We start from the raw sequence: 70,807 nt of genomic DNA, 5'->3' as shown, positions 1-70,807 counted from the left end.
GCAAATATTCTGAGCTGTCACATTGGAGAGAACGAAGCCCCTGCTAATTGGCGCATTTTCCTACAACCACTCTAGGCTGAGTTCTAGAGGAAGCCTCTGCCTTTCTGTCTCATATTGCGCACTTTTTCCCTGAAATGTTTAATGTGTTAAATTCCAACTTCATACACATTAGCTCTAAAGTCGACTAATCATTTAGCTTGATTGTCGAACTGAATTTGGCTCTGAGATTTTAAAATAAGAAAAAAAAACTGTCAAGCTCTACGTAAGGCAGACACCATGGCTGATTATTCACAAGAAAATATCTTTCTTTCTCTAGGGATTTGTGGCCGAGTCCATCTTTATGGAGAGTAGAAATCGTTTTACCCACCAGGGCAGTATATAGAATGTTAGGCAGATGTTAAATATTGATGCAGAAACTCAAAATACTTTGTCTCTTTCCAGAAATGAGCTTTTTGGTTTAATTACTCTGAATCTAATGACTGTGAAAAAAAAAAAAAACAAAACACAACACGTATTTAATTAAGAAAATTTCCAGTCCTCAAAATGGAATGAGATATGGGCCTGTCCTGAGTGGGGTGTTGTGATGTGACACACACGTGTGTGTGCTCTGTGGATGCTGTGTACCCATGCGTGCGCATGCATATGCCATGTGGATGCTGTGTACCCATGCGTGTGCGTGTGTGTGCTCTGTGGATGCTGTGTGCCCACGCATGTGCGTGCTTATGCCGTGTGGATGCTGTGTACCCATGCGTGCGCATGCATGTGCCATGTGGATGCTGTGTACCCATGCGTGTGCATGTGTGTGCCGTGTGGATGCTATGTGCCCATGCATGTGCGTGCTTGTGCCGTGTGGATGCTGTGTACCCATGTGTGTGCGTGCGTGTGCCGTGTAGATGCTGCATTGCACTTTCAACGACGCGACCGTTCCTTCTTTGCAGGCCACCTCCAGAGGTGTTCAATGCCGGTGGCTGTACCTGGCCGTAGAGCTGAGGGCTGTGGTGCCCCAGGCGTCCTACCCTGTTCCGGGACACAGAAGCCAATGCTGCTCCCCTGTTCTGGCAGGCGTGGGCTGCACGCCTGCTGGCAAGGGGCTCGGCTGGGCTGAGCCGGGGCCAGCTGTCCCTAGAGCATCTGCTCCTGCGGGGAGGGGGCGTTTTGACAGCATGGGGATAATTTTTTCATAATTAAGAGGTTTTTTTTTTTAAGTGAATAGACTTTATTTTGTAGAGCAGTTTTTGGTTTACAGAGCAGGGAGCGGGTAGCACAGGGCATTCCCTGCGCCCCCACCCATGGTGCCCTTACGCCCATCATTTGCATCGGCACTGGTGCCAGTCCAGGGCCTGTTAGGAACCAGGCCACACAGCAGGAGGTGAGAGGTGGGCAGGCAAAGCATTACCACCTGAGCATCACCTCCCATCAGATCAGCGGCAGCATTAGCTTCTCATACGAGCATGAATCCTATTGTGAACTGCCCATGCCTGGGAGCTAGGCTCCGAGCTCCTCATGAGAATCTAATGTCTGATGATCTGAGGTGGGCCAGTTTCATCCCCAATCATCCCCCCCAGCCTCTGGTCTATAGGAAAAATGTCTTTCATAAAACTGGTCCCTGGTCCCTGGTGCCAAAAAGGTTGGGGACCGCTGCTGCAGTTCCATCAGTTTTGACAAATGCACGACGCCGTGTGTCCACCATCACAGTATCGTATGGAATCATTTCACTGCCCTAGAAATCCCTGTGCTCTACCATTCATGATTTACTTGGACAAAAACACATACGGCCACCAAGGAAAACAGCCATAGTGAAGCAGATGTCAAAATATCAACAAAGCAGATGTGTGGGGTGGCAGTGGCTGCATTCCACGTCACACTGGATAACAAAGCCCAGCGTCCGGCAGCCCCTGAGTTTTAGAGGTGGAGTTGAGTGTGGACAAGTTTGAAAAATCTGCAACAATTGCAAAGTGATACAAACACACCTGTGTTTTCTATTCGAGATAAAGCCCTGGGATGGCTGGCGTTCCTCGTGGAAGGAAATGCCAGATTTCACTTAGAGCTTAGTAAAATAGAGATGTTGCTTTTTCTTGTCCAAGTTCACAGACCCCATGAATGAAGCATCCCTGCTCTAGGAAAGCACAGAAAGCTTGTGCATCAGAGGAATGTATGCCCACAGGGATTGAAAATGTGTTTTCAAAACAAGGTATGTTGTTTGCAAAATCTCCACCGTTACAAATAGCCACGTAGGTTTCTGACGGCTCTATGTGCACAGCAAATTCTGAGTGAATTCAATTATTTCACATTGACAGGAAGCAGGTTAATTAGGAGAAGTTGATTAGGCTTTGCAAAAGGAGATGTAATTAATGCCCAACCGCACGCCAGGCACGATGGCTGCATTTCAATATCTTCACATGACTGAGAGAGTTACTGCCTGAGAGCTGGGAGACAGCAGGGGAGCAACCACCATGCAGGTGCCTGGGGTGTCCAGCAAGTGGCAGGGGGCGCTGCTGGCCCAAAAGGTTAGCTCAGGTGTGCCACGATCCCCATCATCATCATCATCACTATCATCATCATCACACCATCACAATCACCATCATCATCACCATCACCATCATCACCATCACCATCACCATCATCATCATCACCATCATCACCATCATCATCATCATCACCATCACCATCATCATCACCATCATCACCATCACCATCATCATCATCACCATCACCATCATCATCATCACCATCATCATCATCACCATCACCATCATCATCATCACCATCACCATCACCATCATTGTCACCATCATTATCACCATCACCATCATCATCACCATCATCACCATCACCATCACCATCATATCACTATCACTGTCATCACAATCATCACCGTCACAGTCACTGTCACCATCATCATATCATCACTATCACTGTCATCACCATTATCACCATCACTTCATCTCATCACCATCACTCCACCATCATCACCTCATCACCATTACACCACCATCACTGTCATCATTGTCACCATCACCACCACCATCATCTTCATCTCATCTTCACCACCACTGTCTTCATTATCACTTCACACCACTGTCATCATCTTTGTCATTATTACTGTTGTCATCACACTCCTCACAGCTTCCTCATGCATGCCTGTGTGCAAAGCTCCCTGGAAGGTGCTGGGCTGCTGAGGCATGTTTCTGGAGGAACAGCTGTGAGCACCACATCACAAACAAGCCATGTGGACCAGATGTGGCCTGGGCCTGGCCTGGCTCCTGTCTTGCAAGCCCCCTGCCTTGAGAAATGGGGACTGTGTGGATGAACACACAGGCTCAGTGGAGGGGAGAATGCCGCCTTTGGAGAGGTAGGAGGGCTCCAGGCAGACTTTGAGGACAGGGAGCCTCAGCAGTGCGGCCCTGGCACTCTGCCAGGCCTCGGGGTGTACCCTGGTGGGCTTGAGTCCAGGCCGGAGCAGCTGCGCAGGGTCCCTGCTCACTCCTCATCCCCGGGCACTCTCAGCTGTGCTCTCCTGCCCTTGCCCACTCATCCCATTTTCTGCCCCAATTGTTTTGACTCCTTCCTCCAAGGACCACAGATGTCCCCCTTCCCTCTGCATGGGTCCCAGAATTTGGGGCCAGTTAGGCCTTAGCTCAGAGCAGGCATCCTGACCATCCAGCAATCCCAGCACGAGATGCAGGAGGGAAGCAGAGCCAGAAGGCTGGGTGGCCTGTCCAGCGCCCCAGGGAAAGCCCAGCTCCATCAGGCCAAGCTTCAAATGTCAACCTGCATCCAGCAGCTCAGCCTCTAAGTGTCGCCATCCCTTCCACGGTGGCCACTACCCTCTCCACGATGGAGCCTGGCTCCAGGCCGAGGGGCCAGTGGCAGCAGGGTGTTCTGGAGACCCCCCATGAGAAGGACAGGTGTCAGCGGCCCTCCCCACCGTGACCTTTTATAGTCCCCATTCCAAGCCCATCCTCCCTCCCTGATGTCCGGGCCTCCCAGCACAGCCCGTGCCCCACCAAGAGCCACAGAGGCAGCCCCCGTGCTCTGTCCCTGCAGCCTGGTAACTGTGGGGCAGCATGGGCCCTCCCTCTGCACACCCAGCGCATGCCTGGGTGCTCCCACCTGCCGGCCCTGCCTGGCCTCCATTCGAGTGGGGAGGCCCTGGGACCACACCCCAGAGTGCCTGGGAGGGCAGAGGTGGGCCTGCTGCCAACACAGGGCCTTGGAACGCGGTGCCTCATCTGGCCCAGCCGGGGCCCAGGACAGCACCCTGCCGGGGAGATCAGGCTCCAGTGTTGACCCCTTGCCCTGACTCATCGGCTCGGCCGGGATTCCTGGCTCTTGGTCCCCATCCACCCCTCCTCCCCGGCAAGCCAGGCTGCAGGCCCCACCTTCTTCCCAGCTCCTTCCTTCCTCCTGTGGCCCATGCTGTGAGAGCAGGGGGCTCAGGAAGGGATTCTGCCTGTGGGCACTGCTGACCTGGGCAAGCAGGGGCAGGGTGGGCTGCACTTCCTCCCATCTCAGGACCTGGCAGGGGTGGCACAGCCCAGCTGCAGGGACTCTGGCGGGAGTGAGCGGCCCTGCCCCCACTGTGCCTCTCAGGGCCTGTCCCCCTCCCACCTGAGCCCTCCACTGGGCGTCTCTTCTGAATCCGGTCCATGCCCACTGGCTGCCTGTGCCCCAGGTTGGGCTTTGCACTGGAGCTGCACCCCAGACTCTGCAAAGCCACCATGGTGACAGCGTTTCCAGGGAAACCACAGCAGGCTGCCAGGCAAGTGCAGGCGGAGGACACCCAGGTGGGAGGTGTGTGTCTGTGTGTGTGAGGGAGCGCAGGAAGGTGTGGGGCGTGTTCGTGGGTTGTGTGTCCATGAGGTGGTGTGTATGTGGGGGTACCCTTGAGAGCTTGTGTGTTTGTAGGTCATTGTGGGGCACATGCCTGAGGGTCCTGGGTCTGTGTGTCTGAGGCAGCTAAGTGTGTGTGTGTATGTGCATGTGTGAGCACATGTGTGTCAGTGTGAGTGTGGGGGTCTGTGTGCGTCTATGTGTGATATGTGCACACGTGCCAGTGTGTGTGTTGGGATGCATGTTTGCACGTGTGTGTCTGTGTTGGGGTGTCTGTGTCTATGTGTTCATGTGTTGGAGTATCTATATATCTGTATATGTGTGTGTGTGTGTGCTGAGGTGTTGTGTCTGTGTGCATGTGTGTGCACACGTGTGTCAGTGTGTTGGGGTGTCTGTGTCTATATGTGCATGTGTTGGGGTATCTGTGTATCTGTGTATGTGTGCACATGTGTGTCCGCATGTGCCTGTGTGGTGTCGTTGTGTCTCTGCGTGCATGTGTGTGCACATGTGTGTCAGCGTGTGTGCATGTTGGGGTGTGTGTGTCCTCAGTGTGTTTCTGTGGGCCTGAGGGTCCATGGTGGGCAACCTTGTCTACCCAGCACCGAGGATCTGTGTCCCCAGCAACACTGCCGCTCCCCTCAGCCCGTCCCCCAGGGTCCCTGAGCCTTCAGGTAAACTCACCTTAGCCAACGACAGAAGGTTTGTAGGGGCCACGCGGGCTGAGCTCGGACCTGTCCCAGAGCGTGAGGGTGCCGTGATCCTCTGAGGACCCTTCAGATCATGGGGTGTTCCTTGAAGCTTCCTGTCCACCTCACCCCGGCACCCCACCCCCGCACCCCACCCCTGCTCAGCCTCCTCCTAGGGCTCAATAGCACCCCCTCCCCAGGAGCTCCTCCTCCCCACCATTCTTGTCCCCTGAGGTCGCTGGGCCCCCAGCAGCTCAGGCCGGCCATCTAGGAGGTGCAGGCCCCAGGACTGGACCCAGCTGGGCAGGGCCTGGGGTTCACTCTGAGGCCTGGGGCACCAGCCCCTCGGAGGCACCAAGTTCAGAATCATCCTCAGGGCCAGGCCGTGGGGCACAGCTGTCCCCAGTAGCCCCCAGCACCCCATCTGTCCACACAGGCTCAGCAGCTCCCATCTGCCTAGCTCTGCGGCCCCAAGGGCCCCTCCCCATAGGGTCTGAGTGGCCCAAGGCAGGGCAAAATCTCACCTTGCCTGGAAATCTGGGAGGCTCCAAGGACCCCGAGCCTGCACCTCATTCATTCATTCATTCATTCATTCATTCATTCATTCATTCTGCCATCAGCTCCTGTGGAGCTCTTGTCTGAGTTCCAGGCCCCAGGCCATATGCCAGGCCTCAGGGAATCAAGACAGTCCAGGACAGGCCCTGGGGCATCTCCCCAGCTCTCTCAGTCTCCTGGTTCATCACAGAGGCCAGTGCCTTTGTTGGAGTGAGCAGCTGTGAGGGGCAGTTCGGGCATGAAAGAAGGAACCAGCCACTTTGGAGCATCAGGGAGGACTTCCTGGAAGAGGCCATCTCTAAGCTGATCCTCAAAGAGCTGAGAGCAAGCTTGGCGGGCTGCCACTGGGGAAGGAGAAATTTTCTGGACAGGGAGTGCAGAGTGTGCACGTCCTGATGCAGAGAGGGACGCAGCAGGGAGCTCCTCTCTGGGACAGGGTCCCATGCCAGGCAGTGTGAGAAGCAGGGGACGCTGCAGGTCATGGTGGTTGGCCAGAGTGAGTGCCAGCAGGGATAGCCTGGGGGGCCTGGCAGGGGCTGTCCCGGGCAGGTCTGCAGCACGGACCATGGCAGAACCCCAGGAGGCTCCTCAGTGATGCAGGGTGGGGACAGGCTGTGAAGGCCACGGGTGGGATGGAGCAGGTGCAGTGGCCCACCAGCCACCCAGAGAGCAGGGGGCCCCCTCCCGCCGTGCCACGCACAGGCTAGGCCTGGGTGAGGGCAGTGTGGAGGACAGACCGAGTCAAGCCCAGGCAGTTACAGAACGTGTTTAGTGCACCGTCACTTCGTGTTCACCCTGTGACAGCCCAGGCCCCAGGAGAAGCAGCCCGGGGGGCTCCTGCCCTACAGGCCCAGGGGAGAGCACCCAGCAGGGAGGCCGGATCAGGAGGGGCTCGGCTCCCACAGGTCCGGGCACCGCCAGCAGAGCCCCCAAAGGACCTGGATGCCGTAGCCCCAAGGGCAGGGGAGCAGCCACCCGGCAACAGGGCTGGGACACTCTGAGGGGCCTGCAGTGCTGGAGGTGCAGATACAGCACCCCCAGGGATGCTCCGAGGCAGCCCTTTTAGGCAGCAGATGTGGCCACCACCCTGTGCCCAGGAGAGGCTGCCAAGCCCACCCGCCCTCAGCAGGAAGGGGGTCAGGACCTGGCCTGAGTGAGAGGGACGAGAAGAGAAGAGAGCAGGCAATGACCGGAACAGACCCAGTGGCCTTCGTCCCACCTGGCCAGCACCGGCCCCTCCCCTCCCCTCCCACACCCCATGAGCCCAGGGCCAGGCCTGATGTGGATGGAGTCCCCGAGAGATGCACATTTACAAGTCTGATCCAGGGGACAGACTTTCCTCTTTGCTAATTGGAACACGTCTGCTGTGGCTGCCTTAATAGGCAAATGAAAGAAGAATTAAAACGAGCAGAGTGCACCCAGTTAACATTTCAAACAAGAACGCTTTCCTCTTTAAGCTAATACTGGACTGACGACAAAAAGGATGTCAGCTTGCAGCTGACGAGAATGAGTAGCTTTGCAGCTCCCCTGAGGCGGGCCTTGGGCTGAGTGCAGGCTGCAGCCCCTGCCCTCATCCCCCTCAGCCCTGTGCTGGCCACGTGGGCGACCACGGGCACCCTCCTTACACCTGGGATGCATTTGTCTGCAGGTGCCCGCCGGCCCCTCCCTTCAAGCTTCACGGAATTGAAACAAGGGGCTGCGGGAATCGATTCTCTGTCCAAAAGTCTTCTCCAGTAAAGGAGCTTCCCAGGCTCCATTTCACAGGAGCACCGGCTGGGGGAGGACAGGGAGGGCCTTCATTATGCAGTCATTGCCGAGTCTCATCAAGCACTGATTCCACCTGCTTGAGAAGCCGACTTTTTTTTTTTTGAGACAGCATCTTGCTCTGTTGTCCAGGCTGGGGTGCAGTGGTGCGATCTTGGCTCACTGCAACCTCCGCCTCCGAGGTTGAAGCCATTCTCCTGCCTCAGCCTCCTGAGTTGCTGAGATTACAGGCACGTGCCACCATACCCAGCTAATTTTTTTTGTATTTTTAGTAGAGAGAGGGTTTCACCTTGTTAGCCAGGATGGTCTCGATCTCCTGACTTCGTGATCTGCCCGTCTCAGCCTCCCAAAGTGCTGGGATTACAGGCGTGAGCCACCGCGCCCGGCCCAGAAGCCAGCCTTTCTTTGGTTCTGGAAGCAACAGCAGAGCCATGACTTTGGTGGTGGAGACTGGTCTTTGTTCAAATAAATGTCACCACCCTGGACACTAGGCCGGGCATAACAGACCACAAAGCCAGGTGGTGGCCGACCTGCAAGACCGTAGCCTGAGAGCCGCAGCTTCTCCCAGGGAGGGGCACCTGGCAGTGCCTGCAAGGACAGAGACCCCGGCAGTGTCTAGGTCCGTGTCCCACGCTGAGGGCGTACTGGGTGAAGTGGGAGGCGGGCCCTGGTCTGCCCTGCCCACATGCATGGGCCCTTGACCACATGCAGCTCGGCTGGCCCCAGCTGACTGTCCCCATCCTCGAGACCCGCGGCAGCCTGAGAAGGGCCTCTGTGGTCATCCTCATCTGTTCCCTCTGCTAAAACATAATACCTCAGAGGGGGCAATTTGTAACCAGTATTTCATCGCTCAGTTCTGGAGGCTGGGACGTCCAGGACCGAGGCCCCAGCAGATTCAGCGTCTGGGGAGGGCTGCTCTCTGCTCTCTGCTCCCAGGACGGCAGCTTCTTGCTGCGTCCTCACCCAGTGGCAGGGACGGGAAGGTAGGGAAGGGCAACCAGGACCCTCAAACCTCTTATGAGGCTACTGGTCCCATTCATATCCTCCTCATCTCCCAAAGCCCACCAGTGATGCCATCGCCTTGGGGCTTAAGTTCTAACAAATGAATCTGGGGGTGACACCAACATTCAGACCATAGCAGCAGCTGTGATGGTTACTTTTGTGTCAGTTCGACCAGGCCACGGTCCCCAGCTATTTGGTCAAACACCAGTGTAGACGTCGCTGTGAGGGTGTTTTTTGGATGAGGTTAATATTTCAATCAGGAGACTTTGGGTAGAGCAGAGTACTGACCATATTAGAGCCTCATCCAGGCTGTCCAAGGCCTTAAGAGAAAAAGACAGCGGTCCCGAGGAAGAGGAAGTCCCGCCTCCGGACAGTCTTCAAACATGAGCGGCAGCAGCCAGTGTCCCTGGGTCTCCAGCGGCCCTCAGGTGTCAGACGAGCAGCTGCCACAAACACATAAGCCAATTCCTTAAAATAAATCTCTCTTGCACACTCTCCCTATGTATATATTTACATTTTATATGTATATATATACACTATATACATGTATACTATGTATACACACTATGTATACACATTATACATACATATACTGTGTATAGAATATATAGGTATGCAATATGCACAGACTATATACACTATGCACACTGTATATAATCTCTATATATGTACACTATATATACACTATACACACTGTATATATCTATATGCACACTATATTACACAAATATATACATACTCTATATAATGTATGCTATGGTATACATATGCTATCTCTATAATATACACACATTATATGTGTACATACACTATATATACTCTATATGCACACTACATATACACTATACACACACAGTATATATAGTCCGTATGCATACACTATATACACACACTATAACTTTACACACATACACTACATATACTCTGTATGCACACACTGTATATATACTGTATATGTGTGCACTATATGCACACTCACACTATGAATATTCTACATATGTACACAATATCAATATATACCCTATATGTCCACGGTATATGTCCTATATATACATGGTATATGGCCTGTATGTACACAGGCTATACCCTATGTGTACACGGTATATGCCCTGTATGTACACTGCATATATCCTATAATGCACACTGTAAATACCCTACATATATGCAGCATATACCCAATATGTACATGGTATATGACCTATATGTACACTGTATGTACCCTATATGTACACTGTTTGTACACACATCCCAATGGTTCTGCTTCCCTGGAGAATCCAGCCTACCGCAGACACCGCTGCGCCCCTCTGCCCGCTGCCACAGCCTTCCTGGGTGCCCTCAGGCCCCTTCTCCACTGGATGTGGTCCATTGGCTGCACTTTGGCATCCAGAGATCACAAGGCTCCGAGCTGGTGGAGCTGAGGTGGTGGGGAGCAGGGAGCGGGGCTGCCAGATAAGACTCGGGATCCCCAGCTGAGATGAATTCAGATCAGCAATGTGTCATTGTTTAGTATACGTCTGTCCCAAATTTTGCATGGAGCACACGTATGCTAAAAATGGATTTGTTGTTCTAACTTTGATCTTTTGAATTTGCTAACCTGGGCCGCCCTAGGGAGGGGCACCCAGCCCGGTGGGGAGGGGCGGCTCTGTGCCCTGGGTGGCTCCAGCCCAGCCTTGTCTACACCCCTGACCCAGGCCCACCTGCCCTGGCTCCCCTCCCTGTGAGGGGCTCCCAGCTCCAGGGCCCCTCGGTAGGGTTCCCACCACATGTCCTCTCATCTCGGAGGGCCTGGGCCTGTGGGGGTGGCTGGGATCTTTCCCGATGCCGGTCTTATGGTCTCTGCCACTAGGACAGACGAAGGGAGACCCGCAGCACACAGCTGTCTTAGGAAAACCCGCCAGGCCCTGGGGGAAGTCCTGGCGAATCCAGCTGCCCAACGACGGGAGAAAGGTTGTTTCCAGGCATCCTGGGGTGACTGGCTCCAACCAGTGACTCAGCCCAGAGCTCCTTGGGTGTCCCCTCCAAGGCACTCTTGGCCTGCGGATGTTGGCGGGACACTCAGCTCCGGCCAAGAGGCCCCACAGCACTCTCCGTGGAGTAGAGGGGCAAGAAGCGCCCTCCACGTTCAGCCTGAGCACGAGGACAGCTCCGGGGGGGCTCTGGGCTCTGGTTCCCCAGAACACCCCAGAGAAGTACAGAGCCCGCCAGCGACCCCACACACCTCAAATCCAGGGCCTTCCAGGTGCAGGAAAGATGGCAGAATGTCACCCCAACATCCCCAAAGGGGTAGTCAGGGCCAGAGCAGCCCTTTTAGCCTCCGTGTGACCAAGAGGGAGACGTCCGGCTGGCCCCAAGGCTCCTGCCCCCTCAGTCACCTCTTGGTGTGTCTGTCACATCCCAGCCACAGCCTGCCACAGCCTGGGGGACGGTAGCTGGGGGAGTGTGGCTGGGTGGGCCTGCGCATAGGGACAGACTGGTGGCACCATGCTGTTCGCTGGCCCGACTGCTCCACCGGCTCCCCGCTTCCCTCTGTGGGCACCCAGTAGGCCTGTGTGAGGACGAGACCTGTCTCTCTCTTCTGAGGGCGAGGGAATGGGTTGGGCCTGCGGGGCTAGCTGTGTGCCCCTAGACCTCACAGGACTCCCCGAGCAACTCCTTGTGCGAGCCATGGCTCCGACGGGAGCTGGGCCTCCGTGTTCAGGGCCAGGGCGCCGTCTACATCTGACCGGCCCACACCTCTTCCCTGAAGCCCGGGCGGCCAGTCTATAAGCGCAAAACATGCCCGTCCCTAGACGCACGGCCCAGCCCATCCCTAAACCGCCCGCCGGCCAGCTTTCTGCATCTGTCTTCTCTTCTGTTCTCATTACAAAAATCGCAGGTGCTCACCGCATATTATTAAGAAAATGTAAAAAAATCTGAAAAGAACATTAGAATGACCCATAATCACCCCCCCACCCCCGCCCCTGGGCCTGTGGGGGTGGCTGGGATCTTTCCCGATGCCGGTCTTATGGTCTCTGCCACTAGGACAGACGAAGGGAGACCCGCAGCACACAGCTGTCTTAGGAAAACCCGCCAGGCCCTGGGGGAAGTCCTGGCGAATCCAGCTGCCCAACGACTGAGCACGAGGACAGCTCCGGGGGGGCTCTGGGCTCTGGTTCCCCAGAACACCCCAGAGAAGTACAGAGCCCGCCAGCGACCCCACACACCTCAAATCCAGGGCCTTCCAGGTGCAGGAAAGATGGCAGAATGTCACCCCAACATCCCCAAAGGGGTAGTCAGGGCCAGAGCAGCCCTTTTAGCCTCCGTGTGACCAAGAGGGAGACGTCCGGCTGGCCCCAAGGCTCCTGCCCCCTCAGTCACCTCTTGGTTACCTCTTTGGTATATTTGCCGTTACCTCTTTGGTATATTTCCTTTTAGGACACACACATATAGACCCGCAGGTTTATACGTAGACCGAGTGAGAGTGGTGGGAACCACCTGGCCTGCTACACTCTGTGGCACTTGCACGTGCAGGGGCCTGAGTGCTGCAGCTTCCTCCCTGCCCGGCACAGGCAGCCACAGGGCCTACCTCTTGCCCATTCGCCTGCCCCAGTCACTGCCTCTGTCCCCACCCCTGCCAGGTGCGCCCATGAGATGCACGCCCGAGGGCAGCGATGCCCGGCAGGCCCATCCCCGAGGGCACACAGCACAGCTGCAGTTAGAGAAGGGACCGCTTCCAACGAAGCCAAGTTCATGCCTGCAACAGACTTCAGCGCCTGGAGAGGGTTGTGTTTGGGCTCCTTCTGGAAGCATCCTGCTTGGACCCTGCCAGCCCTGTGGTGGCCAGAGGTCCCGGGGCCAGGCTTCTGTCTCGGCCCTCAGAGATGGGCATTTGGGGAGAGCTGGCAACAGCAAGGACGCAGCCAGGCCCCGGCGTGTTTGTGTCCTAGAGAAGTGAAGCCGGCTCTCCCTGGAGGCCACTCACAAAGCCAGCCATCCCTGGGGCAGTGGGTGAGTCTGGGGCAGAGGAGGGCAGGTGCCCTATCCACCTGCCCATGCAGAGACAGATGGGACCACCCAGGAGGGCCAGGCCAGGCTCCTTCCTCAGGTCCAGGCCCAGCCCAGCACCCTTGGTCTGGTCTGCTCTGGCCCATGACGAAGAGAACCGGAAATGGGCCGCTGATTGTCAGCAGCTGGCCAGGAGCAGGCCCACTCCAAGAGTCTCATGACCCTCTCCCACCGGCACCACCTCACCCAGCCCTACAGTACAGATCTTCCCATCTTCTAGAGCTGGTGTGGCTCTGACAGTGCATTTCCAGAGCCAGTGCCCAGTGCAGGCCTCTTGGCACGGTGTGGGTGAGCCCCAGGGGGTCCTACTGGCCCCGGGCTCTGCTATTGCTGAGCAGTTCACTCTGTCCCTAAGAATAGGAGGAGATGGGTGCCTGGGGACCAAGCACAGCTGGTCAGCCTAGAGTGCAAGGCCAGTGGGTCCCATTTCCTGCCCAGTGAGTCTGGCTGTCCCGGTGGCCTCTTCCTGCCTCAGGAGCCCTGGACTGAAAGCAGCACGTGATCAGCTGGACGTGGGGGAGAGATCTTCACTGGAGCAGAAGCCTCTCAAAGGCCCTGTGTTCAGCTGAGAGTGGGTTCCAGAAAGTGATGGAATCTTCCAGAAAAGATACCACCTACATCCCCGGGATGGCTTTGGTGAACGTGGTGGGCTTTTGCATCAACAGCATGGGCCTTCCTTGGCCAATCTGAGCTCCAAGGCACACCCAGAAGACCTCCCCCAAGTTCCCACAGCTATCCTTGAAGTTGCAGAGACAGACGCCAGAATGAGCCATGACACCATGCTCAAAGTGACCAAAATCCACCCAGAGCACATGCGATGTGCATGTGTGTGCCTGCATGAGGATGTGTGCGTGCCTTTGTGCCTGCATGTGGGGGCGTGGGGGTGTGTGTGCCTGCGTGTGGATATGTGTGTGCCTGTCTGCCTGTGTGTGGATGCATGTCCGTGTGTGTCTGCAGGGATCTGGGCCCACTGTCTCCCCAGCACACGGGATCTGGGCCCACTGTCTCCTCACCCAGCACACGGGATCTTGGCCCACTGTCTCCCCACAACACATGGGATCTGGGCCCACTGTCTCCTCAGCAGCGTCCCTGAGCCCCCCTGCCCATGGCCCCAGCCACCACTGAGGTGCAGACCCTGGCTCTCAGGACCCCCCCACCCTCTGCCATCTCCATTCCATGGGTTCCCTCACACTGGGCCGAGTGATGCCCAGTACCAGGCATCTTTGCAGGGCCCGGGACCCCATTCCTCGAAGACGGCTCAGGGCCAAGGGTGGTTGCGTGGCAGGCACTAGGCCTCTCAAATTGGCCTGCAGAACGCTGCCTGCGGTGGGGCAGGGCCTACTCTGCCAGCCAACAGCATGTGTACCCTCGAGGCCAGCAGAAGAGAAAGGGAGGTTTCATGTTCTAATTTTAATGTTTGTCAGAATCTACTCATAGAGTGAGAACTTAAGCAACACAGGAAAGGCTGGGGCAGGACTTCCTGAGCCCCCACGGCCACTCCTCAACCCAGAAGCCTCTCCCTGAGCCGGGTTTCTGGTCCTAGAGCCTTAAGCCTAGCAAGACACTCACCCCGCCGCTCCTGCCCCACGCCTTTGGGGGTGTCGGGATGCCTCACTTTAAGCCGGGCTGAGCTCATCCCCACCTGACCTCCCCGCACTCACGTCAGCGGCCTTTTCAGTCCTGCCGTCCTGGTGGGGTGCAGTGGCCCAGGGTCCTGGCTACCTAATGCGCTCCCCAGGCAAACGTTGGAGCAGAAGCGCTGTTCCTTTGGCACAGCCAAAGGAACGGATTCTAGAAACGTGAGCTGGTGGTTGGAAACACTCGTGAGCAATTGAAAAGGCCGTGAAACCATTAGCAAACATTGAGAGCAGAAATGGAATTCAAAGCGAAGGTGGGTAAAACCCCGAAGCCTCCTGATCCCAGATGTCTTTTTCTTTTTTAAGCTTATTTGCTTATTACAAAATGAATACACTCTTTTTACAGAACAATTACAAAATATTGACAGCCAAGCATGGTATCCTAAACCAGCCCATCCCTCACCCATCCCTCACACACTCAGGGGCAGCTCCTGTTAATCCGAGGTCCCCTCCTCAGGGCTGTTAGCAGGTGTATGTGCATGTCACTATGGGTGTGCATGTGTGCATGTGTGCGTATGAGTGTGCATGTGCGTATGTGCACGTGTGTGACGCGTGTGTGCATGTGCATGTGTGCATGCATGTGTGAGCATGCATGTGCGTATGTGTGCATTTGTGTATGTGCGTGTGCGTGCGTGCATGTGTGTGTGTAGGAGTGCATGTGTGCGCATGAGTGTGCATGTGTGTATGTATATGTGTATGAGTGTGCGTGTGTGCACATATGTGTGCATATGCGTGTGTGCGCATGTATGTGAGTTTAGGAGTGTATGTGTGCATGTATGTGTGTATGTGTGTGCACGTGTGTGCACATCTGTGTGAGTGTAGGAGTGCATGTGTGCATATATGTGTATGTGGGCATGTGCATGTATGAGTGTGCACATGTGTGAGTACGTGTGTGCACACATGTGTGTGCATGTGTGACTATGTATTCTTAACCCAAGGGAGGCGCTGCTTACCACTGGATCATAACCAGATGTTTAACCAGTCTCCGGAAGGAGGACATTTAGGTTCTTTCCAAACGCAGCACGGAGCAGGGGCGCTGGGGAACGGGGAAAGGAAAAAGAGCTCAGAGCAGGGAACTTGTGGTCTTGTAGCGACAAACGGAAACATTCACACGCCAAGGGACAGCAGCAGAATGGGGGCTGGAATGGGGGGCCGGAATGGGGGGGGGTGGAGGGGGGGCGCCGTGGGGGGGGGGCTGGAATGGGGGGCTGGAATGGGCGGGGGGCTGGGGCGGCTGGCATGAGGTACTTGACTCTTCCTCGTGTGGGGTTGGACACATCCATAGTAAAATGTTTAAAAAGAAGGGAAAGGACCAGGGCACTTCAGAAAAAACGAAGGAAGCCACGTGGGAGACGTCACAAGGCGTTGCCCACCCCTCGCCCACCCCGTGGGCTCCCAGCCAGCAGGCAGGGCAGGGTGCACACTTCCTCCTGCCTACCTGAGGCCCCCGGGGCTGACCACAGGTTCACATGGGCAGCGAGGTGGTTGCAGGAGGACGGGGCCTGCAGATCCAGCCCCAGACCACACTGCAGGCCCTGGCAGGGTACGGTGCCACCCTCACCTCTGCCTTCTTGCCTCTGGTGTGCCTGGCCTATGGCTCTGTAGGCCTCTGTCCTCTAAGGACTCAAATTTTTTAATATAAAAATAAGTTGCAGGCCGGGCACGGTGGCTCACACGTGTAATCCTAGCACTTTGGGAGGCCGAGGCGGGGGGATTACCTGAGGTCAGGAGTTCAAGACCAGCCTGGCCAACATGGTGAAATCCCATCTCTACTAAAAACACAAAAATTAGCTGGGCATGGTGGTGGGCGCCTGTAGTCCCAGCTACTTGGGAGACTGAGGTAGGAGAATTGCTTGAGCCCAGCAGACGGAGGTCGCAGTGAGCTGAAATCGTGCCACTGCACTCCACCCTGGCTGACAGAGTGAGACTCTGTCTCAAATAAAATAAAATAAGGCCAGGCGCGGTGGCTCATGCCTGTAATCCCAGCACCTTGGGAGGCCAAGGCAGGTGGATCAAGAGGTCAAGAGATTGAGCCCATCCTGGCTAACACGGTGAAACTCCATCTCTACTAAAATTACAAAAAATTAGCTAGGCGTAGTGGTAGGTGCCTGTGGTCCCAGCTACTTGGGAGGCTGAGGCAGGAGAATAGCGTGAACCTGGGAGGCGGAGCTTGCAGAGAGCTGAGATCGCGCCACTGCACTCCAGCCTGGGCAACAGAGCGAGACTCCGTCTCCAAAATAAATAAATAAACAAACAAACAAATAAATAAATAAATAAAATAAAAACTTGCAGTGTCAGCAATGAGTTAGCTCTTTAATGGGGGCTTTTTAAAATGAATATTTCTGAGCTGTTGGTGAGCTCAGCTGAGGGAGGGCGGGCACCACAGGTCCCTGACTCAGACCTGACTGCGGGGCTGGGACACGACTGCCCCTAGTGGGAGCAAGGCCCAACGGTTGGGGGGATGCCCAGCGCCCAGACAGCAGCTGGGGTATCTGTGGGGGCTCCCCCATCGCCCTCCCCTCCCCCCCCCTCCCCCTCCCCCCCCCCCCCACCCCCCTCCCCTTCCTCAGAGCTCCCTCCCCCCTCACTCTCTCCCCTCTCCTCAGGGCTCCCTTGCTTCCTGCCTCTCTGAATTCCCCTCCTCCAGACCCTTAAGGCTCCCTGCTTATTCCCTCTGGGGTCCTGAGGTCTCCAGGGACCACTCTGGCTTCCCTCCTGCAGACCCACCCTCCTAGGGGAGCAGGGCAACCCCACACAGACACTGATGGAACAAGTGAACCTGCCCTGCTAAAAGCCTCCAGGTGAGGCTGACAGTGCTGGGCCTGCAGGGGGGAAGCAGGTGAGAGCTATCTCTGGCCTCAAGGCTGATCAGCAGCCCCCAAGGTGTCCTCTGCAGAAAGGGCCAGCCTCAGGCCTGCCACCCTGCAGACCACAGGGACCTGTCCTGAGATTCCTCCATTTCTGAATACCAGCCCAGGAAATGATGGAGGGTCTGGCCCCCAGCCCCAGACCCCAGCCCTGGCCCCAGCCCCGGCCCCAGCCCCGGCCCCAGCCCCAGGTCCTCCTCAGCCCCAGCCCCAGACCCAGCCCCAGCCCCAGCCCCAGCCCCAGCCCCAGCTCCTCCTCAGCCCCAGCTGCAGCCTCAGCCCCAGCTCTGGCCCCGGCCCCAGCCCCAGCCCCAGCTCCTCCTCAGCCACAAGGGCATCTCCAATTCTTGAAATAATTCAGTTCCCTCCTCTGGGCACCTCTAGAGCCCAGCTGGGCCCAGGGTGTGTTCTGCAGTTGGGGGGAGGGATTTTGCAACCCTACCCTCTCTGCAGGGTGCCTCCGGTGGCTCTGGCCTCTGGGCCCCATGCTGTGCCAGACACACAGAGAGGCTCGGCCAGTTGTTTCCAAGAGGCCAGGCAGGCAGGAAAGGCCCAGGATCCACCAGGATTGGGGAGGGAGGCAGGAGGCTTCTCTGGTTATAAAGCAGCTGAAATGTGGAGTTTCCTCCCAGGAGCTGAGAGGCAGCTGCAGGGCGAGCCCTGGGGGAAGTGTGCAGCCACCGGAGCTCCGTCCTGGGCAGGGGTGGTCACAGCTTGAGAATGACAAGGGCTGATGCCTTGTTTGCTTTTAAGATCGTTGCTATTTGCTGTAGTTCCCCTGTTATTCCTAAACCCTCAGGAAGCACCTACTGGCCTCAAGGTAGTCTTGCTTATGGGGCTGGGGATGAAGAAGAGTGGGGTGTGCAGGTGGGCGGAGCTCCAGCGGCAGGAGGCTGAGGGCATGGTGGGGAGTAGCAGCAGGGGATGGGCACGACGCCCCTTCCGTCCTCCTGCAGCTGTTTTAATGTGGCATTTTGGAAAGAGCCGTGCCCTGTGGGTGCCTATAGGAAGGAGGCGTCTTAGTCGTGCCCTGTGGGTTCCTATGGGAAGGAGGCGTCTTAGTCACATGCCCCTAACGATTGTGGCATTTCTCTACAGTGCGTCCATGGGCCCAGCACCTGGCATGCCCTCCCTGGGAGCTTGCTGGACGCATGACCAGGGTTCTGGGAGGGCAGAGGACAGGTAGGTCCTGGTGGTAGGTCGGCTGCTGAGTTTCCCTATGACGTTTGTTCTGCTGGTGCGCAGAGCCCCTTCGAGGTGCCCATCATTGGGGAGAAGCGCAGAGCCCCTTCGAGGTGCCCATCATTGGGGAGAAGTGGAGCCACAAAGTGCCTTTTAACCCTGGGGTCCTGCCAAGAGGTCTAGGGTGTCCTGGGGCCCGTGGCCCGGGCTGCAGGTGCAGCCAGTTCCCTCTGGGGATGGCCACCAGCCCTGGGCTCCTGTGCCCGGGTTTCCCTGACTGCCTGGCTGGTCAGAGGAGGGAGTCCCTCTATCCACTCTGCCCCACATTAAGGGCAGAGACTGAAGAGGTGGCTGCCTGGACTGTGGAGCCCCAGGGTGGGGGGCCACCTTGGCCAGGACTTGGGTGCCCCCTTAGAGAAGGCTGTGCTCACTCCTTCTTTTCTGCAAGTACCTGGGGACCTAGATGGGGGCAGGGGATACCCAAAACTTCCATGGCAGCCGCCATCACAGGGTCTGTGGGAGGGCGGGTCTTCCCTTCCGCAGGCCTGGTGGGCAGTGAGGCCGTGCAGCTGCCACCCACCCCGCACACCCGGGCCAGGAGCAGACTGAGACCCAAAGCTGAGCCTCCACTCTGGACCTGGGACGTCTGGGCAGAGGAGCCCCGTGGTGGGGCCAGGGCGAGGGCGTAGGGGCCTCAGGGTGGGCCCTGGGTACCCTTGACCTGCAGAGGCATGTGGGGAGGTTCCAGCAGCTTCTTGGAGAGGCCCAGGGTAGAAGCACTAGCAGGTGAGCTATTACGGGCCTTGGCGAGGTCAGGCCTTGAGCTGGATGGCTCGTGGCACAGCCCAGGCCAGCACTGCCCCAGCTTGGAGGGGCTTGTGGGCAGTGGAGTACTGAAGGTACCCAGGCAGTGGGAGGAGGGAGAGACGAGGGCTAAACCCAGGCAGAAGGTGCAAGATGGCCCCCCGGCCTGGCCCAGACAGGAGGGCGGGGTGGGAAAGAGGAGGTGGGGGTCCTGAGGTCAGTGCTTCAGCTGCTCGGGCTGGCAGGATGCCCACACTGCTGGGGAGGAGCCTGGCCTTTCTCCAGAGCCACAGCAGGGGCCTGGGCACCCCGCACTTCGTCGAGGCTGAGGAGGCCTCAGGTGCTGGGTGCTCTGGAAGCAAGGAGGCCTGGGAGGGCCTGGAAGAGCCTGCCTTTCCGCTCCCTGCTGCCTCACCGTGGGAGGGCACAGAGGAAGTGCAGGGCAGGAGCTGGGAGAAGCGGGAGGGGGAGGAGAGACAGGAGGAGGGGCACGAGGAGGGACAGGAGGGGCTGGGTGCCCAGGTGCTGTCTGAGCAGGACCTTCCATGCGGCTCTGGGGGGCTCCCGGCACTGGCAGGTCAGAGGTCAATGAGAGGAGGGAAAGGTGGCCGGGAGCAGCTGCTGGGGCGGGGGAGGGTAGGAAGTGAATGAATCAAAGCATGGGCGGGGGTCCCCTGAGAGGCCCATGGGAGCCCCTCAACCCAGCCCCTGGCAGAGGTGCACCAGGCCCAGCTGTGGAACTGTGCCTGGGATTCCTGCGGCTAGGGCTTCCTGAAACCTGCCCCGCCTCAGCTTTGAATCCGAGGGTCATCAGGAAGCGGTTCTGGGGCCCGATGGCCAGAGACTCGGGGACTGGGCAGAGGGCCTCTCCCTCCAGCAGCAGGGGTCACCTGTAGGCCCAGAAGCCCAGCCCTGGGGCCCAAGGAGGGCTGCCCCAGGCAGCGGTGTAGACAGGCTCTCAGAGCCTCCGCGTGGCCCATACTTGCACTGTAGGGACCGCAGGTGGGGGCGCGGTGGGGCCCTGGGGAAGCCGGGCTGATCCCAGCCCTGGTCACATCGAGGGACTGGCCGTGGACACCCAGGTGCGTCAGGCAGGGCCTGCTAGGGCGAGGTCCACTGGGCTTTTTCCTGACGGGGTGCGGGATGGAGGGGCTCCCAGTAGGGCCCCTTCTTGTGTGCAGCCTCCTCCCTCTTCTCTCCCCTTCCCTCCTTTCTTGTCTGAATTAATCTCTCCCTCTCGCCTCCTCTCAAAAGACCACAGGCACCCAGGATAACTCAGCACACACGGGTTCTCAGCTTCCTGTTCATAGAGAAACCTCAGACAAGAAGCACGTTGCCCATTTTTCATCAAGGCCAACCCCAGACCACGAGAACGCTTTCTCCGTGTCAGCCCCAGCACCCCAGCGCCCTTGCCTCCAGGCGCCCACGGCCTCCGCACTCCAGTGGCCCCGACCTGGCTGAGGCAGCTCCCGTGGTAGATCAGGCCTCACAGGCGGCTGGAAGAGCCAGTTCTGGGCCGGGCCTGTGGGAACAGGCGTCTGTTAGGGTTTCAGGAATGCGGCCTTCGGAGCCTGAAGCGGGGAATGGCGGCTCTGGGCCCTCAAGGGGCAGCCGGTGAGCCTGGGAGGCCGGGCCGGGCTGACCCAAGGGGAGAGGACCCTCTCCGCCCACTGCCGCTGGCCCTGGGCAGGTCTAGAGCCTGGGGGTCCCCAGAGGCACAGTCCTTTATCTCCAGGAGAAGGCAGAGGGCAGAGGCAGGAAACAAATCTCCTGTCAAAATTCCTAATTAAAATACTAAATAAGTGATGGCTCCAGGCTCGGACACCGGACACTGAGAGAATAAGGGAAAATCACCCCCGACAGCCAGGCTAACAAGACGGTTAATTACAGCCCGAGAAGAACCTTAACAGCATTAATTCTAACCACAAAGGAGGAAAAGAAGATCGCCTAAGAAGGAGGAGAGTCCCTTTCCCAGATGAGGCTGCCCTCACCACTGGGGCCTCAGGCCCTCCCAGGCCTGAGGGAGCCCAGCCCTGCCTGGCCCCACCCACCTCACACCAGCCCTGCCTGACCCGCCCACCTCACCCCAACCCTGCCTGGCCCCACCCACCTCACCCCAGCCCTGCCTGACCCGCCCACCTCACCCAAACCCTGCCTGGCCCCGCCCACCCTTTCCCCAGCCCCTGCTTGGCCCCTCCCACTCATCCCAACCCTTCCTGGCACCGCCAACCCTTGCCCCAGCCCTGCCTGGCCCCTCCCACCCTTGCCCCAGTCCTGCCTGGTCCCTCCCACCCTTGCCCCAGCCCCTGCCTGGTCCTGCCCACCTCACCCCAGCACTTCCTATGGGACTCACGCCTTTGTTTCAGGCTTTTGGTTTTCAAAATAAATTATAAGTTTTAATAAAATAAAGTACTAGAAAAGCTATTCATTATGGAAGATGTAAAAATCTGAAAAGAAACTTCCATTTGGGAGAAGAAATGGAGAACAGAGCCCAGGAGGTGGAGGAAGGAGGTGGAAGGCCCTGGGCCCTGGAAGGTTCTGTCTGTTCTCCAGGAACCCAGCTTCCATTTACTCCCCTAAAGCAGAGGGAGGCTCTGGGAAGGCAGGTGTGGGGCCCAAAGGGACCCTGATGAGGACAAGTGGGGTCAGCGGGGGTGGGGGCTGCAGCCAGAGCGGGCACCAGGTGTGTGCCCCCCTGTGCCACTCTTGCCTTCAGCACGTGGACGAGAAAACCAGCCCCTCACAATGTGGATCCCCTCTTTAAACTGGGCTGCACTTCAGTCTATAAAATATTCAGTGTCTTTCTAAATAATTGCATTATTTATGATGCCGCTCGTGAAATATTCATGCCTGACTTTGACACGGAGCCGGTGTGCCCATGCAGGTCTGTGGCGACGGGCTGGCCTTTCCCAGGTAATGGGAGAATGTAGGGCTGCTGGGGTGGGAGGTGCTCGGGAAGTCGGTGGAGCCCCCTGGCAGGTGGATCTCACCCGGGAGCCAGGAGCCTCCCCACTGGCAGCCTTGGGGTCTGCCTCCTTTGCTGGGGAGCTCATGAGTGGGTGGGTGGGCACCGGCTCCCCAATGCCCGATCCTCATGATGGCCACTTCGAAGCCCTGGCAGACTGGAGGCACCCCAACCCCCACCCCAGCCCCCAGCCCAACCCCCACCTCAACCCCCACCCCAAACCCCTACCCTGGCCCCCACCCCAACCCCCATGCCAACCCTCACCCCGGCCCCCACCCCAACACCCACCCTGGCCCCCACCCCAACCCCCACCCCAATTCCCATGGAACCCCAACCCCTACCCCAGCCCCCACCCCAACACCCACCCTGGCCCCCACCCCAGCCCTCACCCCAACCCTCACCCCAGCCCCCACCCCAGTCCCCACCCCAGTCCCCACCCCAACCTCACCTCAGCCCTCACCCCAGCCCTCACCCCAACCCTCACCCCAACCCCCACCCCAACCTCACCCCAACCCCCACCCCAATCCCCGCCCCAACCCCAGCCCCCACCACAACATCCACCCCACCCCCACCCCAACATCCACTCCAGGCCCCACCCCAGCCTCCACCCCAACCCCTACTCCAACTCCCACCCCAGTCCCCACTCCAACCCCCACCCAGCCCTGACCCCCATCCCCCACCCCAGCCCCCACCCCGGTCCCCTCCCCAACCTGACTGAGGAGGCTCCTGGGCCATGGCTGCTGCCCTGAGAAGGCCCCTCCCGTGCTCAGTCACCCCACCCCCACTCTTCCCTGCCAGGGTCCTCCATCCCAGCCTTCACTGTGGACCCTGGAGAAGGTGACGGAAGGAAGGAGACAGAGGGCAGGCTCTGAGTGTTTGAGGATCTGTGTGCAGGGAGGGGCTCCCCAGGCTCTGCTGGTGGGAAGGGGGGACTTGGCCCCAAACTGAGGTATTTGTCCTATCCTGTGGATTTTGCGGTGTGGCCTTCGTGAAGGGAGAGTGGGGGCCAGGGTGGTCACCCTGGGGCTCCCCTGAGAGGCCCCCTGCCCTCACATCAGCCACTCTGGACTTGGGGTACAAGCCCGCGCCCCCCAGACCCCCACTTCTCCTTGTCCTTCCCCTGCACATCCCCCCTCCTCGAGGGTGCAGAAACCACCTAAAGGTCTTGCTCATTGTCAAGGAGCCTTGGTCCCAGGACCTGAGAGTCCCACAGGTCACTGGACATGGACCTGGGCCAGCTGAGGGAGGGCTGACCTCTGGGGCCCCCCGCATGTTCCAAAGCCCAGGGCACAGCCCCCCAGTCAGGAGGATCAGCTTTCTGGAGGTCCTCAGAGGGGCCCATGCTTTACAAGTCCTGGCCCGAGGAAATGAAGGGGTGGCCCCTGGCTGAATGGGGGATGGTCCTTGGAGTCTGAGCATCTTAGAATCCCTGGGGATGTCCGGTTTGGTTCTACGGTTTGCAGATAGGGGAACTGAGTCCTGGAAACCGGCAGGGCGAGGGGAGGGCCTGCCAAGCACTGCGCCCCACTCTATGCCAGGCCTATGTCGGCCCCTCCCTTGCCCTCTCAGAGCTCAGGGTGCATTTTGAGCGCACCTGGCCTGGAGCACGCAGGGCTGGGGACTGGCTGGGACCTGGACGGGGCTCAGCTGCAAAGGCCGCTTCCCCCAGCACCTCCCAGGCTCTGGCTGTTCCAAACCATGCTCCAGGCTCAGATGGGCTTGTCCCGAAACAGCTGAGTCACTCCCATCACTAGACAAGGGCCACCCAAAACACAGCATTCCAGGGGAATGGGTGACCACCTCGTGACCGCCCCTTGCCCCGCTGCTGGCCCCATCCTGGGCAGGGGAGCAGCTCCTGCCTCCAGGAACCTTCTCCCAGGAGACCATCCGCAACGGAGGGGCGGCGCCCGGCAGGTCAGCACACAGGCTTGCCTCACCTGCGGTTGCTGAATGAGTGAGTTAGTGGGGGAGGACCCGCAGGCAGCCCCTGGCTGACACTTTGGCTGTGCGGGAAGAAATCAGAATGTTCAGGGCCAGAGGGGAACGTGGCAGGGAAGGCAAGAGGGGAGCAGTTCCCTGTGGAAGAGCAGGATGCTGGGTGGGGCATGCTGAGGTGCCGGGACCCCCGCGCTGGCTGCCACAGTGTGGCAGGGAGCACGCTGCAGCCGCCTGCAGGAGCTGAGCCCAAGGGGACAGCGGTCTGTGTGTCGGGGAAAGGGGACAGCGGTCTGTGTGTCGGGGAAAGGGGACAGCGGTATGTGTGTTGGGGGTGGTCTCGCATACCCTCCAGGTAAAGCCATGCACTGTACCTGGGGAGTGGCCACTCGAGCCGCCTGGGCCTGAGGGTGGGGTGGGGAGCCCATGTCAGGGTCCAGCCAAAGGTGCCACAGGGCTCCAGTGCCAGAGGCACCCAGCATGGGCCTGCCTAGCCCTCTGCTGGGCCCTCTGCTGCCCAGGGACCCAACCCTGCAGTCTCTGGGTGGTCAGCGCTGCCCTAGAGGGTCGCGACACCCTCTGCTGGTACCACACAGAAGGACACAGCTGCCACCCCGCATGCAGCTCCCCCAGGCACTGGGTGCCCACACTGTACCCAGCAGCTTACACTGCGCCTTTTCGCCCACGCTGCACCTGGGAGCCCGCACTGTGCCTAGACGCCCACGCTGCGCCCAGGATCTCACACTGCACCAGGTGCCGGTGCCACTCGGGCAGACCACACTCTCCATGTGTGGCAGGATCCGCCAGGGAGGGGCACCCTGACCCTGATCTCCCTAGGCAGCTCTGGAAAGGCCTGTGTCCTGGCTGGGGACCTCTGGGAGGCCATGGAGCTGGGAGAGAGAGACTGGAGGTCTGAGGGATCCGAGTAGCCCCTCCTGCTGCACCTGCCAGGCCCCAGTGAGGCCTGGCCATTAAGGCTGAAGGATGACCCCTCACCTCCTGCCCCTGGGGGCTGAGCCCTACCTAGGAACCTGAGTGTTTCCAGCACCCCAGCCCTGGCAGTCCTGGCTAGGCAGATCCACCCAGCACCATGCAGGAGGCCCCAGGACTGAGCCCGGTAAGGAACATTTCCCAGTGCCCACAGCCCACCTAAGGGCCAGTACACCAGGGATTGGGGGAGTCCTGGGAAGGACAGGGGAAGAGTGAACCACTAGGCCCTGCGTGGCCACTTCCCAGCAGCCAGATTTAAGGCCAGGTTAGGAGAAATCTCTTGTGCCTCGGTTTCCTCTTCTGTACCCCAGGATCACATTACCCACCCCCCAACACTGTTCTGCAGAATGTGCAGAAAATTGCAAGTGGTGACGCTTCTGCAAACAGCAGAGCCCTGGGCACCTGTCCAAGGCGGCTCCGGAAGGCCCCGCGAGTCCCGTGCGCGGGGACTTCCCAGGGGCGGGGTCGCGGGGCAGGGCGGGCGCTGGCTCCACCCCCTGCTGGCTCCGCAGGAACCGGGAAGGGGCTAGACGGTGTAGCGGCGCCACCTGCCGACACTTCCTAGCATCGCGTCCCCGCGCGGCCGCGGGGCGGGGCCCAGGGGTGTCATTCCGGAGTGACCCCTGCAGGGCTTACAAACAAATGCGGCGGCTGCTAGAGGGGGACACAATGACTTCTTTCTAGAGCAGGGACTTAGAGAACCGAGTCTTTATGCATGAATGTACCTGCATAACCATTTGCTAAATAGGGCTCGGAGGAGGCTCATAGGAGGGTGTAGGGGCAGGAGCCTTCTTCTGGCTTTGAGCAGCTAGAGTTGAAGCTGGAGCTTTCCCAGGTGGAGAAGACACAGCGAATACCAGGGCGGGACGGCCCGTGGCAGGTGCCGCACACCGCGCCGTGGGCTGAGGGACAGGTCAGGACCTCAGGCACAGAGGTGGGTGGCCAAGTCCCGGCTCCCTGGCCCCTCTCCGAGTGAGGCACCAGGGCGTGGTCCCGAGTTTGGACTCGGAAGAGGCTGTGCAGAGGTTGTCTCGTCCCACACAGGTGTGCCCCTTTCATGACACGTCACAGAATAGCCCCACGATGGCCTCTAAGTGAAGGGAAGAGTCTCTCGCTTTAAATCACAAGCTGGAAATGGTTAAGCTGAGTGAGGCAGGTCAAAGGCCAAGGTTGATAGCTGGGCCTCTTGCACCAGGGAGCCAAGTCATGGATACCCAGGAAATGTCCTTGAAGGAAGTTAAGATGCTACTCCAGTGAACACGTAGTTGCCAACAAGTGAAACTGCCTCCTTGCTGTTGTGGAGAAAGTTCGAATGGTCCGGACAGAAGATCAAACCAGCCATGGCACTCCCGTAAGCCAGAGCCTTGTCCAGAGCAAGGCTCCAACTCTCCAACTCCACAAAGGTAGAGAGGGTGAGGAAGCTGCAGAAGAAAAGTCTGAAGTCCGCAGAGGTTGGTTCATGAGGTTTAAGAAGCCGTCTCCGTAAGGTAAAGATGTGGCTTCTTCGCAGGCTGCCAGGGTGAGGCTGCGTCAGGAGGCTGCGTCTGCGGAGTCATCCCAGGAGCGATGGGCAGCGTCTGTGGGTCTAGTGGCGAGGTCTCTAGTTCTGAGTCTCCCGGGAGAGGTGTGCAGGGAGCCCAGGACCCCCCTTCCCCCACAGCACACAAATCTCTATCTCCCCCTGACCTGTACCGATCCCTCGTGAACCACAGGACTGTGTGCGGTTATTCTCAGCTCAGAGATAGGCCCTAGACCGAAGCCCAGCTGCACACACCTCAAAACGAACGTCCGAGGCTCCAGGGCTGCAGTCACTCTTGGACCAATTCTAAGGTCATCTCAGTCCTCTCAGGGGAGAGGGCACAGGCTGCAGGACCTGGTGACCAGCATGAGTCCAGAAGGATAGGGCCAAGGGGTCAGAGCCACCACCCCAGCCACCTCAGAACCAGAGCAGCCCTGGGGGTCCTGCTGTGGGCCTCGAGATCCCAGCATGATTCCGGGTAAAGAATTTCCACATCAAGAAGTGTAAAAATGATTATCTGAGGTGCGATGGCCATATTTTCAAAACCGAACTTCAGAAGGGGCGTGGCAGTACTGAATTCTGCCTGGGTGTGGTTTTCCCAGGCAGCAGCCCCCAACGGGTTTTCTTTTCTTTTCTTTTTGACATAGGGTCTCACTCTGTTGCCCAGGCTGGGCAGCCTCAACCTCCCAGGCTCCACAGATCCTCCCACCTCGGTCTCCCTAGTAGCTGGGACTACAGGCAGGCACCGCCATGCCCAGCTAATTTCTAAATTTATTTTTGTAGAGATGAGGTTTCTCTCGGTTGACCAAGCTGGTCTTGAACTCCTGGCCTCAAGTGATCCTCCTGCCTCGGCCTCCCAAAGGTCTGGGATGGCAAGCTCGAGCTGTGGCCAGCCTTGACCGGGTTTCCCATGGGCCTAGGGTGTGCTTGTCTCCAGCAGTTCCGAAGCGCCTCTCTTCCAACTCCACTGCAGTTCCAGCAGCACAGAGACCCAGGTGGGCATCCATCCACGCTGGGGTCGGGCCCACGCGCCAAGCTCCTCTGAGTAGCCTGAGTTCTCAGCCACGGTGACCCCACGTGGAAAAGTCTCGAAACTGACATCTCAAAGGGGATGATGTGTGGGCGACCGTGACTGCAGCAGAAATCCCAGGTGGACAGGACACTCTGGCTGCCCCGAGTGGCCGAGGACGGGTCAGCACCACCTGGCATTTTTGTCCGTTTTGGTGGCAGGTGAGCCCAGCACATAGGGAGGGACGGGCAGCCCACAGCCAGGACTGGACGACTCAGAAGTTCTGGCTAAGGTAGGATAACTCGGGCAGGCTTCCCGAGTCCCTCCCTGCTGCGGTCCCCTGGCCCCCACTTACTCAGTGGCCAGGTGTGGGAGGAGTGGTCCTGTGCCAAGGGAGCATGAGTTGGGGCTTGTAGGGATGGGAGCCCGGGTTGAAGGCTCTTTCGATGCAGGGAGGGATCTGATACCACCGTCCAGCAGCAGAGAGAACGCCAGGCCAGGGGTTCGAGGCCAGAGATCTCAGAACCTTGGGAGCCAGCTGCTAGTCTGCATTTCAGGGTGCCAGGAGTCCCTGGAGACGGAGATGGAGCCCTGTGGGTGGAGACAGCAGGACTTCAGGTCACCAATGTGGCCAGGGTGCTGGTGCTCAGGGTCCCAGCTGTGGGGGTCTCAGTTCTCCCAGTCCTGCTCCCAGGCTGACCCTCCAGGCCGGTCCCTCTCTGTAGGTCTGAGGAGGGTCCTTATGGAGTGCAGGTGGGGCTGGGGAAACGGTGGTCCACGTCTCCGCAAGGCTCCTGTGCCTCCTTTGCTCCGAGAGCCTGCTCCTTCACAGAGGGGGTCTGATACAGCCTGAGACGGGCACTGTGGGGGTCACCGTCATGGGGGGCAGTCCTCAGGGGATGCATTCTGCCGGCAGCCACAGTCTGAGGGGTACAGTCCATGATGGGCACAGTTCTGGGGGTGCAATATGGGGCCTGCTCTGCCGCACACCCTGCACTGAAGCACATGGCCCCGGCTGAGACCCCACGTCAGGCACATCATCACGTTGCATAGAATGTCCTGTGACCGGGGCCCAAGGACCACAGAGGGCGGCTGAGCCAGGCGGCCACCTTGGCCATGGCCTCCCTGAGACACGACATGCTTTGAAGTATGAGTTGGTGCTGGCCCTGCCATGTGGCTGCCACCGCACCGCTTCCAGACCATGAGGCCCCTCACTTGCGTGTGGCCAGAGTGTCCACACGGCCCAGGGACAGGAGCGTGTGCCCTCCAGGAGGCTGTTCTGAGGATGCATGGCAGGGCATGGTGTCCCCTCCACGGGGGCACCCTGCCTGGGCTGCGAGGACGCAGGGTGTCATGGGTGGAGCCTGGATGGAGTGAGGACCATGCTCTGTCCTCCATGCAGGGAGCTCAGGTCCTGGGAGAGGAGCAAGACTCAGGCCATGCTGTCACTGGGAGGTGACAACTTCATTTCCCAGCAACCACAATGCTTGGCAGATGATAGCGATGCTGGGAGCCAGTGGGACATGCATGGACAAACCATGCAGAAAGCCACGTGTGCTCAGGTGAGAGCCAGGGGGCCATCGTTTCCTGGGCGCAACCCTGCATGAAGGAAGCTGCCTCGGGGTCTGGGCCGTCCAGCCCATCTCCCTGTGGGCTCTCCAGCACTTCCAGACCTTTGCGCTCACTCCAGCGGGGCAGCAGGTGGGCAGCAGGTGGGTAGCAGGTGGGCAGCAGGTGCCACAGAACCCCGGCAGGAGCCCATTCAGCATTTCCAGCCGGTGGAGGTGGCTCCTGCAGGTGACCGTGGCCCCAGCAGGAGCCCAGAGCCTCTGTGCAGTGTTGCTGGGTCAGGGCCCTCATCCTTTGCCCATGTGGACGGCCTGGTCTAGCTCAAGCCCACTTCACCTGTGGCCTGGCTGGGCTGCTCAGTCTCTGCAGCCACTTGGAGGTGCCTGGAGGGGATCAGCATCTCTGCCAAGCCCTGGCCTCAGAGTGTGGACAGTGACGCCGGGAGTCTCTGCAGGATCTCAGTACAGGCAGGCATGCCAACTCTCTGCCCACACCGGATGTTAGAGGCTGACATTGGGTGTAAAAGGCAAGGTGATTGATTGAAGGGGAAACTGAGGCAGGGTGGCTCGCCCCAGGTGCCTCCTGAATTCCCCAGCCAGCCCCACGTCCCCAACCAGCCTCCCTTTTGGGATGTGCTTGCCTGCTGCAGCCTGAGCCAGGACCACCCCAGCCCCCGACTCACCTCAGCAGCCGGATGCAGCCTCCTCAGAGCCGGGCGCACCGAGGGTTTGGACCTCAACACCTGCCTCTTGCCAGCCTCAGGCTCCTTTTCACGTCCTCAGAAAGTACCCACCCCAGCAGTAAGCAGGTGGGTAGCAGGTGCCCGGGGAGGGAGGGCGGGGGGGGACAGCTTCACGGGCAGCCACCAAGCGCAGGAGGTACCAATACCCACCCCCCGGAGGGGCCTGGAGGGCCCCGGGAAGCCATCACCCCACCGAGGGACCTGACTGTGCCAGATCACCAGGTAGCACCATCAGGACCCCTCCTTCCCGCCTCCACCCGAGACAGGGCCCGGCCGACCTCAGCCTTTACCTCCTCGCGGCCGTGGGCTGCAGGCTTCGCACTGACTGGCTGCGGTGGAGGAACGCACCTGGGCAACCCCGAAGGGAGGGGCGTGGGCACACGGAGGTCTCGGGGCACCTTCTCTCCTCGTCATCTGGCCCTGTCTGTGCCTCCCATCCTCCAAGGAGGCTGTGCTCGTGGCAGGAGCATAGAAGACTGGGTGCCAGCAGAGGCCCCGAGACATGGGGGGAATGTGGACCCTAATGGAGGTGGTGATGGTCCCTGCTGGCATGGAGCCTGCGAGGCCGAGCCTTGTGTGGCTGACAGGCACCCGCTGAGGGGGTCTAGGAGAGGCCATCCCACCCGGATTCCAGAGCCTCAGCCCAGGGTGTGCCTGGGACCCAGCATGGTCAGGGGCCTGAAAACCTCCTTGACGCCAGGAGCACCTGACAACGCTGTCCACCTGAGTGGCTTGATTGGCGGCTCTGGGCAACGGCTTTCCCCAGGGAGCATCATCAATGCCAAGTCCATCTCTCAGGAAAGAGACCAAGGTGGCCACGGTGGCACTTTTCCTAGGACTCCCATCCTCAGATATCAAGGGCCCCCAAAAGAGCGAGTCCCCCAGAGCCGGCAGGTGGAAGTGGCTCCTGGGAGCAGCTGGAGACGGCCCTGAGCAGTGTGGCCAGAACACTGCCGCCCCCACTCCCCAACTCCTGTGGGCCACAACGCAGCCCCCTCCGCCCAACCCGCAGCGCCCAGCCCACCGTCATGCCCACCTCTACCAGCAGAGGGCACCTCGCCCACGTGAGCAGGTGCCCGACCCCCCTGCGCCCTGTACCCTGTGCCCGCAGCCCTGCGCCCTGAGCCCGACGCCCCATGGGAGCCTGTCCTTCCGCACGCATTCCCATTCCCCTTGGAAACTGCCCTGGAGCCAACAGCACCAAACGCTTCTCCAAAAAGACCTCTGACCACAAAAAAGACCTTTGACCACAAAGCCACTAGCACTGTTACAGAGGACATGGGGTTCACAGTCCAAGCGCCTGCCTCGCCATCAGCTTGTGGCGCGTCCTCCAGGTGGTTCCCATTGTGATTTCCCCCGTCACTGGGCTTCACTGCCCCCATCATGGAATGCGCAGGCCCCTGCCAGGTTTCCCGCCTCCAAGGTGCGGTGCTGTGATGGCCGCCGCGGTCCCTGCGTCCTGTGTGCGCGCCGGCATCATCGTCATCCTTGTCATCATCATCCCTCCAGGAGTCTGGACCCTGAGCTGAGCACCAGGGCAGGGCAGCCCCTTTCCACACGGTCCGGGGGGCTGGCCCCCCTGCTCCTGGAAGAGCCTGGGCTATGAGCTTTTAAACTGGGCAGGGTGTGACTGCAGGGTGTGCTGCAGTGGGAGAGGACACAGGGGTATCCCATTGATCTCGGCCCCCAGCACGGCTCCCCACACCACCGCAGACCGGCCGTGCTCCTGCCTCAGGCCCTGGCAACCCTCCCGTCAGGTGAGGCCTGACCCTGCAGCCTCTGAGGCCTCCCAGGCTGTCTGTCTGCCAGCTCTGATGGGGGCCAGGAGGCTGGGTGGAGACCCCTGTAGACCAGGACCTCAGCAGGTGGCTCTGCCACACTCAGGCGTGGGACCCCCACACACTTCTGTCTACAGAACAACTCAGACCCGCCGCAGGTGCCTGGTGACGGTAGGAGCTGTGTTGCCTGTGGTCTCGCAGTGCACAGGCCATGTGCTCCTTTCTCTGCTGGGCTGCAGGCTTCGGAAGGGTGGTGGAGGAGTCTCCTGTGGCTGCTCTAACTGATGACCACAAACTGAGCAGCTTGAAAAGTCCACATGTGGGCCCAGAGTTTGGAGGTCAAAGTCCGACTCAGGTCTCACTGGGCTGAAATGAGGGTGTGGGCAGAGCTGTGTGTTCTTTGGGGACTCGGAGAGAATTCGTTTTCTTGCCTTTTCCAGCTTTTAGAGGCCACAACATCCCCGGCTCCTGACCCCTCCCGCCTGTTGAAGCCAGCAGCGGCCACCAGCTGAGTTTCCACCCTCGTGTCTCCCTGGACTCTCCTCTTCCGCCTCCCTCCTCTCCTTTTCTGGACCCTTGTAACTCGGGGGACCCACCCAGATGATCCGGACAACGTCCCCATGTTAGGGTCACTCAGTTCCCTCTGCCATGCAAAGTAACACATTTGCAGGTCACAGGGTTTAGGGCGTGGACGTCTTGGGGTGCATCTCGGGCGTGTCCCCCACAAGGGGGTCTCTTCCAACGGTGGCGTTATCCTCACACGGTCTCCAAAAGCGTCCCGGTGCCTGCCTCCTCCTAAGCCTCACACCTGGAGTTGAGCTTTGCGGTGGGTGTGCCTGTCCAGCTCAGGGTGACCTGTGGGTGACCAGCATGGGGTGGGGGCTGCAGCTGAAAAGTGGGGCCAGATGCTGAGAGCACAGACCTGGGAGTAAACCAGCTGGCCAGGTGAGGGATCACCTTCTCCATGGCAGCCGATGGCCTCCGGCCCATGCTCCATGCAGCCGCCCAGCCGCTGCTCTGCTGCGTCTCCTCTGCAACCACAAAGGCCCTGCTCCCTTCCACGTGGCCCCTCCCCTCTGCAGCCAGGCATTGCCGAGGGGAGTGCTGAGTTCAGGCGGCAAGGACAATGAGCCATGTTGCAGGTGGCCCCGGCTAGGTGGTTTTGGCCCCATGTAGGTTCAAACTTCTCCAACAGCTGCTCCTTGAGGGACAGTGAAGAGTGACTTGGGTTTGTTTTGTGGTTATTCAGGCTGTCCCAGTTGTGGAGCTAGTCGAGGATGGACTTTGGGTCTGCCCGGCAGCCCTGGAGGGTGCTGGAGTGGGGGGCAGCATCTGCATGGACCGGCCGTGGGACCCCCTGGGATAGAGGGTCTGTCTGGGCTCGGCCAGCACAGAGAAGGATGGAGCAGCCGGGTTCTCACTGCCCTTGCTTCTGTCTCCCAGGGGCCCTGTCCCCACCTGGCCTGGGTGGAGGTGGCTACAGACTGTCTGGGCTGCCTCTACTTTCCCCAGGCCAGTGAGGGGCCCTCCTGGGATGGCAGGGACGCTCCAGGCTGTGCCTGATCTGCAGCTCCATTAGAGCTTGGAGCCTGGGGGTCCTCCCCAGAGTGGTCCCAGGCGGGAGGAACGGTGGCTACCAGAGCCTCAGCCACACCAGCCTGGCCCTGCCTGCTCCAAGGACACGCAGAGCCCCTGTGTCTCCCCTGGACTCCAGAGGAAGGAAGAATAGGCTGGCGCTCCACTTGGAATTCACAGCAACACCAGGGCCCCGCACCCCAGGCCTGGCCTGCTCTTACCTCTCCTGCTGCACTGTCACGTTCCCTCCTCCGCCCTCCACCCTCCTCCCTCCTCCTTCCTCCTCCATCCTCCCTCCTCCTTCGTCCTCCTCCTCCCTCCTTCATCCTCCTCCTTTCTCCTCCTCCTCCCTCCTCCTCCCCTCCTTCTCTCCCTCCCTCCTCCTTCATCCTCCTCCTGCCCTCCTTCTCTCCCTCCCCAGCTAACAGTGCTTTCCATCTGATCTCCTCTCAGGAGCCCTCCTGTCTCCCCGTCCTGGCAGCCCCTCCCGCCCTTCTTTGTTGCCCCCAGCCCCTCTCTCTTGCTTCCCTGGCACTCTCTGGCCTGTGCGCACCTCCCTGGGGGCATGGCTGGCTGTGCTCTGTGTCCAGTACGACTCCCCTGTGCCCACGTGGCCACGGCTCCGGAACAGGAGAGAAAGAGCCATGGGTGTCCCACACCCGGGTGGGGCCTAACTGCGCCCCACGCCAGGCATGGCAGCTGAGCATTCAGCATGGCCCAGGGAGACGAGGGCCTATGGGGCGCGCAGAGGCCATTCAAGCGAGGCTGCCTGAGGGCCGGCGGTTAGGGCGGCACGGGCTGGGTCACCAGGCTGGGGAACTCTCAGCTTGTGACCTCTTTGAGGTGCCTTATTTTGCTGCAGAAGGGGCCTGTGTGTGATGCAGCCACCCCAGCGGGGTGGGATCCAGGGAGTCCCAGAGGGGCAGGTGCGAGTCACTCCTGTGAGGCATCTCCTGGTTCCCTGGGCGAGGTCCCAGGCTGAGGGTCCAGCCTGCCCTTTGCCACCTGCCCTGGCTGGTTTCTAGCAGGTGTGGGCTCAGCTGTTTCCGCTGCTGGTGGCTGTCCTAGCAGAGTCCAGCCTGCAGCCCTGCGCCCGGCACCCGATCTGGCTCCCCCAAGCTTTCCTCGCCCTGCCGGGCTCCTCCTTGGGCCTTGGGTGAAATCAGGTCACTGGGCTCTTCCTCCAGGGAAGCAGAGCAGCCTCTGGAACCGGGGCCGGCAGCGGGGCTCCCTGGGGAGCCGAGAATGAGATTCTTCATGTCGATTCTAAATTACACAGAAGGTGGTTGGACTCCGAAGGCCTCGGAACCACGGGGATCCACCATCCCAGGGGCCCCAGCAGGATGGGGCCTGCAGTTTCTTCTCAGAAGGCCCAGCTGCCTCAGGATGTGTGGGCCCTAAATAAGGAAATAATGATGGTGGGGGGTTGGGGGACAGAACTGAGGAGGGGGTGGGCGGGGGGTTTCAGCTCAGGGAGGGGCGGCAAGGGAGCAGGAAGGCTGGGCTCTGGGAGGGAAAGGGAGGCGCTGGCACCCGACCCCTGACAAAGTAGGGAGACCCACAGGGACAGGCTGGGCCCCTGCAGAGCTGAGGTGCCCCATCCCACAGGAGGCCCAGCCTCAGCCCATGCCTCGTTTTACCTGGGAGAGCTCTGGGTCTCCAGACCACAAAGACACTTGGCTGTAAGCAGGACTCCAGGCTCCCACCCTCCAGCGCTGAGCACCCAGAGCGGCCAGTGCAGCCCGGGACGTGGAGGTCAGGGCAGCCAGGAGGCGCCTGTTGCCGGCAGAGGAAAGGGGAAGCCCTCAATGGGCCCCATGCTCCTCCTGTCTCGGTGGCCACTGGAGCTGGTGGGCAAAGCCCAGACCTCCATCTGGAGGCCCAGGCAGGTAGCAAGCAGGTGTGCCTCTGACTTGCCGCAGGGACAGCGGCTCGGGAAGCCACCTGCTGCCAGTGGGCATGGATCACTGTGTGGAACCCACAGTCTCGGGGCTTCCCAGTCCTTTAGACCAAGCCCTGGCAGAGCACAGGTCATGCACACCATGGCGCTGGAATGCCAGGTCCACACTGCAGGGCCTGGGTGCCCCTCCCCTGGGGCACCTGCTGTCTCCCTCCGCTTCCCTCCTTCTCCCTCTTTAGTCATCAGCAGCTGCGCAGATGTCTGGGAGAGGGGTCCTGGAGTGGAGCCTCCGGCTGGGTGAGGGCATCAGGCTGGTCCGAGGCTGCCCAGTGTGGCCAGTGGGGATCGGGTCAATTCCACGAGGCTCCACACCTTTTCATGGAGAGTGGGATGGTTCCCGCTCCCTGAGTAGGCCCCAGGGGCAGTAGCCTGCGCTGCTCTGCCGGTGGTCACCCGAGGCTGGGGTGCGGGCCATGGCCAGACTCTGGCCCGGGGCCCCAGGCAGCACTGGACAGGGTGGCCTGTTGAGGCCGTCAGAGCAGCGCAGGGTGGCCTGTTGCGTCACTGCCACCCTGAGCCTCTTCTCCAAGGTTGCCAGGCGGTGGGGGGCCGGGCCTCAGGGCCAGAGTCCCCAAATCCTGACAGTGCCCTTGGCCAGTGACTTCTGGGGCTCTGCTCTGACCAATATGCGATTTTTCCAAGGAGGTTCTGAGCATATTCAGCTGAGAACAGACTGCCCCGTGCCAGCCACTGACCCCACATGTGGACTTGTCGGCAGGAGCACAAGAGCTTTCCTGGTCTGGGTGCTCCACAGCCCTGGCCCAGCACAGTCGCGTGCCGTCATTTCTATGAGCAGGCAGGTTCTGGAGGGCTTTGGCCACAGGACGGAGTGACCAGGATGCCTCTGCAGCTCAAGAAGCATGTCCAGCCCCACAGGCCCAGCCCCATGGGGCTTCTGTGGGCCAGGAGCCCCTTCCCCTTGCAGGGAAGCGGGCCTGAGGGGATGGACAGGACCTGCTCAGACCCCACGGTGATCACAGGAAAGACCCTCTCCCAGGAGCGCGTGGCCGGCAACGAGGCCCTGATAGACGGCTCCCAGCGCCCAGGTCCCAGGGCAGGAGGTGGGTGGGTCTGGGCCGCCCACCCCAGGCTGAGCTACTCACAGGGTCCTGGAGCTGCGTCACCGGGGGCTTTGGTGGTGCCCGTACCGCAGTTGGGGAAAGTGAGGAGGAGTCATTCGCCAAAGTCGACGGACGTGCATGGCAGCGCCGTGCTCAAACCTGGGCGGTCTGGAACCCTGATGCACCCTGCAAAGCTCCAGGGCCTGGCAGCCGGAGATGCACCAGCCTTGAATGCATCCATCACCGAGCTGGGGGCCGTGGTCCCCCTCACTGGCTACCCACACGCCCCTAAGGACAGCCTCCCTGACACAGCGGCATGCCTCCTGGCAGGCCCACAGGGGACCTGGGGCCAGGGCTGCTCAGCCTGCCCACGTGCCTTGGAAAGGCTGTCGCTGGCTTGGCCGGATCCTCGTGTTCTCTGCCGGAGTGAAAACCAGCTTGTTCTGTCCAAGCCTGGAACCGGCCCAGGCTTCCAGGAGGAGGCCACGCTTGCCTGCCCTTGGCCAAGGGGAGCCAACCGCCCTTCCTGGTTCCGGGGAACCCCATGCTGTCTGCTTTGCCTAGAGGCCCAGCTCCCTCCCTCGGAGCAGGCTCACTGCCGCCGGGGTGTGGTAGGGGTGGCCGGGCCTCCCTTGGACAACGCTGCCTGGTTCTCTTCTCTGGCTGAGAGTCAGAGCCCGTGCCTGCCCCAACCCAGAAGCTTCCAGGATGCTCTGCCTGAGCCAGGCCCTGGCCAGGGCCAGAGAAGTCCCTGCCCTCCCGGCCAGGCAGGGCAGGGAGCTGAGCCCAGGACGTGGATCATGCAGACTTAGATCAGCTGAGGGCTGGCCGTGGTGGGGGCCTTCACTGGCCAATCTCTCAGAGCCTGTTTCTTTCCTTGTGAGGTGGTGACAGCAGCCCTGACGTCACAGGACGGAGCAGGATCACATGAACAGCAAGTCCTGGCCCACGGTAGGCACACGCAGGGGTCAGGACGTTGGCCCGCACCCTTCCCTGGGGGATGGTGGCTCAGGACCCCAGGCTGGCCTCCCTGCTGGCACCAGAACCTAGGGCCCCCTGGGCACAGGCCTGGGAATGCTGAAAGGAGGGGTGGCCCAGCACAATCCAGCATGAAAAGCCTCAGTGCCTGCCCCCAGTAGGGTCCCCAGTCCCTACTCCCGCACCTTTGCTGGGCAGCAGGTCCCCCCACAGGGGCTCAAAGGCTGACGGCCTTCCCTGAGGGTGCAAGGCTGGTTTCTGCAGAGTCCAGGGTGGGTGGCGGTGGCTTTGGGCAGTGTCTGGGGGCCCTTCGGATGCTCTGTGGATACAGCCTAGTGGGCAGCACAGAGCCAGACCCTGCCCCACCCTGCCCCGCCCCTGCCCCGCCCCGCCCCGCCCCACCCCACCCCACCCTGCCCCGCCCCGCCCCACCCCACCCCACCCTGCCCCGCGCCGCCCCACCCTGCCCTGCCATCCCCAGGGTAAGGTCCCACAGGCCAGAGCCTCCCTGCCTGTAGTCACCAGTCAAGGACTGCTCCCCAGCAATTCCTCCTCGCTAGCGCCCCCCTCCCTGTGCTTACACAGCTGCAGCCTCCCCGATCCTTCCAGGCCCAGCCTGCCCCAGGACACACTCCCTTAGGAAGGTCTTTGCTACTGAACGGCTCGTTGGCCCTCACGGCCCCTCAGGCGCCTGTTCGACAGCCCCTCTGGAGACTCACAGCCCGGCCTTCGTGCCTGGCTCAGAGCCAGAAGAGCTCCGTAGCCTCCGTCAGTCACATTGAGCCCAGCCTGGGGAAGGCCCCAGAAGCAGGGATGTGCAGCCTTGAAGACCCCACCCGGCCCTCCGCTCGGGGCTCTCTGGCCTGCGTGCTCAGAGCAGGAGGCGGCCCAGGCTGTAGCCCCTGCTCAGGAGGCCCTGGAGAACCGGCTGGAGTCCCCACCACGCCCTGAGCGAGGGGGCGGCAGAAGTGAGGCGGCTCTGTCTCTGTGACATCAGGAGGGGCCGGGCCGTCCTCCCACTGAGGGCCCCGGGGGGCGGAGCAGGAAGACACAAGCGACCACAACGCCAGGTATGGCACTGAGCACCGCGTGCAGGCCCATCCGGTGACCCTCACAAGACCCGCACAAGGTCAGGGTCACGCACCCATTTTACAGATGGGGAAGCCCAGGCACCCGGACCACGCAGGGGCCTTGTGCAGGGCAGGGGTCATGTCTGGTCCCGTCCAGGTCACCTTACAGGTGAGACGCCAGAGCCTGCAGGTTGAGGCCGGCCAGGCCCCTCCCAACAGACCCCCTCGGTGGCTCTGAGTGACGGCTGGTTCAGGGACAGGGCCTGCGGGGCACCACTGGGACCAAGCTGGAGGGCTGCAGTCAGGCTGGCCCTGGGACGCCAGAGGGGATGCAGCCCTCACCGGGCCCCTCCTGTGGCCACAGCACAGCCCAGCCCTGCCTGCCCCAGACAGCCTGCCAAGGCCTGGTTCAGGCCAGGGTGCTGGGCCGAGGTTGTGCCCACACTGCCACCCCTCTGCTCTGTGTGCTCAACTCAAACCCGCCCGGCCCTGCATGCAAACTTCCAGCTGAGACTCTCTGAGGCCCCTGGCGCTGAAGGATCAGGGTGCCCCCTGTGTGTGATTTGAAATAAAAACAGCGCTAAGCCGTCGAATGGGTGAAAGGTCAGAGTTCTGTTCTTTCCCACAGAGACGGCTTGGATGCCTGTTTTGAAATAACAAATATCAAATCCTTTCTAAAAATGTCACACATGGCCCTGCCTGGTTGGTGCCCAAGGACGTGCCCGGCCCACCCTGGCACCCTGCAGTTCCTCCCCCCAGAATCTGGCCTGCTGAGCCTGCTGCCCTCGGCCCCCGGGAAGGAGCTCCCTTACGCTCAGAGGGCTTCAGACCAGCCCAGTCTCCATCACACCCTCCACGCCGCCTCCTCCCAAGGCAGTTCTGCCCCTAGACTGTAGAGAAGGCTCCAGAAGGACTGACCCCCAGGACTGGAGACTCAGGAGAGGGAGCGCTTCCCTGAGTGCCAGTGGACTGGACCCTACCCTGAGCCAGGCCTAGACCAGGGGTCCACCCTGTGTGGCCAGGGAGCAAGAAGGCCAGTGGGGCCATCACCTTGGTGCGAGTTCCATGGGAAAGGGTGCTTTTTCCAGCGGGGCGGGAAGAGGTGCCAGGCAGATGGAAGTCTCGGTTTCCCCAAAGGAGCCATCAGCCTAAGGCTGGAGGTCCTGCTTCCTTCCCCACCCTAGCTGGCCCTGGAGGTGGACGGCAGGCCCAACGCAAGGCCTGAGAAGCTGGGCGGCCTGGGTCAGTCCAGAACTCCCCTGACCCGCCTTTCCTGTTGCACGTGGGCACACCAAAGCCAGGGAGGCTCAGCCCTGTGAGGCCCTGGGTGCTGGACAGAAAGACCCCTGCTCCTCCACCACCTCAGTGCCCTCAGCTGGCCTGGGCCATGTGTCACCCACTGAGCTGGGGAGCCCTTAGGTAGAGACAGGGCAGGGCCCACGCAGGTGACACCTGGGTGACAGTTTGAAAAAGGAGGCCTCAGGTAACTGTGGCCGGCTGACCGGGTGGGGGGCGTGAGCTGAGCAGGGGAGGAGGGACCCCATGTGATGCTCCGTGTGGGCAGGGACCCTCGGCAGAGGGCATTTGACTCGAGGAGGGGGCGCCTGGCTCGGGCTCGGCTCACCACCCAGCCTGTGTCCAGCATCCCCCCAAAGCCGGCCTCTGCCCAGGCTGAGGCTGCCCTCCCAGGGCTGGGGAAGCCTTGGCCCCACCTGCTGCCCAGTCTCCCCAGGCTGCTCTCACTGCAGTGCCCCAGATTTTGCTGCTGGAAATACACTGGCAATTAAATCAAAAAGCCCTTAGAGCCGCCCAGAGAGGAAAGGTGAGCACTTACGCAACAGCTCATTACCGCGGCTCCCGAGGGCCCGGGAAGATGCCCGCCCACCAAGGCCACCTGCCCAGGACTCTGCCTGGGGGCAGGAGGAGGGCAGGACACCAGCTGCCTCTGACCTGCAGCCCCTCACGTCCTCACAAGGGAGGACATCCCCCTTCCAGGGTCAGCCACGGTTCAACGCGGCACAAGGTGCTGGGTGGGGCCAGGGGATGCCTGTCTCAGGCTCAAGGCTAAGGAAGGGAGGAACGCTACTGAGCAGAGCTGTGCAGCCCCTGAGGCTGGCTCCAGGCAGGGAGGGCAATGCCAGCTCCCGGGGGGGAGGGGAGGGGGGAACAGCCCCTGGGAGGTGCCAGGGTCGTGGGGGTGTTGGGGAGGTGAGGGACGGGGTGCCGTCCTGGAGGTGGTCAGAGTCCTGCTGGGCTGGTGCTGATGGGACTCAGGTCCACTTCCACGCCCTCATACAAGGGGAGACTGAGGGTCTTCATACCCGTCATCCCCTCAACGCTGAAATGAAAGGAGGCAAAGAAAGAGGGAGAGGGAAAGGGAGGGAGAGAGGGACCAAGGGAGAGAGGGAAGAAGGGAGGGTGGAGGAAGGGAGGGAGGGAGAAGGAGAGAGAGTCGGGGTGAGGAGAAGGGGAGGAGGAGAAGAAGATGGAAAGGGAGGGGAGGGAGGAGATGGGGAGGAGATGGGAGGCAGAGGGAGGGGAGGGAGGAGATGGGATGGGGAGGAGATGGGAGGCAGGGGAGGGGAGGAGATGGGAGGCAGGGGAGGGGAGCGGAGGGGTCTAGCAGCACCTAGAGAGTGTAGACAGTGCTGGCTGTTCTGAAGGGGCTGCAGCAGCTCTCCGAGTCTTTTCTGGGGCCTCTTGGGCCTGTTGACCCTCACACGGTCCTTGCCCCTGTGGGCACTTCTTCCTGCCTCCTGGACAATGGTGGGGCTATTGGGGGTTGGGGGTCTGTCTCCCACCCACCAGGGCCTCAGGAAGCTCTGGCAGCACTGGCCCCTTGCCCTGGGCCACGGGACACTGCTAGGCTGATGTTTGCAGCCCCATGGCCACGGCTGTTGCAGCCCCTGCCCCCTGCCCAGGGGTCAGCAGGTCCCAAGAGCCGCAGAGTCCCCTCCACCATCTGCCTGAGTTCAAGCTCTGGCCCTTCCTTCACCAAGAAGAAAACTCAGTGGGCTCACTTGATGCTTGCTTTCCCTGAAAATAATAATAATAATAATAATGGCTCCTGACTTATTTAATAATAAAATTGTAGAACATTTATAAACTAGAAGAAAACCACAACCTCACCCCCAAACCCAGAGCGGGAAGGTCTGGTGGCAAGCGTCTGCTCGGCCCTTCCAGCCCGTCCCTGGCACGCTGACCCTGCTTGGGACTCTCCTTGCTGGATCGAGCCTGCCCCGGGGCACCAGGGGACAATAAACCCGTGAAAGGTAGGATCGGTGACCAGGGCTGCCCCAGCGAGGGTGAAACAGGGCTCAGCCAGGAGGGCTGGGGCAGCCGCATGTGTCCAGCCATGGGGTGGGGCTGGCTCAGAGAGGCCTGTCCCAGGAGGGGAATTAGGGTAAGATCTGACTGTAAGGCCTCAGGCAAGCACAGGTGGGAAACCTCTGCAGGTCCCAGAGGCCAGGCCAGGGGGGCAGTTTGGGGCAGGCAGGGGGCTGGAGGGGAAGAGCAGGGGCTTGGTAAGGTGACCTTGACTTTCACCAGCCTAGAGACCAGCCATGGAGTGGGGCGAGCTTTGCTTTCTGCGTTCTGACTTTCAGCCACGGGCCATGTGTTCTGGTGGGCTGCCAAGTCCCAGTGAGTTTGTCTCCAGGGGAAACTGCCTATTTGTTTAGGAAAATACGTTAATGGCCTTTTGGGTGGTGGAAGGAAAATCTCAGGGCACTGTCTGGAATCAACAGAGTCAAAGTGGTTCACAGCCCAGGAGGGGTGTCCCACTGGGGCGAGGGGCTGCCTCGAAGGCGGAACTGTTCGGGGCCCTCAGATTGGACCCAAGGGGCAGGGGAGAGGGGATTTGATACAGGATAAATTGTACGTAGTTTTAATTTAATTTACCTGATGACTAGAGATGTTAAGCATTTCTACTTTGGACATTTGATTTGTTTCATTTAAATTGTCTTATGCTGGTCTTTCTCCATTTTTAACCGGAATATTTGCTTTTTTTAAATTAGTTTTGTAGTTCTTCATCTGTGGCAAATATTTTTTCCTGTTTGTCACTTGACTTTTAATTTATTTAAGGTATTTTTATAAATAAAAATGTTAAAATTCTATGCACTCAAATTTGTCCGTATTTTCCGTTGATGAAGACTCTTTGGTTTATGCTTAGAAAGTTCTTATAAAATTCAAAATTGGTGCAATACTTACAGACGTATGCGTTTTTATTTATAGAATGATTTGCTTTTTTATTTATTCACTAGCCCACCTGGAATTGATTTATGTGAACACTTGGCTAGGAATATAACTTTATTTTTTCTCCAAATAATGAACCTGCCTTCCTGGGACACTTGCAGTGTTTCATCCTGCAGCCGCCTGGGCCCTTGTGGTTTTGTGCTTTGAGGGGTGCTTAACGAAAGGGCCTCTGGAAGTGTGTGCACGGCTTAAAGGAAACTGGGAAGACTGGGCCACTTCTCGGGACCAGGAGCGTAGAGCTGGCACCCCCCTAACAGGAACCCTGGGAGGCAAGCTGTTGCCAGGAGACCCTCACACAGGCAGCAGCCTTGGGTAAGAGATGGGCCCACCCACAGCAGCCTGGTGGGGTATCAGGAAAGAAAAGGCCTGACCTTGCTCTCCTCCCACCTCCATCTCCTGCCAGTTCCTCCCTTTGCCAAACCCAGCCAGAAGGCAGAGGGCATGGGAGTCCCCTGGTACTGCCGAGGAGGCGGATCCCGGAACGCCCTCAGCACACAAGCCTGGTGTCTCACTCCTGTAATCCCAGCATTTTGAGAAGCTGAGGTGGGTGGATTACTTGAGGTCAGGAGGCCAGCCTGGCCAACATGGTGAAACCTCGTCTCTACTAAAAATACAAAAAATTAGCCAAGCATAGTAGTGCATGCCTGTAGTCCCAGCTGCTCCGGAGGCTGAGGCAGGAGAATCGCTTGAATCTGGGAGGTGGAGATTCCAGTGAGCTGAGATCGCACCACTGCACTCCAGCCTGGGCAACAGAGACTGTTTCAATTAAAGAAAAAAAAGAACCACCTGAGACTGAGTTATCTATAAAGAGGTTTAATTGACTCACAGTTCCACATGGCTGGGGAGGCCTCAGGAAACTTACAACCATGGTGGAATGGTGGAAGGCAAAGGGGAAGCAAGGCTCGTCTTATATGGTGGCAGGAGAGAGAGCAGGCAAGGGCGGGGGGACTGCCAAAACCTTTTTTTTTTTTTTGAGACAGAATCTCCCTCCGTTGCCCAGGCTGGAGTGCAATGGCACGATCTCAGCTCACTGTAACCTCTTCCTCCTGGGTTCAAGAGATTCTCCTGCCTCAGCCTCCAGAGTAGCTGAGATTATAGGTGTGCACCACCATGCCCAGCTAACTTTTGTATTTTTAGTAGAGATGGGGTTTCACCGTGTTGGTCAGGCTGGTCTTGAACTCCTGACATCGTGATCCACCCGCCTTGGCCTCTCAAAGTGCTGGGATTACAGGCGTGAGCCACCGCACCTGGCCCGCCAAACACTTTTAAGCCATCAAATCTTGTGAGAACTTACTGTCATGAGAACAGCATGGGGGAACCGCCCCCATGATCCAGTCACCTTCCACCAGGTCCCTCCCTGGACATGTGGGGATTACAATTCAAGATGAGATTTGGGTGCAGACACAGAGCCAAACCATATCAGTATTACAGAATTCAAGGAGGGATGGAATAAGTTAAATAACAAGCTGAAAAACTTCAGCAAAGAATTGAAGTCTGAAAAAATAATTAAACTAATTAATTAATTAATTTAGAGATGGAGTCTCGCTGTCACCCAGGCTGGAGTGTAGTGGCGTGACCTTGGCTCACTGCAAGCTCTTTCTCCCAGGTTCACGCCATTCTCCTGCCTCAGCCTCCTGAGTAGCTGGGACTACAGGCGCACACCACCATGCCAGCTAATTTTTTGTATTTTTAGTAGAGATGGGGTTTCACCGTGTTAGCCAGGATGGTGTCGATCTCTTGACCTCGTGATTCTCCTGCCTCAGCCTCCCACAGAGCTGGGATCATAGGCATGAGCCACCATGCCCGGCCAATTTAAATTATTAAGATATCAAATGGACATGCTGTAACTATAATATTCAGTATCTGAAATTAGCAGTTCCATCAATGGCTTTAATAGCAGTTGGACACAGCTGAACACCAGATTGGTGAACTGGAAAATGGATTAATAGAAAACATTCAAACTATAGCACAGAGATTGTAAAAACAGATAAGAAGAAAACCAGAGAAACCTGTGACAGGCATGTGGTGCACGCTCCAAAGTTCCAATGCTCTCATCACTAGAGTCCTGGAAGGAGAGGAGAGAGCAAATGGGGCAGAAGCAATGTGCAAGGAGATCATTGCCTAGAACTCAAGAATGAATTCACAAATTCAAGAAGCTCTGCTAGACACAAGAGAAAAATCAAGCTAATGAAAAGGCAGCAGGGCACAGCAGCTCACACCTGTAATCCCAGCACTTTGGGAGGCTGAGGTGGGAGGATTGCTTGAGCCCAGGAGTTTGAGATCAGCCTGGGCAACACAGATAAATCCCGTCTTGACAAAAAATACAAAATTTAGCCGGGCATGGTAGCACATGCCTATCGTCTCAGCTACACAGGAGGCTGAGGTGGGAGGATTGCTTGAACCCAGGAGGCGGAGGCTGCAATGAGCCATGTTCATGCCACTGCACTCCAGCCTGGGCAACACAGGGAGATCCTGTCTCAAAGAAAAAAAGAAAATGGAAAAAGAAAAAAAGAAAGGCAATATTAACATCAGGAAACTATAGTTATACAACAAAGGAAATGTAATCAAATTTTATGTCATAGCCCAGATCTAAGTGATATTTACCTAACACAAACATTAACTTTGATTTAATGAAAAACTGTGGCCGGGGGCAGTGGCTCATGCCTATAATCCCAGGACTTTGGAGGCCGAGGTGGGCAGATCATGAGGTTGGGAGTTCGAGACCAGCCTTGCCAACATAATGAAACCCCCGTCTCTACTAAAAATACAAAAATTAGCCAGGTGTGGTGGCAGGCACCTGCAGCCCCAGCTACTCAGGAGGCTGAGGCAGGAGAATCACTTGAACCTGGGAGGCAGAGGTTGCAGTGAGCCAAGATTGCGCCACTGCACGCCAGCCTGGGCAACAGAGTGAGACTCTGTCTCAAAAAATAAATAAATAAAAATTGTGATTTATCCCAAAAAATAGGAGGAAAAGAAGTTCATGGGTCTGTGTGGTGGTAGAGGCAAAAGAACTTAACTTTCATCTTCCCATCTGCGGTCAACAGATAATGTACAAAATTCAAAAACCAAGCAATGACAAGGTAAGTGTGTTATTTAGAAATATATTGGTAAATACCTGAAAAAATTTCTACAAAGACCTGAAAGTGGTGGCCTCTGAAGAGGAAGAACTTTCTAGAAGTAAGACAGATTAGGTAAGGGGCTACAGCATTTGGTTATAAGCCTTGCCAAACAGTTCAAATTTTAAAATTAATTATGGTTTTGATTAAAATTAAGGTTAATGGATATCAAACATTATCAAATGCCTTTTTGTTATCTATTGACAATCAAATGATTATATTTCTCATTTAACCTATTGATATAATTAATTAGATTTTATAATATTAATTCATCCTTACCTTCAAGGAATCAATTCTGTGAATTTGACGTATTCTTTATTTAAAATGGTGACTGAATTTACTTTTAAGAATTTATTTGGAATTCTTATATCTACATTCATACTTGAGATTATAATTTGTCTTGTGATACTATCTTTGCCAAGTTTTAATATCAAAGTTCATAAAATTAATTGGGGAGCTTTCCAAATATTTCTATGAATTTCTATGAATTTTCAATTTATATGGCATTGGAATTCTGTTCCTTCAAAGTCTGAACTAATCCACCTATAACGCCGTATTGCTGTGGCATCACATATGGCAATAATTCTTTGGCAAAACCCTTTCAGTTCACTCGGTGGTTATTCAGCTCTTAAAGTGTTCGGGTTTCCTTTTGAGACAATTTTTGGAAAACCACATTTTCCTGGAAAATTGCCCCTTTCTTTGAGATGTACAAATGTAATAATGTTGTACATTATTTCATTTATAATTCTTTGCTACTATGTAATTTTTAAGAATTGTTTTTGATAGTTAACTCTGTTAGCTAAACAAATACAATTATTTCAACCAATGACCTGTTGAATTTATTTCAAAACTCACCCTCAGTTTTTTAACTTCCAAGACGCCCGTCACGGTGTCTCAGACCTCAGGTCCACCCTCCACTGTCCTGGTTGGAAGCAGGGTGAGCCTCTCAGCCCCACGGCGAAACTGGGTTCTCATTCCTTCAGTTGCTGTCAGTTTTGAGGTAATCTTTCCCCTTTCCCCTCTCCATCGGCCTGTTTATTTCTGATTTTTAGGCAGCTTCTCTTCTTTTTAAAATCTTCTTATTCTATTGAGTCCACTTATTCTTGATTTTTAATGAAAACATAAAGCAGATGCTTCAAAAAATAGTGAGAGAATCTCTGTGAGATCTTTTTGAAGCCCGTTTTATCTTCCTCTTGGCTGGCTCGCTCTCTGCCCTTGGTGGTGGTGGATCTTTCCACAGGCCCACATGGTTTTATTCTGGGTGTGTGCACGTGTGCGTGTGTACACACCTATGCACTCATGCGTATGGATTTTCTGTGCACGTGTACATGTGCATACGGATGTGTATGTGAGCAAGAGTGTGTGCACACATGCAGGGGTGTGTGTGTGTGCCTGCCCCGTCTGTCTCCTCCCGGAGTGTTGAGGGGACTCCTGCACCCCAGTAGAGCAGGCATCTATGAGCAGATGTTTCCTGGCTCCCCTCACACCCGTCTGCTTTGGAACTTAAGCTGAAGGTGGCCATGCACCCAGCCCCTGGCCACCCTGCCGCCTGCCACCTTCACCTCTTGTGGCCACGGGCCATGGTGCCTTCTGCATTTCATCCAGGTGTCTCCTTTCCCGAGCCTGATGGAGAGCTGGGGCTGAGGTGAGCCCCCTCCTGCGATCACACAGCACCTGCTGCAGACCAGGCACCCAGGTGCAAAGCTCCTCCCACCTCCAAACCCCGTCTCCAGCTGGGCTGTGTCCTGGGAACCAGGTGCAAAGCTCCTCCCACCTCCAAACCCCATCTCCAGCTGGACTATGTCCTGGGAACCCAGGTCCCAGAATGGACACAGACTGGGGCGCTCCCCAGGGGCTCTAGCTCAGGTCTCCTGGGTCCAGGCTGGGATGCTGGGTCCCCCACCAGCTGTCTGAGACCCCAGGCCTGGCCCCCTTCGGACGTGCCATCTCCACGTCTGCACTGAGGTCTTTGGGTTTCTGCAAGCTCCCGAGCTGATCAATAAGCTGCTCACAGCTGCAGACAGGCGAGCCCGCGTGTTGGGTGGCCCCTGTGGCATTTCACTGGAGAAGCATTAATCAGCCCGGACTTTGCATCTGCCAGTGGCCTGGCTTGTGATGTGCTTTGAAAGCCAGGGCTCCCGGCCCAGGTCAGAGACGCCGCTGGGGTGCTCATCAGCTGGGGGCGCTTGGGTTGAGGGCTTCCATCAACTCCCTCCTGTCACCCACTCTGCAGCGGTCACAAGAGCAGTTGCAGGACTCATGGGGCATGCAGGGTCCCCGACAGCCTGGGGAGGAGCTGGTGGTGCCAGGGATGTGGGTGTGGGGACCCCAGGAGGCAGGGAGTGTGGCCTCCTGGATGCCCACGTTGTTCCTTTCTCCAGCTCAGCCTCCTTCCCTCGTCCCTGCTCCAGGGTCTCCTGAGTCTCACCCACTTCCACATGCGTCTCTAACAAGTGGGTCCCCACCAGCAGCCTCCCTGAAACCTTCCTCTTGATAGCATAGCATCTGCTCACTCAACCCAGGGCCCTCCACAGACTCCAGTCAGGGCCCCCAGACCCCAGCTCACAGCTGCGCCTCCTGCCAGCTCTGGCCCCTGCCCTCCCCCGACCCAGAGGCCGCTCCTCCTTCCTGGGGTCTCAGGCCTCGCCTCCTCCAGAAAGGCTTCCCCGAGCCAGGCGGGGCCCCCATTGGTTGGGGGCTCCAGGAGGGAGGGAGAAAACCAAGCACAGGCAGGCCAGACAACAGGTGCAGCCCGGGCCCCCGAGTCCTGCGACCATCCTGCTGGTGCCGCCCGAGCTGCTTCCACACAGGCAGGCTTCAAGGCCTCCCACCCACCTCCAGGGGCTCTAGGAGAGAACAGGAGCCGCGGAGGAATCAGAGCCACCCACTTCCCTCCCCGTGTGTCCAGAATTAGTGGGTTCTCGGTCTCACTGACTTCAAGAATGAAGCCGTGGACCCTCGCGGTGAGTGTTACAGCTCTTAAGGTGGCGCGTCTGGAGTTGTTCGTTCCTCCGGGTGGGTTCGTGGTCTCGCTGGCTCAGGAGTGAAGCTGCAGACCTTCGTGGTGAGTGTTACAGCTCATAAAAGCAGTGTGAACCCAAAGAGTGAGCAGTAGCAAGATTTATTGCAAAGAGCGAAAGAACAAAGCTCCCACGGCATGGAAGGGGACCCGAGCAGATTACCAGTACTGGCTCGGGCAGCCTGCTTTTATTCTCTTATCTGGCCCCACCCACATCCTGCTGATTGGTAGAGCCAGTGGTCTGTTTTGACAGGGCGCTGATTGGTGCGTTTACAATCCCTGAGCTAGACATAAAGGTTCTCCACGTCCCCATCAGATCAGTTAGATACAGAGTATCGACACAAACGTTCTCCAAGGCCCCACCAGAGCAGCTAGATACAGAGTGTCGATTGGTGCATTCACAGACCCTGAGCTTGACACAGGATGCTGATTGGTGTATTTACAAACCTTGAGCTAGATACAGAGTGCGGATTGGTGTATTCACAATCCCTGAGCTAGACATAAAGGTTCTCCACGTCTCCACCAGAGTCAGGAGCCCAGCTGGCTTCACCCAATGGATCCTGCACCGGGGCTGCAGATGGAGCCGCCTGCCAGTCCCGCGCCGTGCGCCCGCACTCCTCAGCCCTTGGGGGGTCTATGGGACTGGGCGCCGTGGAGCAGGAGGTGGCGCTCGTTGGGGAGGCTCGGGCCGCACAGGAGCCCATGGAGGGGGTGGGAGGCTCAGGCATGGCGGGCTGCAGGTCCCGAGCCCTGACCTACAGGAAGGCAGCTAAGGCCAGGTGAGAAATAGAGTGCAGCGCCAGTGCGTTGGCACTGCCGGGGGACCCAGTACACCCTCCGCAGCTGCTGGCCCGAGTGCTAAGCCCCTCATTGCCCGGGGCTGGCAGGGCCGGCCGGCTGCTCTGAGTGCGGGGCCCGCCAAGCCCACACCCACCCGAAACTCCAGCTGGCCTGCAAGCGCCGCGCGCAGCTGCGGTTCCCGCTTGCACCTCTCCCTCCACACCTCCCTGCAGCTCCGGCCTTGGCCAGCCCAGAAAGGGGCTCCCACAGTGCAGCGGTGGGCTGAAGGGCTCCCCAAGTGCCACCAAAGTGGGAGCCCAGGCAGAGGAGTCGCCGAGAGCGAGCGAGGGCTGTTTGGACTGCTAGCACGCTGTCACCTCTCACCTGCACCTGGGATCCCAGGGGGCTGCAGGGCCTATGAGGCTGTGCAGGGACACAGACAAAAAGCTGGGCCATGCGGGACGGCCGTGCAGCCAGGCCACCCAGGGGCGCGCTTGCTCACCAGCCAGAGGCAGCCTGGGCCGAGACCACTGAAGGCAGTGCCCTGCCCTCTCCCCATGGAGCACACTGCGCTCTGCACATGCCTGGCTCTGTTTAGCCCGGGAGTGCAGCTCTCGCAGTGCCTCCAGCTGGTGTGGACGCCATGCCATGGGACCTCCTGCTTCCTTAGCAGGTGTCAGGTGTGCCCGCCTCGGAGCCCCCTTAGCCTCCAGAACCCAGAGTGTGGGCCAAGAACCACAGCTGTGGAGTCGGGAGCCTGTGGGCCCTCAGGCTGAGGAGAGGGGCCCTGGGGCCCAGGGAGCCGGGAGAAAGCAGCCTCCACCACGGCCCCACAGGCCCTCACAGGAGGCTGGTCAGCCCTGAGGTCTAGTGGGAGGGGTCCCTTCCTCCATGCCAGCTCTGGGGGCACCAAACGGGGTGGGTGCTGGGGGGCCCAGGGATACCTCCTGCTTCTCACTCTGCTGGGTTCAGCTGCCCACCTGGCCTTAGGAGCCATCTGTGGCTTCTGACCCTGGGCTTTGCCTCCAGGTCTCCAGCCCCCTCTGGAGCAGGTCAGAGGTGGGTGCTCCCGAGGCCCGTATCTGCGTGATCCCCGAGACTCCTGCTGTCCAGTCTCCTGGCCGCCTGGCCCCATCCCCTGCGGCAAGTCCTGTGGAGTCCAGGGCGGAGCAAGGAGAGGCCTGAAGGGGCTTCCCCCCCGGCATCCTCTGCCCTCTGGGCCCGGGGACATTGAAGCTGGGCGAAGGTCGCTGCTGAGGAGGCCTGCAAATTCCAGGAAGTGGGTGCAATCCTCCCTCTGGCAGCCCCAGCGCACCTGTCCCTGCAGCCTCCACCCTGCCCCTGGGGCCCCAAGGACGTGACCCTGAGCACTTGGGAGGGGCAGCTGCTGGGTGGAGGGAACCCCGGCTGCATGGTTTGAACCCCACCTCTGCCACCTCCGCCACCTCTGTGCCTCAGTCTCTCCATCCATACAGGAGGCACCGAGACAGTTCCAGCCCCGATGGTGTCACAGAGCACCCAGCAGGAGACGTCCGCGCCTCAGGCTGTGCCCCTTTCAGGGCTCCCGTCGGTGTCCCAGGGCTGCCGCCACAGAGCCAGCACGTGGGTGGCTAAGACACACATTTGCTCTCACAGTGCTGGAGGCCACGTGTCTGCAGTCAAGGTGTCAGCAGGGCCACGCTCGCTCCGAAGCCTCTGTCCCTCGGGGGCGGGGGGGACCCTTCTTGACTCTCCCGGCTCCTGGTGGCTCCTGGCGTCCCTGGGCGTGTGCCTGTGTCACCCCAGCCATGCCTTCTCACGGACCCCTCTCTGTGTTCTCTGCTGTCCTTGTAGGGCCCGTCCTAAGTCCGGGATGGCCACATCCAGAGATCCCTAACACCCCTAACCCATGACATCAGCAAGCCACATCCTGAGGTTCTCGGTGGACATGAATCCACAGAGCCCACTCCCTGGCTGGAGCAGGAGGAGCTGGGCAAGGGGCCCCACCTTGAGCCCCTTCCCACAGAAGGCAAAAGGCCAGGGCTTAGGGTGGCTGAGTGACCTTGCGGGACCATGCAAGGCTGACGGGCCTGAGGGTGGGTGGAGAAAGGCGTGAGACCCCAGCATGAGCTGGTTCTGGAGGGGCCTTTTGGCTTGGACTCTAAATGCAGAAGACGACCCCACCTCACATTACAGAGGAAGAAGTAGACCCCTCTGAATTGCCCCCCTGGGGAGCAGAAGATGAGCTCCTGATGGGTGGGGCTGCAGGTGCCACCACAGGTGATGCTGGGATGGGAACCTGCATCAGGAATCACCCTTTGGCCGCAGCAAGTGCTTGGCCTCCTTGTCCTGCAGGCCTGGAGGCCACTCACATCCGACTGTGAACCCAGCCCAGCCCCTTGGTCTCTTTCTTGGTGTCCTGGGAGGAGCTGCCACCTGTCACGGGACACATGGAAATGTGTACACAGGGCTTCCCAATGTTGTGTGACCCACACGCTGGTGACAGAGAACGAGCTGACTATGACCACTGGCCCAAGAACACTGACCACTCAGGGAGGGAACAGGGAGTGCCCCTGTGTCCTGGTGGCCAAGGTGCCATGCTGGTTCCCAGGAAATGCACACGCCCTGATCCATACGCATCTTCGTAAACATCAGCTGGTATCTCTCTTTCAACTTTTCACCTGTGCCAGCTCCAGTGTGAGGATTCACAGCCAGCACATTTGGGACAACTCCCAGATGTGCCAAATCGAGACCAAGACCAGACCAAGGCCAGCAGCGCAGGGCAGAAGAGGGCACTGAGTGAGGGAAGAACCGGCACTTCCACAGTTAGGATGCATGATGTGGAGGCAGAGGTGGGGGAGAAGGGAAGGCTCTTCTTTACAGACAAATGTCAGCTAATAGGTGTAGATGGTAGAAAAAAGTGCAGGCACAGAGGCAAGGAACGATGAGAACCTCCGTATATGGAAGTGCAGGCTGCCCCGAGGGAGACTGAGGAAGGTCAGAGAGCTTGGGCAAGACTTGAAGAAGCCTCTAGGTCAACTGGAGCCGAGACACTCCCTGCCTGCCAGGGGCACCGGGGAAGTTGGCATCCTTCTGAGTTGTCAAGCAGTGCCCTACTGAGACACTGAGCTGTGGTGCAGGGTTTCCTAGCTATGTAGACAAATGAATGGACATCCCTCCCAGGCTTGGCACCCTGGCAGTCCACGGGGCCTTCCTGTTCTCAAGTGTACATGCAGCACTTGGGAAAAGTAGCTGCACATCCCACAGGAAGTGAGTGAGCTGACTTCAGTCAGTTCATGCTGTAGCAACAGTGTTTCCTGACCAGGATGCAGTGAGCTAACAGTCAACATGAGATCTTACAACTGATCTTAATAATTTGAGATAAGAAGAAGCTTTCAGGGGCTGGGCGTGGTGGCTCACACCTGTAATCCCAGCACTTTGGAAGGCCGAGGTGGGCGGATCACAATGTCAGGAGATCGAGATCATCCTGGCTTACATGGTGAAACCCCATCTCTACTAAAAATACAAAAAAAAAAAAAAAAAAAAAATTAGCCAGGCATGGTGGCGGGCACCCATAGTCCCGGCTACTCGGGAGGCTGAGGCAGGAGAATTGCTTGAACCCGGGAGGCGGAGCTTGCAGTGAGCCGAGATCGCGCCACTGCACTCCAGCCTGGGTGACGGAGAAAGACTCCATCTCAAAAAAAAAAAAAAGAAGAAGAAGAAACTTTCAAAATTACCATTTATTTGGAAAATAAAATGTACACTTCTAAAAGCCGTGAATTAAAGAATAACACATGATAGAAATGAGAAACGCTTAGAACCGGATTACAGTGGGTGCACTGCCTATTATGTATGAGTATGTGAAACTCTCCACGTGCGTGTGGAGTATTGCAAAGTGCAACTAACTCACCCCAGAAATTAGAGTTAAAAGAAGGAAACAGTGGAAATTAATGAGCCAAGCCTCCAACATAAGTGACAAAAAGAACAAGAGGCTAAACCAATAAAAGCAGAACAAAGATAAAAATATGAGCAGAAACTCAGGAAATAGAAAATAAAAGGCAGATCGGGTGGATCAAAGACAAACGTTGGCTGATTATTAGAAAGACGAAGGTGACAGACAACACTGGCAAAAACAGAGAGAGAGAGAGGGAGAACCGAGTCGGTATTAGAATGAAAAGGAGAATCATCAAACATAAGCAGAATTTTAAAGATAAACGTATCAGGAACCAGTCCGTTTGAAATCTTTTCCAAAACGGGTAAGATTTTAAATGGATATGTTCCCAGAAAATTGTGGAAAATGAATACATTTGCAGAAGATTACGACAAAAAATTGATTCAAGAAGGAAGAGATGACGTAATAATTCTACAGCCGTTAAAGACATTTAACCATCGATTTAAAATCTGCCTACAAGAAAACTCAGGTTGACAGGTGTGGGAGACCAGAATGCGCCTCCTGAAAAGCAGGCCTGTGGGGCTGAGGGCCTCTGCGAGGAGCAACTGAGGGAGAGCGCCCGGTCCCCCCTCTACGCAGGGCACGGGCTTATAAAGACGAAGGGATCCTGCCCCCTCTACCTGGGAGAACAAAGGTTAACCACCGCAGACAGGCTCACACCCTCATCGCCTGCACCTGAAGATAGTTCCCGAATAATCTACACCAACAAGCTTTACCAAAGAGCCTTTATCTGACATTTATTTGCCTTTCCTCAAGTTGCTGCCCACAGAGACTCCAAGTCTTTCTTCTTTGCCTGGAACTTATCTGAAAATCTATCTTCTTTGTTAAAGATGCTCTACAAGCTGGAATTCAAAGCCGCCTCGTTGAGAGTGACTCATGCCCTAGGCATCTCCCACACATACGTGAAACACACATGTTAATAAGCCTCTGCTTGTTTTTCTTCTATTCATCTCTGTTTTGTGAGAGGGATCTGTTCCGACTAAGAACTCACAGCGTTCTTATTTTCCCCTGCCCAGGGTTGCACAGATGTGTTCTACCAAACTTTCAAGGAACAGAACGTTCCAATCTTTTACAAACTCTTCCTGAGAGTAGAAAGAAGGGAGCACTCCCTGAATCATTGTGAAGCCATTACAATCTTTAAAACAAACTAGACAAGAATAGTCCAAGAAAAATAATGTTTTAGTACAATCTCACTCCCAAACAAAGACGTGCAAATCCTAAACAAATCATTAGCACACTGAACTCAGGGTGTCTATTTTTAAAAGGTGATGACACTCATGACCATGTTGGGATTTGTTGGGGTTACCCCAGGAATGTGAGTGATTTAGAATGAGAAGATCGATAGCTTTCATTCGCCGCATGAACAGATGAAAGGGGAAAACACAGGCTCATCCCAGTGGATGCTGAAAATCACTCAACACAACTCAAAACACACTCAGGAAAAAAGGAAGAAACTTTTCAAACTTAGAAACGGGAAACTTACCAAAAACCTACAGCAGACCGAAAATGGGAAAACACCGGTGCATCCCCTTTAAAGATCCAGAGCCCAGGCCGGGCGCGGTGGCTCACGCCTGTAATCCCAGCACTTTGGGAGGCCAAGGCAGACCGATCATGAGGTCAGGAGATTGAGACCATCCTGGCTAACATGGTGAAACCCCGTCTCTACTAAAAAATACAAAAAAATTAGCCGGGCGTGGTGGCGGGCGCCTGTAGTCCCAGCTACTCAGGAGGCTGAGGCAGGAGAATGGCGTGAACCCAGGAGGCGGAGCTTGCAGTGAGCCGAGATTGCACCACTGCCCTCCAGCCTGGGTGACAGAGCGAGACTCCGTCAAAAAAAAATCCAAAGCCGAGGCGGGAACACTCTCCCGTCAGCAGCACGGCAGAGATCCAGCCGAGGCGTAATGCGGGGCAGCCTCACACCCTGTCATTCACTGGGTCAGCAGTGAAGAGAACTGGGATTGGAAAGGAAGAACATAATTCATCAATTCCAGGCAATGATTATTACAAAAACAAATGAATCTGTAGAGAAATTACTAAAAGAAAGTTAGCAAGGTAGCCGGCTTACAAGACCAACATAAAAAGCCATTGTATTTCCTAACATCAGCAAATAGAAAACATAATTCAAATAAAGACAGTTACAATAATAATAACAAGTGACTCGATATAGAAATGGACAAAGTATTTGAATAGTCATGTTCCTTATGAAGATATACAAACGACCAATAAGCTCAGGAAAAGATGCTCAAAGTCATTAGCCGTTAGGGGAATGCAAACAGAAACCCCAATGAGACAACAGGTCCTACCCGTGAGGACAGCTGCAGAAAGTAATCCAAGCAATCTTAATACAAGGAAAATAACAGCAGTTGGTGAGGGTGTGGAGGAATTGGGACCCCTGCAGATTGCTGGTGGGAATGTAAAATGGGGCCACAGTTGTGGACAGCAGTTTGGTGGTTCCTCAAAAAGTTAAACAGGCCGAACCCAGTGGCTCACACCGGGAATCCCAGCACTTTGGGAGGCCAAGGTGAGAGAATCTCTTGAGCCCGGGAGATCAAGACCAGCCTTGGCAACATAGAGAGACCCCGTCTCTACAAAGAAATAAATTAAAAAATGGCCAGGCGTGATGACAGAGCCCTGTAGTCCCAGCTACTCAGGAGGCTGAGGTTGGAGGATTGCTTGAGCCTGAGAGAGCAGGCTGCAGTGAACCTTGGTTGTGCCACTGCACTCCAGCCTGGGTGACAGAGCTAGAACCTGTCTGAAAAAAAAAAGTTATACAGAATTACCATATGATGCAGGAATTCCATTCCTAGGCCTATACCTTAAAGCTGTATGTTGTATAACTTTATTTACTTATTTATTTATTTATTTATTTTGAGATGGAGTCTCACTCTGTCACCCAGGCTGGAGTGCAGTGGCACGATCTCTGCTCACTGCAAGCTGCACCTCCTGGGTTCACACCATTCTCCTGCCTCAGCCTCCCGAGTAGCTGGGACTACAGGCGCCCGCCACCACGTCTGGCTAATGTTCTGTATATTTAGTAGAGATGGGGTTTCACCATGTTGCCCAGGCTGGTCTTGAACTCCAGGGTTCAAGCAATCCACCTGTCTCAGCCTCTTAAAGTGCTGCGATTACAGGCATGCGCCACCACGCCTGGCCACTTTATCTTCTTGAACCTTAATTTTTCCCCTTTTGTAATGCATACATAATACACATGCCTCGTAGCAGGGACTACAGGCGCCCGCCACCACGTCTGGCTAATGTTCTGTATATTTAGTAGAGATGGGGTTTCACCGTGTTAGCCAGGATGGTCTTGATCTCCTGACCTCGTGATCCGCCCGCCTCAGCCTCCCAAAGTGCTGGATTACAGGCATAAGTCACCACGCCCAGCCAAGACAGTGTCTATGTTGCCCAGCCTGAAGTGTGGTGGCACTTCCAACTTAGGTCTCCTTGGTCAAATGGTCCCCTTTTTCGGGACAGAGTCTTGTTCTATTACCCAGGCTGGAGTGCAGTGGCACGATCTCGGCTCACTGCAACCTCCGCCTCCCAGTTTCAAGCAATTCTCCTGCCTCAGATTCCTGAATAGCTGAGATTATAGGCGTCTGACACCATGGCTGACTAATATTTACATTTTAAAAAAATTCATTTATTTATTTATTTTTGAGATGGATTCTCACTGCTGCTCAACCTAGAGGGCAGTGGCAGGATCTCAGCTCCCTCCAACCTTTGCCTTTCAGGTTCAAGCAATTCTCGTGCCTCAGCCTCCTGAGTAGCTGGAATTACAGGCACCTGTCACCATGCCCGGCTACTTATGCTTTTTTTTTTTGGTAGAGAATGGGTTTCACCTGCGTGGACACATAGCCTGTGTGGACACAGAACCTGCGTGGACACATAGCCTGTGTGGACACATAGCCTGTGTGGACACAGAACCTGCATGGAGATATAGCCTGTGTGGACACAGAACCTGCGTGGACACGGAACTTGTGTGGACACAAAATCGCCCAAAGCCCATGCTTTGCATCAGGATTCACGCTTCCTTTATTTTTGGTAAGAGACCGTGTCTCACTCTGTCACTTGGGCTGGAGGGCAGTGGCTATTCACAGGTGCGATCTCAGCTCACTGCAGCCTCAAACTCCCAGGCTCCAGTGATCCTCCCACCTCAGCCTCCTGAGTAGCTGGGACCACAGCTGTTTGCCACCACACCCAGCTTACATTTTTTTTTTTTTTTTTTTTTTTGTGAGATGGACTCTCACTCTGTCACCCAGGCTAGAGTGCAAGGGTGCAGATCTTGGCTTACTGCAACCTCCGCCTCCCGGGTTTAAGCAATTCTCCTGCCTTGGCCTCCCGAGTAGCTGGGTTTTACAGGCACCCACCACCACGCCTGGCTAATTTTTGTGTTTTTAGTAGAGACAGAGTTTCACCATGTTAGCCAGGCTGGTCTCAAACTCCTGACTTCAGGTGATCTGCCCGCCTTGGCCTCCCAAGGTGCTGGGATTACAGATGTGAGCCACCGTGCCTGCCCCAGCTTACATTTTTAATTCATTTTTCAGTTGGTCAAAACATGTCTTCAAGTACTTTTTGAGGACACATAGTATTATGTACATATTATCATCACCATTAATATTTCTAACGTGTTAATAGAGAATAGCTATATTTATTTCATTTTACTTATCAATAATTAATAATAGCCTGTTATTTACAATATAATAAATGTATTTCTACATTTAATGTGCAATGGAGCAATAATTGCGGAATTTTGAGGCAAAAATACATGTGAAGAATCTTAGACCAGCTGCATTACCCGTCGTCTTTCTAAGTGAACACACAGGAAGGGGCTGCTTCAGGCTGAGTGCAGTGGCTCACACCTGCAATCCCAGCACTTTGGGAAGCCAAGGTGGGAAGATCACTTGAGCCCAGGAGTTCGAGACCAGCCTGGGCAACATAGGGAGACTTCGTCTCTACAAAAACTAGAAAATTAGGCAGGTGTGGTGCCGTGTGCTTGTAGTCCCAGCTACTCAGGAGGCTGAGGCAAGAGGATCGCCTGAGTCCGAGAGGTCGAGGCTGCAGTGAGCTGTGATCACACTGCTGCACTCCAGCCTGGGCAACAGAGCCAGACCCTGTCTCAAAAGAGAGAAAGAAAGAGGCTGCTTCATGATCCACTGCTGCCCGCCTGGGCCCTGAGCTCCTGCACGTTCGAGGCACTCGGAGGCTCCCATGCTTTGGCCTTGTCTCCCTCGCTCTTTGAAAGGTTTGCATCTTCTTTTCAATGCCGCGTTCATCTCTTTTGTGTTTTACACAGGGGAGTTTCTGGCTTGTGTGCTTGGCTGTTGCCCTGGCTCCAGCTGTTCCTGCTGGGCCTGCAGAGCCTCATTCTCTCTGTGCTCTGGCTGCTGGGCCCCCGTCCTCGCTGCCGCTCCTCTGTCTCGGCACAGGGCGCTCCCTGACTCAGCTGTCTGGGGGTTCTTTCCCGCTCCCCAGATGATCTGAATCGTTACATCTTCATGTTTTTGCGAGAAACTTCCCTCTTGCCACGTCCCTGTCTTTCTGGCTCAGCTGTCTCTCTTGAAGGCTGCCTCCTCCCCTTACGTGGGGGCCGTGCCTCCCACATCGCGCTGTAAATGTCAAAGAGTTTACCTCTTTCTCCAGAAAATTATCTTCAAAAATTCTTCTACGTCTTCAGAATAAGGCTCCTTCTTCCGTGTTTCATGCTCTTTCCCCATAATCCTGCAAGTCCTCCTTCTGCAAGGAAGGGCCGTCCATTGAGACCTCGGTGGCCCCCTGTGAGGCCAGCAGAGCTGCCTCCTTGGTATGGCTCAGTTCCCCTCAGTCTCCATCTCACACAGCTGCCCCGTGAGCTCTTTGTGCAAGGGTGTGAAAGTCAACCTCCTCTGACCCCCATGGGCCCCTAGGGCCTGCTGAGTCTGGACAGATTCGGAGAGCCTGTCCCTGCCCATCAGCTGAGCTCTGTTAGGGTTGTTGCAAACCCTCTCTGGGCGTGGGCTGGTTTCGGGAAGGCTGGGTGCTCCTTTTCTGCAGGTTCCTGATGTTCCTGACAGTGACTGATCCCCGCAAGGGCCTCCGCAAGAGCTGTCAGGCACTGTGCAAGTGGGCGCAGCGTTGCCCTGGAGACCCGAGGTTCCGGGGTTCCAGGGTGCTTACCCTCCAGCCCAACGCCCAGCCCTGCCCTGAGGAGACAGCCAGGCACAGAGGGGCCACACCCCCGCCGACCTGATGGGAGGTCACCTTGCACTGCACACCAGCAAGATGTGGTATCTATTCCTTAGGCCCAGTTATTGCCAAATAAAGCTCAGAGGGATAAAACCACACCAACGATGTGTAGCTTAATGAGTTAGTATAAGGCGAACACCATTATTACGATCTCCCAGGCCTGGATAGAACCTGGCCAGTTATCCCAAGAGCCCTCCACGTGCCCCGCCCAGCACAGCACCCGGCGCCTGGCTATCCTGCCAATGACTGTCCCCACTCCCGTGAACTTCTGTGCTGTGTGTCACCCAAGCACATGTTCCCAGACACCAGAGCCGTCTTGCCCAGTGTCCAGATCTGAGGAGCCTTCCAGGTCTCCTCTCACTCACAGACCCCCTCCCCACTCTGCTTCCTCGTGGCTTCTCTGCAATGCCTGGGACCAGCCAGCATGCGCTGCCCACCACCCCACGGGGCCGTGCACCAGCTCCTTTGCATTTCCAGGCAAATGACAGCTGGGTCCAGTCCCTTTAGCAAGACTCGAAGCAATGGCGACCGTCCCCAGGAGGCACCTCCTGCCCGGCCATTGCCCCAGCTCTGACATGAGCACCGAGAAGGTCCAGTGCCTGGTACTTGCATCCCCAGGGGCTGCAAGATGGTGGCATATGGATTCCATCATGTCCCTTTAGTTGTTCGTTGGCTTTTATAAAATGTCGCTTCCCCTCACTACCACCAGGTTGCCTGGGGTGCAGGTCATGGAGCAAAGGCAGGACGAATGCAGGATTCTGTCCCTTCATTTATCATCTTTCAGGACAATGACTTGGCTCCTGTCCTCCTCCCAGGATGGCCAGTCAGGTCGTGCCTCACTAGGTTTATTTCTGTGCACCTGGCTTTTGCTGGGCTGCATTTTTTGCAGAAATAACATTGTTTGCAAACTGAAGGTTGGTAGCCACAGGAAGTCCAGCAAGTTCATCGGGGCCATTTTTCCAACAGCAGGTGCCCACTTCCTGTCTCCATGTCACATTTTCGTGATGATTGTGTCTGTTACGGTGACCTGCGCTCAGCAACCTTTGTAGTTACTACAGTCGTTTCACAGAACCACGAACCACGGCCATATACGCAGGCGAACTTAGCGCATAAATATGTGTTCTCACCGATCCACCACTGCTGTTCATGTCTCCCTTCCTTTCCTCAGGCCTCCCTCTTCCCTGAGACACAGCAGTATTGAAATTAGGCCAATTGATAACCCTATAATGGCCTCTAACATTCAAGCGAAAGGAACAGTTGCAGGTCTCTCGCTTTAAATCAAAAGCTAGAAATTATTACGCTGAGTGAGGAAGCCATGGAGAAAGCTCAGAGAGGCTGAGGTCTTGGCCTCCCGCACCAGATGGTCGGCCAAGTTGTGAATGCCAAGGAAAAGTTCTTGAAGGAAATTAAAAGTGCAACTCCAGTGACCCCACGAATGATAAAAAGAGAAACAGTCTTATTGTTGATACGTCAAAAGTTTCAGTGGTTTGGATAGAAGGTCAAATCAGTCACAACAATCCCTTAAGCCCAACCCTAATTCAGAGCAAGGCCCTCACTCTCTTCAATTCTGTGAAGGCTGAGAGAGGCGAGGAAGCTGCAGAAGAAAAGTTTGAGGTTGGCGGAAGTTGGTTCATGAAGTTTAAGGACAGAAGCTGTCTCCAAAAGTGCAAGGTGAAGCAGCAAGTGCTGATGGAGAAGCTGCAGCAAGTTCTCCAGAAGATCTAGTTAAGATCGGTGATGAGGGAGGCTGCACTAAACGAGAGATTTGCAAGGCAGATGAAACAGCCTTCTACTGGAAGAAGATGCCTTCTAGGACTTTCACAGCTAGAGAGGAGACAGTGCCTGGCTTCCAAGCTTCCAAGCACAGGCTGACTCTCTTGCTAGGGGCTAACACAGCCAGGGACTTTGAGTTGAAGCCAGTCCTCATTCACCATTCTGAAAATCCCAGGGCTTTTAAGAATGAAGCTCAGTCTACTCTGCCTGTGCTCCGTAAGTGGACAACAAAGCCTGGTGACAGCACATCTGTTGACAGCATGGTTTGCTGAATATTTAAAGCCCACTATTGAGACCTGCTGCTCAAAAAAAAATTCCTTCCAAAATATGACCTCTCACTGACAATGCTTCTGGCCACTCAAGAGCTTGGATGGAGATTTAAAAGGAGATGAATGCTGTTTCCATGCCTGCTAACACCACATCCGTTCTGCAGCCCATAGATCAAGGAGTACTTTTGACTTTCAAGCCTTGCTATTTAGGAAATACAGGCTGGGCATAATGGCTCATGCCTATAATCCCAGCACTTTGGGAGGCCGAGGTGGGCAGATCATGAGGTCAGGAGATTGAGACCATCCTGGCTAACATGGTGAAACCTTGTCTCTACTAAAATTACGGGTGGTGGTGCCTCTCAGTATTGGAGGTGAAGCGAGAATGGATGAACCAGGGGGGTTGCAGTGAGTGTGCCACCGGAAATCTATTTTATGAGGCTATAGCTGCTATAGACAGTGATTCCTCTGATGGATCTGGGAAAGTAAATTAACCCTCTGGAAAAGATTCACCTTTCTAGATCCCATTACAATCATGATTCACGAGAAGAGGTCAAAATATCACATCAGCGGGAGTTGGGAAGAAGTTGATTCCAGCCCTCACGGATGATTTTGAACGGTTCAAGCCTTCAGCGGAGGAGGTAACTGCAGATGTGGGGGAAGCAGCAAGAGAACTAGAATCAGAAGGAGGCTGAAGGTGGGACTAAACTGCTGCAATCTCAGGATAAACTTTAATGGATGAGGAGTTCTTTCTGATGGATGAACAAGTAAAATGGTTTCTTGAGATGGAAACTATTACTGGTGAAGATGCCATGAACATTGTTGAAATGACATAAAGGATTTAAAATATTCCACAAACTTAGTTGACAAAGCAATGGCAGAGTTTGAGAGGACTGTTATAAGTCAAATGTTTATTTAGAAACAGAATGCTTGTTCCTTGGTACCACAAGGAAAAATAGCATTTAGACAAAAAGCTTTCCCGGCAAGACAATTTTTTTTTTTGGGGGACAGAGTCTCCCTTTGTCACCCAGGCTGGAGTGCAGTGACGCAGTCTCGGCTCACTGCAAGCTCCGCCTCCCGGGTTCACGCCGTTCTCCCGCCTCAGCCTCCTGAGTAGCTGGGACCACAGGCGCCCACCACCACGCCCGGCTAATTTTTGTTGTAATCTTCACTATCTTCTGGCAGGAAATGTCAATGACAAAAGTCTGATGGTAAATCTTTTTTTTTCTTTATAAGTCTCCCACTGTTTTTACTAGATCCCAAAGGCACTTTTCTTTTTATTTAAAGTCCAGTGACTTTACTGGACCGTGTCTTGGTTTTGGCGATTCTGGGCAGTATTCTCAGGTCCACAGTGTGCTTTTTCAATATTGTAATTCAATTTTTTTATTTCAGCTAAAAATTCTTTGAATGTAAATATTTATTCTGCTTTGTTTTGATTTCCCACTTCGGGGACTCCTATTAGGCACCTATCAGATCTTCAGTATTTTCAGTTTCTCCCTAATACTTTAACCCCTTCCTTAATTTCTTTTCAATTTACTTTTCCCTCCTTTTCCTGTTCTATTTTTTAAAGATGTTTTCTGTGCATTAATTCACTCTTATGTTCTGTGTAGTTTCGTCTTCACACAACAGTTACATGACACACGTGTGCATGTGCATGCACGCGCGCACACACACACACACGCACACACACACTGAGCCAAGCTGAACAACTGAGGCACTACTGCCTATACGCCTCCCCACCCTTCCCCTTGGCTGGCACGTAGCAGACATTGAGTCAGTAACTGTGGCAGGCTTGTCAGATTTACAAGGCAACTTGACGAAGATGGCAGTGTGACCTCAAAGGGAGGTGCTAAGTGAATTCACTCCTGGGGATTTGTGGGCCAGGAAACTGGCCTTGTCTGTCAGAGGCTGGGCTAGAGGGGGAGAGTGAGACACCAGGGTGGGCTCATCACCTTCCAGGTCACCCCTCAGATGTTGCTTCTCCAGAAAGTCCACCCTGATCTCTAAACCAGGTCGTGTCCTCCCATCGCGTCCTCTCATGGCACTGTCCTCCCTCTGTCTGGACACCTGTCACTTCTGTAATTCCATATCTTGCTGACATATATGTCCCTCTGGCCTCTGAGCCACACACGAGGTCTGGGACCTGTATGAAGGGCTCATGGCCTGCTCCCCACTCCAGGCAGCCCCCTCATTGCTGAGGAATGCCTGTGCTGGCGGCTTAGGGAGGGAAGGAGGCCCACTGCCATCATTGTCTCCAACGGGCCCACTCCTGGAAACCCGGAGTCTGCATTGTTGCTGAGCGGCTGTTCAGGAGCAGGGATAGGGAGGAGACCCCAGAAACTGTCCTGGGGCCAAGCTTGCCAACGCCAAGACACTGGGGATGGTTGTACAGCAAGGATGCCGGTGGGCACAAGGCCCTGTCACAGGACCAGCGGCGTTCTAAGCCCCCGAGTGAGAGCCGAAGGGTGCCGGTGGGCACAAGGCACTGTCTCAGGACCAGCAGTGTTCTAAGCCCCCGAGGGCCAGGTGGCAGATCCACAGGGAGAAGGTCCCTGAACGAGGTGCAGACATGATGGGGGAAGTCGGAAGCACGTTTCTATGGAAACTTGCCAAGAAGCAAACAGCAGCCCCAAGGGGCCCCAGGGGTGGCACAGACTCCTCGACATTGCGACGGGGAGGCCCGGGCAGGGGCGGGTACGGCCAAATGGGCCCCCGCTTCCCTCTTGTGACCAACAATTGGGTCATTGCTCCCTGTGGCTCTTGGGAAGCCTATTTTAAACCCTTCTCTATAGACATTTTGAAAAATATTTCACAGAAAAGAACCAGGACGTTGAGAGGAGTTTTAGACATGAAATGAACACCTCCAGCTGGAACCCAAAGCTGTGTGTCATCCAAATGACCTTCCCTACTTTGAACCAAATAATGTGGTGGGGGGGTGCAGCTAAGCCTAAATTCAGCCACAGCCTCCTGAGAGTACCACACGCCCCCTAGGAGAAGGAGTGCCGAAGCCTCAAGCATGAGATGCTGCAGGGCCCTAGCAGGACCCACGTGTGGGGTGAGCTTAAGGCCACCAGCCGGGCGGTGATGGGGACCAGATGGGGCAGGCTGGCAGGGCCGCTGTGGCCCAAACCCTTGTCCTCTGGAGAGGTTCTGTAGGCAGGCACCTGCAGCACGCCCTGCCTTGGGGGACACACCCTGCAGCAGAGGTCCGTCAGACTGGTTTGGTTCCCAAGGGACCTAGGAGGGATTTAAAAACCACAGCCCCGGGATGTTCGGCGTGTCCACGACAGAGCCCCCAGATGTGGCCTCTCGGTCATGCAGTCCTGGCCAGAGGCCATATACCATCTGTGACCATCTGTGGGTCAGAGGACCTGCAGGCAGGGGTAAGGATGCTGCATTGCCTCGCCCAGCCAGTGTGAGAGTGGGGCAGCCCTGGCAGTGGTTTCCGAGCGGTGGAGCAGGTCCAGGACCTGAGTGAGCACCGTTTTCCCCACGATCATCCTCAGTGCCCTGGGCAGGCCGTCCTGGTCACCAGACAGCTGGAACAGCCACAGACAGTGTGGTTCACGCAAGAGAGAAACCTCTAGCTCGCCTCTCTGCCAGAGCGGGAAAAACCTTCCCTGAAGTCCCCGGAAGACCCTCCCCTGATGCCTCAGTGGGAACATAAACTCCTCCCCTGACCCAACCGACCAGCCCCTCCACTCACACCACACACACACCACACACAGGCACACACACACATGCGCACACACACACAAACACACATGCATACACACAAACACATGTATACATGCACACACACGTGCACGTGCACACACACACACCAGGGCCAGGCCAGGACAGAAGTCCTAGAGCCTGAGCTCTAGGAGGCATGAGAGCATGAAGAAGAAGGTAGGGGTGGCCATGCCAGCTGTGAGGTGCAGCATTCTTCCTGCCACACGGACGGCTGCATCGGGCTGAGCATCTGCTCTTGTGCTCCTCAGGGTCTTGCTCCATCACAGTGTTCCCCAAAGTTTTATTCGTTTTTTTAAGAGACACTGTCTTGCTCTGTCGCCCAGGCTGGAGTGCAGTGGTACAATCACCGCTCACTGCAGCCTCCAACTCTCCTGCTCAAGTGATCCTCCCATCTCAGCCTGCCAAAGTGCTGGAATTCCTGGTGTGAGCCTCTGCACCCAGCCCCAGTGTCTTCTTAAAAAAAGGCCCGCAAACTGTGTGGGGTCTTCAGTCCCTTGGCAATGTAGCTTTAGCTTGGAAAGTGCCAGGCACTGATAGCTGTGTTCCAGGACATTTCCCGGGCATTTCTGCCTGAGCGACAGGAAGCTGGCAGGGCTAAAGCTCTCAGTGTGGTGGGACCAGACCAGCATCTTCCACCGGGACACAGGGGCCCAGGTGGGATGTCCCCTCCCTCAGAGGCCTTACTTGCCCCCGAATTCTCTGCAATTGCTCAGGTGGTCCAATCCAAGTCTAGAGGGGGTCACTGTCCCGGCAGGAAGCAGGTGGCCCACCCTCAGCAGGTGGTGTGAGCAGGCGAGAGTGGGGCTCCGCTGGACCACAGGAGGAGATAGTCTCTTGAGGGCAGCGGCCGTGTCCCTCACAGCATCTTCCTTGTGGGTGGCACGGTGGAAGGTGCTGGGCTGAGGGACGTTAGCCCAGCTTCATCGTGTGTGTTTACACTCCCTCCGGGTAGCTTTGCTGTGCACTTGGGGCTTCTGGCATGGCAGAGTTCGTGCAGCTTCCAGCGCACTGACCTCCAACACAGACCTACTGATTCCTGGGGATGTTCCCACTGATCTCAGGAAAGGTGAGAGAATGCTTCTTTTAAGCAACTTGAAGACAGATAGGATGTAATCCTATTCAGTGTTAAAGCTTATCATTCTGTCATCAAACAGCTCCCAGATGCCAGGAGTCCAGAATGAGATGCATCTACTGTGACCCAGTTTCCTCCTTCAAAAGCTGCCAGGGTTGATCCTGGATCCATCCTGGGCTGAGTCTGGCTCCATCACGGGGTGATCCTAGGTCCCTCTTGGATTGATACTAGGTCCACTGTGGCCTGAGTCTGGGTCCATTGAGGGCTGCTCTTGGGGCTACTGTGGCCTGTGATTGGGTCTATCATGGGCTGAGCCTGGATCCAACCTAAGCTGGCCCTGGATCCATCATGGGGTGAGCCTGGGTCCAACCTAAGCTGAGCCTGGATCCTACCTGAGCTGAGCTTGGATTTATCGTGGGCTGAACCTGGTTCCATCATGGGTTGGTCCTGTGTCCATTGTAATTTGGGCCTGGATCCTCCTGGATAACTTAAATGGTTTGGCTGCATCCCCACTCAAATCTCATCGTGAATTGTAGTTTCCATAATCCCCACGTGTCATGGGAAGGACCCGGTGGGAGGTAATAGAATCATGGGTGTGGTTACCCCCATGCTGCTGTTCTCATGATAGTGAGTGAGTTCTCACAAGATCTGATGGTTTTATAAGGGGCTTTCCCCCTTCTGCTCGGCACCTCTCCTTGCTGCTACCATGAGAAGAAGGAGGTGTTTGCTTCCCCTTCCACCATGATTGTAAGTTTCCTGAGGCCTCCCCAGCCAATTAAACCTCTTTCCTCTATAAATTACCCAGTCTCGCGTATGTCTTTACTAACAGTGTGAGAACGGACTAACACAATAACAAATCTGTAGAAAAACGTGAATCAAAACTCCAGGGAGACACCACATTACAACCATGAGGATGGTTACTATTTTAAAAAACAGAAAATAACAATTGTTGGTGAGGATATGGTTACATTGGAACCCTCGTGCACTGTTGGTAACAATGTGAAATGGGGCAGCCGCTGTGGAAAACAGTATGATGATTCCTGAAAAAATTAGAAATAGAATCACCCTAGGACCCAGCAAGTGCGCGTCTGGGTATATGCACAGAAGAATCGGAAGCAGGGTCTCAGGCAATATTGGCTCACTCTGTTCACAGCAGTATTAGTCACGATGGCCAAGGGAAAGAAGCAACACGAGCGTCCATCACAGATTAATGGAAAACGAAATGTGGAATATCCACAGAATGGAATTTAACTCAGTCTTAAAAAGGAAGGAAAACCTAGCGTGTGCTACAACATGGATGGGTCTTTAAGACACAGTGGTAAAGGAGAGAAGCCAGATATAGAAGGGCAAGTACTGCCTGACTGTGCACCTGCGGCTCCCAGAGGAGCCAAACTCACCGAGACAGAAAGCAGAATGGAGACTCCCTGAGGCTGGGGAGATGGGAGCGGGGAGTGGGTGTTTCATGGGGACCAAGTTTCAGTTTCCCACAATGAAAACAGATCTGGAGACGGGTGGTGATGATGGCGTCACAACATCGGGAACACACTAGCACCACGGAACTGTACACGCAGACATGGGTAAAATGCTGAATTGCTTGCTGTACATATCTTACCACAATAAAAGCTTTGAAAAACCCCCACGAAAGTACAGTTTATCAAAACAAGAACTGCAAATCCTGGTTCTTGGGGGATATAGTTCGGGGATAGAGCATTTGACTGCAAACTGTTTCTTTCTTAAGGGTTAATCTTAGCTTATACACCACATATTCTATCTTTTTTCATGATATTCTATTTTTAAACCTAACTAATTTCAACACTTTTGATTGGTATTTGGTCCCATGTGTACTTATCTAAGCTTCTTTAAACCTTTTAAGCTGAAATTGTGAAACTGTAAAACTCCACTTCTTTTTAAACGACTCTATTTGCCTAAAAACAGACTTCCCCAAATACTTGTAACGCTAGCTAACCTTACACATGTGCTGATCTTTAAACGCACATTCAAAGCGTAAATGTCCAAAACTGTATATCAATTTGGAAAGGTATCTACTGATAAAGTCAAAATCAATTACCCAATTACCCTGTTTAAGTTGGAATCCCAGGTGACTTGTTTTTTTTTGTTTTTTTGTTTGTTTGTTTTTTGAGACGGAGTCTCGCTCTGTCGCCCAGGCTGGAGTGCAGTGGTGTGATCTCGGCTCACTGCAAGCTCTGCCTCTCGATTCACGCCATTCTCCTGCCTCAGCCTCCCGAGTAGCTGGAACCACAGGCACATGTCACCACCAGTTGATTTTTGTATTTTTTGTAGAGGTGGGGCCTCATTATGTTGTCCAGGCTAGTCTAACTCCTGGGCTCAAGGGATCCTCCAGCCTCACTCTCCTTCCTCTGAGATTACAGACACGAGCTGCTGTGCCCAGCCCTGGGGTTTCTTTGGAGGAAGATGAAAATGTCCGGAATTGAGCATGTCTGCGCATGCACCAACAACCGCTGAACTGCACACTTCAGAGAGTTTCCGTGAATGCACCAACAACCGCTGAACTGCACACGTCAGAGGGATGGGGGCTGGCGTGTGAATTCTACCTCAGGAAAGCTGTGTCAAGAGAAAAGGTAACATCCCAACGAGAGCTTCCTCAGAGGCTGTTTCTAGGCCAACCCGGGCCAGGAACTGGATTCCACCCCAAAGGGTCACTGTGCACTAGGGCGTCCAGGAAGCTGCTGACCTGCAGGGTCCTCACCAGCCTTCCTGGCTCCGCTGCACCGCACCCTTAGGAGCACTCTCATGTGCCCTGGTCTCCTCTGTATGCCCCGCCAGGCTCGCCATACCCCAGTTTCCATTTCGATGTGCAGTTCAGCAGCACCTCGTGTGTCGAGCGTGAGCAGTCTTGGAAATTTTCCATGATATTTAGGCCAAGACAAGTCAATGGCAAAGGAAATCTTCATTTAGATTTGTCTATTATAATGATGCCTTGGGAAGGTCGATTATTAAGGATCTGCTCAGAGACTGTTTTTCTGACTCTCTCAATCGGAGTGAGCTTATCGTTCGGGGTCACCTCAAATGCAGCCTGGAATCGGCGGGTTAATCCTCAATTGTTAAAGAGAAAGTAGCAGCATCCATAAGGATCCTGAGGCTTCCAGTTTCTTTGCCTGGAAGATTGCTTGCCCCATTCTCCTCCATCTCGGAGCAGCTTCCAAGGGCAGGGCAGAGGAGGGACTGCAGTGGACAGGAGCCCAGATGTGAGCAGCCGGTGGAATGGCCAGACCCCGGGCCAGGTGGAGGGCAATTCTCAGCCATGAGCTCACACCTGGGGAGCTGGGCCCCTTGGGAGACCCGGGGCCTGGTGCCCCCACAGACCAAGGAGCGCTGTCTGGGACAGGGGTACAGCGAGAGAAGGAGCCCCTCTTAGGGCTGAATTCTGAGATCTTTTCAGGCACTATCTGAAGGAGGCCTGGTCTGTGGTTTTCTGATCACCCCAATGTCCCAAAAAGGGCGGAAGGCCCCGGCTGCTGGTGCCGGGGGGGCTGCATTGAGAGGTCCCCGGTGCCGAACACAGCCCTGGAAAACAGCAAGTCCTGAAGAAGGTGCGAAGGTGATGGGCCTCCAAGGCAGCGGGCGCCTTTGTTTCCTCCATTCCCGTACAGAGCTCAGCTCCAGTGATAGGGACGGTCACTCTGGGATCAGCGCCAGTGATAGGAGTGGTCACCCTGGGACCTCCAGGCTCTGCACCTGGCAGGGGCTTGAGTCAGCGCTTTGGGCTCTGCTCTCTGTGGTCACTAGAGCTGCTGGTCCTTCCTGACCAGACACAGATGCAGGTTTCAAGTCTCTCATCTCCAAGTCCGCTCAGGACATGAACAACAGAGGGAACGGTCCCTCCATGGATCAAGGGAGCGCGTCCAAGGGCAGGATGTTCTGGTTGTAATTAGGTGGCTCACATTTCAGTTTGGCAGGGATATTAAAAGGCATCCCGGAGGAGGCCACTGGAATGCTGGGCAGGGAATGAAGGCTCCGGGGAAACCCTTAGAAAGAGGGCATTTAATGAGCCGCAGCTGCCAAGGAGCCCATGGTGCCCTGAGGTTTGGGCTGCCTTCGGCTTCAGTTTCTTCTTGTCAGGCCGGGGACTCTG

The sequence above is a fragment of the Hylobates moloch genome, unplaced genomic scaffold (genome assembly GCF_009828535.3).
Source record: "Hylobates moloch isolate HMO894 unplaced genomic scaffold, HMol_V3 SCAFFOLD_3, whole genome shotgun sequence".
NCBI classification, from domain to species: domain Eukaryota; kingdom Metazoa; phylum Chordata; class Mammalia; order Primates; family Hylobatidae; genus Hylobates; species Hylobates moloch.
The sequence above is the reverse complement of the archived record's forward strand: the minus strand, read 5'-3'. Positions refer to the sequence as shown.